Source organism: Lycium barbarum, chromosome 9, assembly GCF_019175385.1.
Source record: "Lycium barbarum isolate Lr01 chromosome 9, ASM1917538v2, whole genome shotgun sequence".
NCBI lineage: Eukaryota > Viridiplantae > Streptophyta > Magnoliopsida > Solanales > Solanaceae > Lycium > Lycium barbarum.
In genome coordinates this window covers 21,863,175-21,933,824 of record NC_083345.1, presented here as the reverse complement: position 1 = coordinate 21,933,824, position 70,650 = coordinate 21,863,175, and the positions used below count along the sequence as shown (strand labels likewise).

Here is a 70,650-nt window from a genome sequence, read left to right as displayed (position 1 = left end):
TGTGCAGCTTTACTAAGCTGTCAACTCCACGCTCTTTAGCACGAGATTTTGAGTCTTGCGTGTCTACCATTTCACCACTAAGGCTTTTTTTTTTTGGGGGGGGGGCATACACAAAGAATGGCTTCTATTTCAATATGTTGCTGGTATTGTGCTATCCTCTGAAGAAGTAGGAAATATTTTCCTAATATATTTATCGAACACTTTATGGGTATCAGTCTATCAGAAGCATCCCCTAATCGTCCTCTAAAACTTAATTGGTTATTAGCATTAACATCACTTGTCATCCCAATCATCATAATCGTGTGTGTAGTAGTCAGCCAAGAGGGTCTATTAATGTGATCAGATACATTGGAGCTGGAGAAATAAGTGTTAGCATTAGAGATAATTCGTAGAATCCAGATAAACGTTATACTCATAAAGAACTGAATCGTTGTACTACCCAAGCTTCCAAAATACTCTTTCTTCACATGAATCAAATCCAAATAACTTTCATTATTACCACAAATATGGCTTCCTTACTAGCTGCTTTAGGGAGTCCCTCAAGGAAATCCATTGAGATATCTTGCTACACCTTTTTCAAGGATAGGGAGTGGTTGTAATAATCTAGGGGTGCAATATTCCTTTTTCAGGTATAGGGAGTGGTTGTAATAATCTAGGGAGTGCAATATTCTCACCTTTGCACCTTTGACACACATCACAATCTCGGATGAAAGAATACATAGCTGGTTTCATCCTTTTCCAATAAAAATCTTGTTTCAGCCTTTGAAGAGTAACATGAATCCCTGAATGTCCTTCCATGGAACTTTCATGATAAAACTCAATCAACTTCTTCCTCGCATCTGCATTGTGTCCCACCATGATCTTGCCTTTTCTACTCAGAATTCCACCTTGAAACTTATAGTAAGGTTTGGACTGTGTTCCAGACTGAATGCAATTCATTAGCTATTGTAAAGCAGGATCTTGAGTCCAAGTCAACTTAGCTTACTCCAAAAGATCACTCTGAACTCCTAATATGCTATTGAGTTGAATAATCTCCTCCCTTCTAGACAAGGCATCAACAACTGTATTTTCCTTCCCCTTTTTGTAACATATGCTGTAATCATATCCAAGTAGTGTAACCAACCATTTTTGTTGGCTTGGTGTAGTGATTCTTTGCTCCAAGAGGAACTTCAAACTATGATGATCAGTATTGATCACAAAGGGTCTTCCTAAGAAATATGATCTCTATCTTTGAACAACAGTCACCAAGGCCCCAACTCCCTTTCATATACAAATAATGCTCTTTTTCCTTCAGAAAAGCCCTTGCTAAAGAAAGCAATAGGTGTGTTCTCTTGGATCAACACTGCACCAATGCCACCAGCTGATGCATCTGTCTCAACTACAAAGTTTTTGCTGAAATCAGGAAATGCTAATATGGTGGCAGAAGTTAAAGGTGGTTTCAGTGTTTCAAATGCAACCGTTGCTTCTTTAGTCCACTTAAAGTTGCACTTCTTCAACAAATCAGTGAGAGGTCTTGCAATAACACCATATCCCTTCACAAATCTCCTGTAGTATCCAGTGAGGCCTAAGAATCCTCTCAAAGTTTTCAAAGTTGTCGGTTGAGGCCAGTCCATGACAGCAACAATTTGTGACCATAAAAACTCCTTCAACTGAGATGACTTGACCCAAATAATCCACCTTTGTGACCCTAAAATCACACTTGCATTTCTTGAAAAATAATACATTGGTTCTTAGCACCTTGAACACCACTTCTAAGCCCCCGTTTGACCATAAAAATTATTCACTTTATTCTGGAATCAGCGTTTGGCCATGAGAATTCCGAATACAACTTGAAGTTGTATTCCGGAATACCAAAAACTCAAAAAACTTGTTTTTTAAAAAAAAAATCACTTTTTTCCAACTACATTTCACCAAAAACTAAAATTTTAAAAACTATGGCCAAACATAACTCCAATTCCAAAATTCCAAAAAAAAGTGAATTTTTTTTTGGTATCTATGGACAAACGGGGCCTAAATGTTTCTAATGGGAAGACCAATTTGGACTGTAAATAAGGATGTCATCAAAGAACAACAACACATATTTTCGAAGATAAGGCTGAAAAATCTGGTTCATCAGGCTTTGAAAGGTAGAAGGAGCATTGGTTAACCCAAATGGCATTACCAAAAACTCATAATGCCTATGATAAGTTTTAAAAGCAGTCTTGGGAATATCATCTTATTTCATTCTAATTTGATGGTAACCTGACCTTAAGTCAAGTTTAGGAAATATAGTGCCCCATGCAGTTCATCAAGTAGTTCCTCAATTATAGGAATGGTAAATTTGTCCTTCATTGTGCACTTATTAAGCTCTCCATAGTTTACACACATTCTCCATGAACCATCCTTTTTCTTTACCATAACAATGGGTGATGAATAAGGGCTATTACTGTTTGTAATCACACCAGTAGCTGTAACACCTCGTAGCTTTGGGCTAAGGTTTGACTCGTAAGAAGATAATATAATGAAACCAATATGAGGATTTTATAAAGTGTTTTGAAAACTAATCAAGTCATAAGAATAGTCTTTGGACAAAGCAAAGTCAGAAGCCTTTCTACGAAGGATGTTTTCAAGTGAGTTTGTAGAAGGTCTTACTTCCAGCGACCATAACCCCTTTATTATTTGGGAATTTGGGAAAAATTCCTTGATTAAAGTTGTAGCCCTTTGAAATATATTTGCAACGGTATATTATGGGTCTTGAACAGAGCTATGTATAAGAAGTTATGCCTATTTTACTGAACACTGTGCAGAACTGACACATGTCGCTTGTGAGGGCGCGTGCGATGGCCCTGCGTCGCGGGCTGATCGCACAAAAACACCCTCTCTGAATATCTACCTGCAGGGGGTCGCGCGATGCACGTGCGTCGCGAACCCAACGCATAAAAGGTCGGGTTTCGGGTCAAAAGTCGGGTTTACGTGTTTTAAGTTATATTTAAGATTTGGGGTTTATTTCCCCAACACCCCATTCACGAAAAATCACCCTAAATTCATAGAGAATAATTCCCAAACCTCAAGAACCTTCCAAGGTAAGTTTTATCATGATTCTAGGTTGAATTCAAGTCCCTAATCCCTTTCTAACTTGAGTAAACCCTTCTAATCCATAGAGTTATGATTGAAATATTATTGTTGGATGTGGAAACCCTAGAACCCGAATTCAAGAGGATTGGACTTCAAAAAGGTAATGTTTCTACTCTCTAATCATTTATAGTTGTGAATTGATGAGTTCTTGGGAGAATAGTAAATGGGTTTGATAAAGAGAATTATATGAACTATGCTAGAGTTTTTGGATTGTTGACTTGGGATTGTTGTATTCATGTGGGTGATGAAGAATGATGTTAATTACATCTAATTGAGATTTTAGAATCAGCTAGAAGTAATAGAGTGGGGATTGGGTGAAGAAAACACCATTAATGAAGGTTATGGAGCTTCATGCCCACCAAGTGTTTGACAAAATGCTTAGATGATCAAAGCATGGATATTGTTGCTAATATAGAATCCCTATGACCTGTATTGCTATAGATTAAATTTGAAGGGATTGAAGGACATTGTGATATGCTCAAAAGCAGGAAGTCAAGGTATGTAGGCGCTATCCACGTGTGAGAACATCCTTGTTCTTCCCCATGTTTTAGTATTCCATGATTACACACCAAGTTTTAGGATTCTAGGTATATTCATGATAAAACATAGACACTTGAACCATGATGTATATTATATGGTCAGTTACAATTCCGTTTGATTAGTCTTAATTTACTGTTTTGGTGATTGAGACCCAGTCCGTAATCCATGAAAACCCATAACTTGCATCTCATGGGTTCTATAACACAAGGTATGAGATATTTTGCTTATTTCTGTGAAAAGCTCGTATATATGCATTTATTGTCATGTCTTCATGTACCCATGTTCATGTCAAGACTCAGAAATTATGTCTTCAGTTATTTTCATGTTCGGGAGTTGTATTAATACCGAGAAGACTCAGATAGCCTGAAATTACGTATGCCAACATAGGATAAGGATCGCTCCGCCCAGTTAGGATGACTCCTTCATGTTTTCCCCATTGAGGGATTTTGGATCCATTCATGTCATGTTCATGTCTCGTGCCCCGGTAAGGTACGAGATGGCTTAGCTGATCGGGCCGAGATCAGACTCCACGTTTCTCCCCGTGGTGGTTCATGTCGGTATTACAGATTATGTCACGCCCCAAAACCCACCCTAGACGTGACCGACATCCGACGTCATGAACAACATCGGGAGAACCTAAACAACACAATAACAATACTTGAACCCGCCAGGTTCAACATTCGCCTCCAACAGTTTATAAAATAAAGGTAAACAAATCATGCATATAAGAATTAAATCAGCGGAAGTCTTTAGTTATCTATACTTGTCAAACATAACAACGTGCCCAAGAGTTAATCAATAACTCAATAACTACCCACAAATGTATACTAAGGAGCTTCTAAGATAAAGGAATAATAGTCTGACTCATCGGGACGCAGCCCGGACAACTAATGTAATAAATAAGCAAATCAATAGGGTGTCCCACGAATGAATGTGTGGGCTCACCAAATTAGCCGCAACAGCAAGTCCTTCCTAAGCACCAGGAGTATCAAGAACCTGCTCTTCTCCGTTACCTAACATACCATAAAAAACAACAATGGTATGCCTGAGTACTTCATACTCAGTGAGTGCCTCGGGGACAATGAATAATACGAAAATAAAATAAAATAATACATGAAGAAATCAGTCTTGAAAATCATATGAAACCAACGTAAGAACAGTTATTCAGTCTATGTATCTCAATAGTAAGTATCAAAACCCACTTATAAAGCCTCTTGTCAAGTTACAACTTCAAATATGCCTTTTTTAATCAATTAAGATAGTCATCAACAATTCCATAAGAGAATAAGAATGTCACACATGCCAATACAGGCCCAAAAATCAAGCATATCGCGCATAGCGCACCACACCGGAACATATAATTCTCGGTGGCTATCCTTCCTCCCGAATAGCTAGGCATAAATCACACTGGACTATGTAGTACACGGTGGCTATCTGTTATAGCCCGTATATTGTACGTTTGGAAATTCTAAAGTCGTTGTGGAAAGTTGAGGGCGAGACCATTTTCAAAAATTATATGAATGCACAAGTTGTCATAAATATTATTTATGACTATTATTAGTATGAAAATATTGTGAGAGGCTAAGGGCAAGAAGAGAAATTCGCAAAACGGGTCATGGAAATAATGTGGAGGAATAGGGTTAAAATGGGAATTTTGCAAAATTCAAAAAGAGCATGAAATGGCCATGTTGGCCGTGTGGCATGCATGGTGCATGTCCACATTTTCATTAAGTATGGGGGCCATTTGTAACAAAAGAAAAATAGGGTCAATCTTGTATAAGAAGACTTTAGTCTTCTTTGACCATTTAATTAGAAAATTCAAGAAAAGAAAAGAGAAATCTAGAAGGAATGAAAGGTGGAGGAGGGGGCATGTGCCCCTCACATGCATAAGGCATATATATATAAGTGTATGGTCATCTTTTAAATCAAAAAGAGTGAAAGAAAAAGAAAGAATACAAAAGAAAGAGAGAGAGGGGGGTTCGGCTAGGGGGCTGGCCGAAACCAGCCCCTCAATTTTGATCATGGGAAATCATTTCTTTCATATTTTTATACTAAGTGGAAGATGCTCTTTAACATGGTAGAATTGTTGGAGCAAGCAAAACACTCATATGGATGATTCATGAGCCTTAGCCAAGTGAAGGAGTTTGGAAGAAAAGGTAAGAATTCAATCTTCTTTTATGTATTATGGATGCTTGTGGATGTTATGGTGTGTAGAAATGCATGGAAATCATGAAAATAATGTGTGTTGTAAGTAAGGCCGTGTGGTGGCGTTGGGCCGTGTGTATGTTGTGATGAAAGTAATGAATTAATGTTAATTAGCATGTTTTGAATGTTGTAGTGTGAAGAAAAGAATGAAAATTTTCCTTAGGTGTGTGTTGGGTGTGGGCCGAATGGCCCCTCTTGGTGTGTTGAAAAATAAACAAATTGTCGTTAGCGTTTTAGTTGCCGTCGTTACGAATTCTATGATGAGAAGTGCAAGTTTAGTGACTCAAAATAATGTTATGTTGGTTGTGGGATGATTTGGGAATTTATGTGAATTTTATGTAATTTTTGTATTTAGGAGAATTGTATTGTTAATGTGTGGGGTAATGGTATAAGTTATGAATTTGGAAGAGAAGAATGTGTTTGGTGTAGTTCTCGGATTTGGAGGCAATTTCGGGAGAGTTGGAGCCTTGTTTGAGTTGTTTGAAATATTGTGTGAATTGAATTTGATATTGAAGTGTTGCTAGGATAATTGTTGGTATTGTTGATAGATTGGCCGGGTTGTATTCCCGGATTACTGTTGGTGTTGATTTGGGCCGAGCCATATTCTCGGGTTGGTACATTTACAGGGGAGATGCTGCCGAAATTTCGGCAGAATATAAATGAATATATTGAAAGGGTGAGGCAAGTACTTGACGAAAGAACTAATGAATGGATGAACTCTCTTGCATGTAGGCAAACAAGTTGGATGCACAAGCGTAACTAGTTGGTCGCGGCACAGGTATGTAAGGCTTACCCTTTCTTTCTTTGGCATGTCCTAGAGCCAAGTAAGGTATAATGTGATATGCTGCCTTGGGGTAACTCTGTTCTGTGATGCTGAGTCTGATTAAGATTTTAATTCACTTCTTGACCTGAGTTTGTGATCCTAGTTCATCCCTTGATATAAGTATTTGATATAAGTATTTTGATATAAGTATTTTGGTACAAGTATTCTGATATACGTATTTTGATATAAGTATTCTGATATAAGCATTTTTGATATAAGTGTCTTGATATAAGCATTTTGATATCAGTCTTCGGATATAAGTGTTTCGATATGAGTATTTTGATATAAGTATTCTGATGTAAGTATGCTGATATAAGTATTCCGATATAAGTATCCTGATATGAGAATTCCGAAATCCGTATCCTGATAAGAGCATTCTGATATGTTTATTCTGGTTCGAGAACTTCTGTAAGATTTAATGTCCCTAACTTCCGTATACGATCTCGGATTGCTCTGAAATGTTCGAAGAAGTTTCTGTATCAAGACGTCTATAATTTTTTTTCTTATACGTAAGTATGGTTTCAAAATCTCTATTTGATCTGATTCGTAAGGACATCTGAAGGTGTCTGATATGACTATGACTCTGATTCTCCGAAAAAGGCTCCTGAAACGCTTATAAAGCGCTCTGTACTTCAAACGCTCGTAACTTCCTCATACTACGCCGGATTGACCTGAAATCTGTTCCGAGCCTCCAGGTATCGGTAAGTACACTAGTCTGTTAAGTCTTGATTTCTATGCATGTGGTTTCTCACGACTCTGCTCGTGCATGACTCAATGTATCTTTCACTGCGACCCGGGCCAGGTTCTGTTATGTCCTCGTGTGTCCGCTACGATATGATTCACTGCGCCCCGGGCCAGGTTCTGTTATCGTGCGCATTCCCCTGCATTGTTCACCGCGTCCCTCATAGGCGGGCCGAGCTCTGTTATGTGGTATGATGATATGATGATATGGGGTGGTGGCCAGGATGGCATATGATCTGTCTGTTCACCGCGTCCCGTACTAGAGGGCCGGGCTCTGTTACCGCACCCCTCACTGGAGGGTCGGGTTCTGATATATGCATATATGATACATGAATTTGATATATGATGATTCTGTTTACCGCGTCCTTTATCACAGGGCCGGGTTCTATTATACACATATGTGACATACGATTCTGAGTAATCTGTACATTCTGTATTCCGTCCGATATATGACATCATCTGAGTAATCTGTACGTTCTGTATTCCGTCCGATATATGACATCATCTGAGTAATCTGTACGTTCTGTATACCGTCCGATATATGGCACCATCTGAGTGTTCAGTACGTTCTGTACTCCGTCTGACGTATGACCTTATCTGTGCGTTCTGTACGTGCCACACTCCTTCTGACATCTGGTATCGGTATGTGTGATCTGTGTCTGGAAAGTAAGTATGTCGGCATTCTGTATGCTCGGTATGATTTTGTTATGCTTGTATGATTTGTACGGTCTGTATGGTCGGTATTGGTCTGTATGAACTGTGTCTGAGAAGCAAGTAACTTGGTAATCTGGACAACATGTGTACTCTTGATACTATTTGTTTCGATTGTGGTTCTGCTTTCTGTATTCTATGCCTTACATACTCAGTACATATTCCGTACTGACCCCTGTTCCTTGGGGGGTGCGTTTCATGCCGCGCAGGTACTCCCAGATGAGATAAGGACACTATAAAAGATGTTTCAGCTGTGGTGGCGAACTCCAATTGCTCCTGGAGGACTGCCGAGTCAGGGTTTGGTATGCGTGTTATGGTTTCTGTATGATGTTAGAGACTTTGCAGACAACGTCGTGGGTATGGTGTGTCAGTCTGTAAGCGGCTCCATCAGCCGATATGTTGGTCTGAGTTGCGTATTGAATTGTGTATGACTACAGATTTGTTCGGCTTGGAAGCTACGAGAAAGAATATTTCTGAAAAAAAAAATTGCTATGTATTTTATCTTATTAGATTTAAAACGTTTGACATGATTTTATGTGCAGCAAGAGTCTGAGGGTTCGCTCGGCCCTAAGTAAGGGTCGGGTGCCCATCACACCCTAGTAAGGTCGGGGTGTGACACTATCCTTCCTCCCGAATAGCTAGGCATAAATCACACCCCGGGTAGCGAACCCAGCGGTGGCCACTCTTCCTCCCGAATGGCTAGGCAATGACACACTAGGATCCATAGTGGCTACCCTTCCTCCCGAGTAGCTAGGCCAAACACAACAATAAAATTCATAGCATAGAAGCCGATTCACAAATTGTCTCACAGCAGTCACACCATATATAACATTAAAGTTTATTATGCCATATCGAAAGAATAAGTCATTCCAATCAACGTTTTGAAAACGTACAACTTCTTTACAAAGATTTCCATGTCCCAATTCACCAATGAGAATGTCATTACCAACTTTTAACTAGCATTACTAAGCATCTCCCATAGAGGAAAACATTCATAATATCTAATACATATATAGGGTTTGTTACAATATAGGTTTAATGTGGGTTTGTCCCTTCACACACATTAACCACCAATTAGACATGAACTAGGGTTCAAGAAACATGAAAAGATTGCTTTTCCTTTTATTCATTAAAGAAACTTGAATAAAATTTATAGTTCCAACAATATTTTCAAAAAGTGATTTTCATTCAAAATAAGTTTTTAAAAGAGAGACATACCTTAATTTGTTAAACAAGGTTTAACAAATCATTTTTCTAATGAAGAACACCCAAACCCTAACTTGAATTACTTTGGGAAGAATTATGTTGCAAACCCTAGGTTTTGGTCACAAAAATCATGTTAAGAATCATGAGTTTGATGTTAGAATTATTTAGTAATGTTAAGGATGCCCTTGCCTTTGATTTGAAGACTTGGGGGAATGATTTTCGTCCTTAGGGTTGTTTAGGAAGTGGAGGAATAAACAAAACAAGGGTCTTATTTATATTTTTCTGGTGAAAACGGGCCAAAGGACGCCTCTGAAGGACGGATCGTCCTTCGTGTTACGGACCGTCCTTTGGACCGTCCCTTAGTGGAAATTTCCAGAGAGTTTCTGGGAATTTTTGAGACGTTACGGTTCATGTTACGGCCCGTAACACATGTTACGGTCCGTAACGTCTCATCGTAACACAGGCAAAATTTCCAGCGAAGACAGGTTTCAGTAAAACGGGCATAAATTTTTGTACGCAGCTTTGTTTGGGCTGGGCGACCTACCGTTGGAAAGATATTTCAAATATCTACAACTTTCATCAAGGAAGTTTTTCCAAATTCGCAACATATTTTCATGAAAACTTAGGCGAATTTAAGAGTCCTTAAGAACTTCACTAGTTGGTTTGACTTCAAAATGACCATCCTCCACCTAAATTCATCAAGAATGGATTCATATAGATAAAATATCATCTTAACACTAGATATTTATATATTCACACCTAGTTCAAGTTTACGGGGTGTTACAGATTATTTCATGCTTACAGTACTCATGTTTATTTTCAGTTTCAGTATTCAGTTTCAGTTTCAATTTCATGTTTATGTATCATGTGCCTGCTATTTCTCTCATGTGTTTACATACTAGTACAACCAAAGTACTGACATCCTCGTTTATTTGCCTTGGGGGCTTGCATTTCACGATGCAGGTATTGATTTACAGGACGACGCACCTGCTCAATAGGACAACTCTCGGATTATCTTTTGGGTGAGCCCCATTCTCTTCGGGGTTTAGTCAGTTTTTTACTTTATGTCATTGATGCATTAACGGTATACTGGGGGCCTTGTCCCAGCAAGTACGTTTTATGTTCAGACTCATGCTAGAGGTTTCATAGACTAGACAAGTCAGTTGGGTCATGTTAGACTTTCAGCGTCGGTTAGCCATTTTGGCTCAGTTATGGTATTATCCGGGCTCTTGTTTTTAAATAAGTATTTTATAATTACTATGACTTCATATGTTTTCTTAAAGCCCATCATGTTTCATATTATATTTCCGCTCATGTATGCCTCATGATAATTCAGCAAGCCACGTGGTTCGCTCGGTCACATGCAGTCAGGCATTGAGTGCCGTGTGACGCCCAGGCCATGGTTCGGGGCGTGACAGTAGCTAACAACTCCTTCGCCATCTTCTCTATCTCATTTTTTTGTACGTTGGGATATCTGTAGGGTCTAATGTTTATAGGAAAAATTCCCCTCTTTCAAGGTGATTTGATGATCATGACTTCTGGAGGGTGGTAAGAAGGTGGAGGAGGATAGTGACGATGAAGACTTCAATTCGGATGGTAGTTGTAGCCATAGCGTCTGAAATTTTGGAATGAGAATCTACTTGTTTAGTTTTCTTTCTATGCATATAACTTCTGTCATTTTATGTAACACCCCGTATCGTTAGAGTTCTAGTGGAAAAACTGAAGGGTTGAACGTTTTGCGAAAATGGTTGATAGGCCTACTTCGGGCAGCCATAACTCCTTGATTAGTTAGGAATTTGGGAAAGTACCCTTAATAAAAGTTGTAGTATGTAGAAATACCTTTTTAACGATATAAGGACCAGGACAATCAGATATCGGAGCAAGGAGATATGATCGTCTCAAAATATGGCTAATAGTAAGGCACTTAAAATTCTATAGAATCGGCTAAGTTTTCGATACATCTGCCTTCCAGTCAAATTTCGTGAAAATCCGTTAGGAATTTGAGGAAACTTAAAACATGAAAGTTGTAGCCCTTTGAAATAGATTTCCAACGGTATATTATGGAGCCCAAACAGAGATCTGTAAAAGAAGTTATGTCCATTTTACCGAACACTGCACAGAATCGACACACGCCGCTTTTCAGGGCGCGTGTGATGGCCCCGCGTCGCGGGCCGATCGCACAAAAACACCCTCTCTGAGTATCGAACTGCAGAATGTCGTACGATGCACGTGCGTCACGGACCCATCGCATAACAGGTCGAGTTTCGGGTTAAAAGTCGGGATTTCGCGTTTTAAATTATATTTAACCTTGGGGTTTATTTTCGTAACACCCCTAGTCACGAAAAATTACCCTAAAGTCAGGTAGAACAAGTCCCAAGCCTCAAGAACCCTTCAAGGTAAGTTTTATCATGATTCTAGGCTGAATTCAAGTCCCTAATCTCTTTCTAACTTGAGTAAACCCTTCTAATCAATAGAGTTGTGAGTGGAAAATTATTGTTGGGCGTAGAAACCCTAGAATCAAGAGGATTGAACGTCAAAAGGTAATGTTTCTACACTCTAATCATTCATAATAGTGAATTGATGAGTTCTTGGAGAATATTAAATGAGTTTTGTAAAGAGAATTACACGAACTATAGTAGGGTTTTGAATTATTGACTTGAGATTGTTATAATGATATGGGTGATGGAGAATGATGTTAATTACATCTAATTGAGATTGTAGAATCACCTAGAAGTAATAGAATGGGAATTGGGTGAAGAAACACCATTAATGGAGATTGTGGAGCTTTATGCCCACTAAGTGTTTGATAAAATGCTTAGATAACCAAAGCATGAATATTATTGCTAATATAAAATCCATTTGACTTGTATTGATATAGATCAAAGTTGAAAGGGTTGACGAACATTGCATTACGCTCCAAGGCTGGAATTAAGGTATGTGAGGCTAACTATCTACGTTAGGGAGAATCAATACGCCTCATCCTTCATACTTGTCAGCAATTTGACTCAGAATATAGTTTAGCCTTAGTTCCATGATATGATATAGAACTGTTATCTTCTAGGGTTGCAGTTACAGAATTCGTTCATGGTTGTCACTTTGAACGTCATGAACTCAGCACGTAATATTTATAGACTTATGCATTGTTATCACACGAGTCTCAGTCAGTGATAACCCGTTATTTGCATGAGTCCCATAATCAGAAACAGTTATCATGCTATCAGCTATAGCCAGTCTCAGTCTTGTAAATTGTTAATTTTGAACACCTGTATATGTATTTTTGGGCCCTAGGCCACAGTTTATGCATACGTATTGCTTGGGCCTGAGGCCACAGTTTTTGTGCACATTATTTGGGCCCTAGGCCACAGTTATATTTACAGTTTTACAGGTGATTCTTCATCCAGAACAGGGAGTACTTCAGCTTCTTGCTTTCCTGTTTAGTTCAGTTTCAATTTCAGTATTTTATTGCTTCAGTTGCTTTATATACCAGTACAATTCAAATGTACTGATGTCCCTTTTTATTGCTTGGGGGCCTGCATCTCGCGATGCAGGTAACAACATACAGGTTGACGATCCAGCTACTTAGGAGTGTTCGTATCAGCTACTGTGGTGAGCCCCAATTTCCTTCGGGGCGATATCAGTCATGCTCTTCTCACAGATTTCTAGACAATTACCTTTTTGTATTCATTAGAGGCTTCATAGACACAGTTCAGACAGTCAGATATTTGTTATGTTAGCCTTGTAGACAGTTATACTCAGTCGTTCAGTTGTTTTGGTTTAGCCATGTTGGCTACTTTCAGCTATGTTCAGATTGTCTAAGTATTTCCGCATTATGATATTTCAGTCAGACGTTTAGTTAATCAGCATGTGTTAGTTTTATTTTATAAATTAGTTATGTTTTGGTATCATATGTTGATTCAGCCAGCCAGTTGGTTCGCTCGGTCACATGCAGTCAGGCACCGGGTGCCGTGTTACGTCCAGGCCCAGGTTCGGGGCGTGACATTTTACTCTTTTGTTAATCTCATTCTGAATTACATAATATTGAGTGAATCACCTCTGATATTAAGTGACTGATTTTGCTTTATTGGATGACAATAGTCCACAAAAAGAAGATGCATACCTTAGCAGCAAAAATTTCCAAGCTCACTTGTAAAGAGAAAACATTCGAACAACCACTAAAAAACTCAATTGCTCTTGCTCAAGCTATAGCTTGACCGGAAACGCTAAACAAGAAACTTGGAACGAAGTTATTGAAAGACTCAGTGATTTCAATGGCGTTTAGGACTGAAAGATAATGGACTGGGTTGCTGCAACAATCTATGGATGAGGAACAATGATTTATATTGGCTCAAGGAGGTAAGAATACAACTTGTTGGTAGGTGGTTTAGTGGTGCTGATACATTGGCTACTGCACAAGAGGTGATTGTTTAATGGTGTTTTGCGGTGGTAGAGGTGGTAAGTGTGTGGTCGTAGAAGATAATAAAGTGAAAGAAGAGTTCAGCGACTGTTCGCGGGACGACATGTAATCGATGGCGATGATTGTATGTAAAGGTCATGTCCGTGTCCATTTCGTTCGAAAAATTTGTGTATTTTATTTATCTCGACCTGCAAATTGTATAGTTGATCCTCTCCTCCTAAACAATTGTCCCTCTACTGTATGTAACTAGTGTCAAACACGTACAACGTTTTCCTTGTCAATTAATATAATTTTTCTGACATAACATGATTAATATTAAAGCATATTTGTAATGAGTAATACGAATTTTGAAGGGGGAAATGTGAGCTTGAACTTATGAATGGTGATCCTATTCGACCGATTTGATTCTGGAATGCAAAATGATTAGGTATTGTCTGCATCGACGAAATTTAAGAACTAAATTTAATTCGATAGGTTTGATGTGTAGTGAAATTAATTTGGTTGTTGCTGTGTAAAGACAAATAGTATCTTGTTTAATACTAATTCCTTATATATTATGTTCTTGATGTATATTTCATAAAAAGTCAAAGTTAACATAGAGCCCGTTTGGATTGGCTTATAAGTTGCTTATAAGCTGTTTTCAGTTTTTTTGAGTGTTTGACTGGCCAGCTTAAAGTCATTTTGTGCTTAAAATAAGCTCAAAAAAATAATTGAGCCCATTTGACTTAGCTTATCTAAAGCAGCTTATAAGCTGAAAACAGCTTATAAGCAAAAAAAAAATAAGTTAGACTACCCCAACTTATTTTTTTTTAGCTTTAAGCCCATCCAAACAGGCTCATAATTTCTCATCAACTAATTTTGTTGGGTTTTCTAAGGCCTCATTTGTTTGCACCTAATGGAGATCTGAATCTGAATCATTCAGATCTCAGCCCATTAAGTGCATTTATTTTTTAATTTTTTTTATCACTTATTAGGTCCAAAGACATCAGATTTGGAAAAAAGTCTTAAACTTGTTGAGACCTTAAGCCACGCTCTTTTCTTCATCAAACTAACGCTTTAAAAGTTAAACACCACTCTCCGTTATTTGTAAGATAAACATAGTATTAATTCTTATGGCTTTGTCGGACTCGAAAGTTTTGATCTCTTCCATCTGATCTTCTAGTGAAACTTTTGATCTCTTCCATATGTTCTTCTAGTGAAGAGATGGGTTGAAGGTACAAAATACCATGAAAAGTTGAAAAACCATTTGTGTCTGACACCAAAGAATTACAATGAAAATCATGACAAATTGTGATCCTTAACGTTCAATGATTTTGGATCTCTTATTCTTTACTCCTATTTGTTCTTTTATTTCATGGCAAATTTAGATGAAAAGTTTTCTGCTTCTTTTTTCCGTCGAAATTGTAATGGGTATGTCTATCTGTGAACCCATCACATAAGAGTGGGGTTGGGTAAGAAAGGGCAAGGGTTCAGTATTCAGATCTTAATACAATATCTTAATATTTAAATGTGCATTCAGATTCAGACATTTTAATCTTAATAAAATTAAATGCAACCTAAGCCTGTGAAGGACTTTTTATGTTTTACACATCGAGAAAAAGAGAAATTTAATAAAGACAATTAACATTGAACAAGCGTCAACCAAACATTTTCACGATCTCAATGATAAAATTTTAATAAAAAGAGAAAATGATTTCAGGTTCTGCTTTTGCAATACAATTCAATAATTCTTCTATTGTAAGAATATTAAAATTTTCCCTTTAAAAAGATATCATTTCTTACTGATAATTGATTACCGTAGAAAAAAAACGAGTGCATTATTTCAGCAACAGAAATTAAGAATCATACGAATAAATAAAAAATTGTATCATGCATAGAAATTGTTTCCTAAACGTGAATATTAAATTAACACAAAAAGATTTCAGGAAATATTAAAAAATTACTAACTGGCATTTCCAGTATTTCAGGAAATATTTACATTGTTTCGTAAACATAAGTACTCCTCTGGATTAAAAAAAAGTGTCCACTTAGTCATTCACACATCTTTAAGAAAATATTAAATTCTAAAAAAAAAAGTAATTTGACTAAACTGTCCCTAATTAAATAAATATTGGGATTTGATCACATAACACTTAATCTGAAAAAATAATGTTAATTCTTTCATGATTTGATAAGTGGACATTTTTTTTTTTCAAGAAAAAAAGGCTAAGTGGACATTTTTCTTGATCCGGGGAGTATTAAATTAACACAAAAAGATTTCAGAAAATATTTAAAAATTACTAACTGCCATCCCTCCGTCTTGATATAGTTTGATTAGACACGGAATTTAAGAAAGAAAGATTTTTGAATGTTGTGTTTTAAAACAAGTCATAAATTTTTGAAACTTGTGTTGTAAATCATTTTTCATTAACAGTAAAAAAAATCAAATTAAATTATTTTTAAATATAAAAATATAGCATTTTGTTTTGAGAAAATTACACCGTATGTTAATTGGGGCAATAATGCTACCAAAATTAACCCTTTTTTTTTTTTTTAATTCTTACAAAAAATGACCCAAACTTTTTTCTCTCTCGCTCTCTCTCTGCCTTATTATATGTTTGTATATGTTAGTATAAGTGTCTGTATATATTTGTATATGTCTGTATATGTTTGTATATTTTGGGCTATTTTTAGTAATGTAAATTTTGGGTTATTTTTTTGTAACGTAAGTGACCAACTTGTATATTTCTGAAAATTGGAATAGAGGGGGGGGGGGGGGGTACTTTTTTCCTAATTTCGGAGATGTTATGTCCAAACGCCCACTAAATCTTGTCATGTGTCTTGTTCAGCGAATCGACAATAAAATACTAAGTATTACTTTGTGTTGCAATTCTGTCCAGGTGGTTCTACTTTCTTGTCCGTATGTCATGCTGACATTCCCCTGCTGAGAATCCATTTTCCCCAGAAAGTAGTTACCTGAAGGCTTGAGACAAAGAATCAGCATCCTTCCTTAACTTGCAATGGCCTTCTTCTCCACTTTGTTCTTCCCCAATTCTGTAGAATCAGACCATTTAATCTCCACTTCTCTAATCCTACACAAACACCTCATTTTCTCTTCTCCACAAAAGAAGGTATGTTTCCTTTTTTCTGATAATTTTAGTGCGAAACTCGCAAAAAAGTGATAGTTCATGTTCAGGCGTGTTTTTGACCATTGTTTTTGTTTTCTTTCACAAAATTGGAGTTCTCTTATTGTTATTTTATAGTAGTATTCGATTTTTAGTTTCTTCAGGCATTTTGATCCGGTTAACCAGTTATAGGTTTTTATCTTCCTATGCATCCTTCTCATAGTGATAGCCTACTGGTTACTGTACATTGAATTGAATTCTTTCTCTGTGGCAGCTTGACATTATTTTATACAAAATTATACCTTATATTGGAATGAAATGGGCTCGAATACAGGGGAATGGATATAAATGGTTCATATAGCTAACATCAACTTGTTTAGGTGTAAATTGATTGAATCATATTTATCTGGATTATTTACTTTTAGGCTCGTTATATAGATTAAATCAGTAACTATTTCCATTTATGTTGCCACACTCATTTGATGCCGATACATGTTGGATAATGCTTTTTTCTTTTTCCCCCATCTCATGTAAATAAGTTTTACATTGTCGTTAGTTGTTGTTGTTGCTATACTTAGGCGTTACGGGGACAATGTTTATGATGGTTCTCACACTATAAAGCACAACCGAAATGACTTTTATACTCCAAATATAAGATTGATGACTAAAGTTTGTACAAAAATCTAAGGGCCGTGACCCCTCTGCCATAGGAAATAAGTCAAAGCAAAGTATATTACCATTATGACTTAAATGCCTGAACCAAAAAAAAAGGATTATTGAGACTTAAATGTGAAATCGTGCTACCATTCACATGAAGACTCATGCCTGTCACTGGCAAGTGCTTCTACATAAGCATTTATATTCAGGAGGAATTTTATGCTATTAGGGATCTTTGAATATATTCTGAAGTATAAGTCTTGATCTTCTTGATTTCTGCCAACATAAAATAGAGAACAGTCAGGAGAGATGAATGCACAGAAAGGCTTTATATTGCCTGTCTATATACAATATTCTGATTTTGTTTCTTTTTCTGATTGGTTAGTGTCCACTATTATGATTAAAACAATGCCAAAAGTATATACATATAAGGACTAAGGAGTATATTGTTTTAAGTTAAGCTCCTTTTCTCCATATATTAAATAACTTGTTGAAAAACATTTGTTTCGTAGAAGCGGTTTAATATTGCTGATTTTGAGAGAATTTATATCGACAATCAGAGATGGATGCTTCTGAAATTAACAGAAGCTTGGTAAGTGAACTCGAATCAATGGGATTTTCAGAGGCTCAAGCCACCAAGGCTCTTTGTTCTTCTGGTATGTTCATCCTTCTGGTATTAGATAATATTATAGGAAAAGATTTGATCATATATTTGCTTAAAAAGTATAGGAGACAATTATAACATACCTTTCCCTTCAGAAAGAGTATAAAACTTTAGGCAATATGGTGGTTAATTTAATATGATTTAAGAAAATCCAGCTTTGTATAGGAAAGTTGCTCAAATTTTCCATTTTAGATGTAGCTCCAGAAATCACTTTATGCATGTACGTTAACTAATTAGTTTTATCTTGTATTTTGATTTTTGTATGAACATTCTCTCCATTAATAAGGCATCAAGAAGATGCAATAAGTACAAGAGAGATTTAGTAGTTAGCTCCAATACATGAGTTAATTATGCTAAGACCAGAGAGCTAACAAGTACAAAAAATTATCAGTACTATTTACAGGGGTTAGGATGATTCAGCTAAAAAAGCTAACAAATATAAGTTTCAGGCAGTGTGTAGGAGTTAGATTCCATTAAAACCTAATTCCTTTCTGTTCAAATGCACCAAACTATAGTTGTTGGAATCGCTTTCACAAGAAATGATTAGAGGATAATACAAGAAATTAGATTGGCGAGAATTAAACGAGCATTTAATCATTAAAATAATACAAGGGGAGGGGGGGAGAGAATGTACTGAAATCCATACTAGGGATGAATCCAAGAGGGTCAATTAAGGAGATACAAGGGGATAATCTCTAAACACCCACCAAAAGAGTATGATCCTCCATTTATCCAAAACTAGCTAAGAAATGAACACTCAAGTTGCTATCTATAGTAGCTGACACTAATTACAAATATGGCCATAATAGCTAATAGTAATTACCAATGGTCACTTATCCTTTGATCGTCTTTGCAAAATGTGGTCTTGAACCTCCATTTGAGCATGCTTTGAGCCTTCTTCCTTCCACGTATCTTCAATGCATCCCAAACTCTTTATGCATGAAAGATCGGCTCCAAGCTCACGATCACTACCTTGGAAGTTATCACTCTAGATGTCTCATGTCTGGTCCCAGTTTTCATCCTTTGGTGCTTTCACATCCACCCCACCCCCAGCCCCACCTCGAAAAAGAAAAAGAGAGTTTATCTATTTCTGGTATTAACCTACTGTTTTGTCTTTTAGATGCTACCTTTTGCAGTTAACTGAGCTCTCCACTTTTATGATTGCAAATCATTACTTCTTTCAGGTAATTCAAGTCTCGAGGCTGCAGTAAATTGGATTATTGATCATGAGAATGATGCAGAGACTGATGAGATGCCTGTGGTATGTAGCTTAACACTGATGAATGAGGGTTTCCCTTCTTTACCTGGTACATCAATGTTCCAGGTTAATTTGATAATTTCATTGTGATTTTGATTGTCACGTTTAAGATGAGAATAAGTATAGAGAGAGAGAGATATTAGTTTAATTGTAAGTTCCAAGTGCATTTTAGAGTAATAGTTTCTCCCTCAATTGGTTGTAAGATTAGGACATCCATTCATGAAACAGTTACAACAATATGCAATTATGTGCATCTACAAGGAAGAGCGAGTCATTACTATAAGTACGGATAAGGTATTTGAGAGAGGTATAGTAAAGTACCTTGGAATATTTTTACACTTCTCTTGCTACCTAAGTTAGATGGTGAATTAAGTTAATTGGCTAGTGCTTACAGGAAAATGATTAACTGGAGCTTTCTAAGTTTTATAATTACAGTCAAAAAGCTAAGAAGAACATTCCTCATTAGATGCATTAGTGGTGTCTTTAAAACTACTATGGTGAAAATTTTGGCAAAATAGGTATGGGAGTGAGAAATATATTTTGTTTGAGAATTTTAAATTTCAAGTCAAATAAGTTCCTATAGTTTAATAACTTAAGTCAATTTGTTTTTAATATCCACTTTAATTGGGAATGTTGATTTTAATGTTTAATTTTTGTCAAATTTTTGAATATTATGTGATTTGTTCCCGAATATGCTTCAAATTTGCAAAATTTTAGCCTGTTGTTTTCAGAAAAAGTATTGACCAAACTTATAAGTAGTGAATAATTACTATATACGTGTATCGAGTTAAAGTTTTGCTGTTTTAAAAGTCCCTTTTGACTTGCTTAACAATGTGTCGTTTGGATGTTATGTATACCTTTGACCTAGGAGGTGCTTAGAAAAGTAGTCATGTTTATAAATTGGAAGTGTAATAATTGGCCATTTCTAGCAAGATATGCGTGTTTGCCTTTTGCGCTCTGTGTTATTTCTCCTTCTTCTCCCTTATTTCGACCAAATACATGGGAATGTGGTTATAGTACTAGGAATGAAGTAGGAAAGACTATTCTACATACTGTCTTATCTTGTGATTTAATTTTAGCTAACACATTTTTAGGAAAAGGAGATGGCGCCTAATAGCATTTGAGAGTGTAAATAACCTTAGTGGCATGGACTTTATCCTTTTTAGAAGACGCGATAGAGCCACGTGGAAGGTTTCAAAAGACCTACAATCTTTTTGCCCATGCATATTTAGTGAGAAATAGAACACAATGGAAGAAAAAATTGCATATAGGTGATACCAACTAGTTGGATTAAGTCTTATTTATGTTGCTAAGCTTAGTGATGTGGAGTGTATCATTTTGCATCTTCTATTTTTTTGTTTATAGACTTTCCATTTGCTAATAGATTTAAGTCTCTTCGAGACAGCAGTTTCCCTTTTAAGGCCACGTGATCTTTGATGTTTAATTTTTTTTTTAACTGTCTAATTGTGCAACTCAATCCTAAAAGTTCTAATAAGATAGTTGCATACAGGTTACAATCGACATTATTGAAACACCCAGTCCTACTTTCGATTCGGAACAAGTAAAGTTGAAAGCACAAGAGCTAAGGTTTGATTTTACATTAAAGTTTCGTGAGGAGGTTTTATATTTAATTCAAATACTGGAAACTGTCATTGGAAGAATTATCTCCTTGCCTCTTGTTTACCTTATGAAACTGCTTTGCTGTGACTGGCTTATGGTTTGTTTTCAGAATTCTATTATTACATTTTTCCTTTCTGATGCTTTTGGTGGATGAAATTCCTGCTTTTTTAGGGAGCGAGTACGCAAGAGGAGAGAAGAGGAAGACAAAAAGCTGGAAAAGGAAAGGGAGAAGGTATGGAGTATATTCCTATTCTCTTAAGAACTTTCTCCAGTGTAAGTTCTGATTCAATGCGGAAAGTTTATTGTCAATATGTTGAATGTGGGAGATCTAATGGCTGTGATTGAATGATGTGATGAACTTTTGATGCATGATTTGAATACTTTTTGAACGTGAACAAGTGAGTGCAAACCAATCCAGTGATTCTAGGCTCACTGTTGGAGAGATGGCATCGTCTTACAGAAATTGCTTCCCACTTATTTGGATCAACTTTAAACATTAGATTCCAATTATTGACTAATGCCAACCAATAAAAAGCATGTTTCATTAATTAATGGTGATGCAATTATGCAAAGTCGTTAAATCCATGAAGTCTTAGCCTTGAAGCAATTATGCAAAGATTCAAGCAGTACCTAAATAGAGTAATTTGAAATGCATTGATCCAAAAACCCTACATATGTAGGACTGAAACTAAACTAATAATCTGGAGCTCATTCCTGAGAAATGGCCAGTTAGTTGTTGTTCTACCTTTTCTTTTGGGATTTCCAGCTTCTGCTGGTTCTGTCAAATATTTATATTTGAAACTAGTGTGTATGGTCTCACAGAACTATTAATGTTCAGCTGTTATATGTGGAGGTGTTCTGCTTATCAAAATGCTAAATGTTTCGGCTTATTTGTAGGCGAGGATACGCGCAGGCAAAGAACTGCTTGCAACAAAGCGAATGGCACAGGAAAATGAGAGGAAACGGTGTTTTTCTAAGTTGAATCTATGTTACTTTATAAAAATGCCTTGTGCTTATTTGGCCAAAAATCCTTATTTTAGGTTTCTGCACTTTGCTCGCGTTTCAGTTTTGAAGCACAGCGGAAGATCGAAAAAGAAGAGGAGAGAAGGGCAAGGGAAAGAATTCGTCAAAAGCTCCAGCAGGACAAGGTATTTGTTACTCGAGTTTTCGTGGTTCTTGTCCAAACAGTGCTAGTCAAGTTTTTCTCGGTACTTGTCACTACATGGACCTTAGTCCTGATTAAGCAGCATATATCCCCAACTTCAGATCTTGTGGGGATTGGAATAAATCGCGAGTTCATGTCCTGACAGGAAGAAAGGAGGGTTAGCCTTGGTTCATCTATGAATAGCTCTACATCTTCGAAATCCATTAAAACCTCAAAGCAAGAAACAAAGGTATTCCGCTTTGCAATTTTATTGATTGTTCCTAAGATTGATTGTGTTCATTACCTTGACTGCTTTTAATTCTTCTCCTGAAAATCACAATTCAGAATCATTTAGAAGTTGACTTTTCCGCATCATCTGGTAATGTCCCTACAGAGAAAGAGGTTTTGAGGGAATGCTTAAGATCTCTCAGGCGTCAGCACAAGGTAGCTGAATTCCATTCACTTCTGTTTCACTGTTTAGCTCTCATTAAATTTCCAGTCTCTTACAAGTCTATGCGAACAAGCTTTTAGCTTCTGACCTTTTGTTTTCTGCGGGTTGTTCAGGAAAGTAATTGTAACAGTATATGCATAATAAAATATCTAGGCTGAATACATAAGGAGGCCCTTAAACTTGTCACAGTTTTTCTCTTAGACACCTGAACTAATTCTTGTTCCTATTGAACACCTAAACTATTTAAGAATTGTACCAATTTAACACCTTTTTTTGCAGCAACTTAACATGCCAGATGCGTGAGATTCAATTGCCACTTACATCACATGACAATGTGACCAATGATAAAATGATACATTAGCAGCAAAAGAAAAAAGGAAAAAAAAAAAAAAAAAAAATCTCCCTCCCTTTGTATTCCGCCGCCCCCCCTCCCCATTGTGCTTCTCTACCAGAAAACTCTGCTACAACAAACCCATTTCCCCGAGCAAATTAATATTCCTTCTCCAACCACAAAATGACTTAGAAAATTGCCACATCTTTATCACAGACAAATGCAGATTGTGAAATTTGATTTTAAATTGTATAGAAAAAGAGGAAAATGGACAAGAATGTTGAATCTTCCTCAATAATAATTTTTAATCTTCATTTTATCAAGGTTTGTCTTAATTTGCAGTATCCCAACATCTTGTCTTCCATGTGGCTCTCACCTAACCCCCAAACAGCACTCTGAAAATTCCAACTCCATAAATCTAGAAGTTCTTATGTTTAATTCATTGTAATTTTTTCAAACACGGCTCCGAAATTGAATGAAAAATAGAGGAACAAATCTAACATGCTATCGATAGTCACCACTTTGAAAGTGTGGAAGAAAATGTCTCTGCATTGTGATACTAATCGTCGGTGAAACTGAGAGAAGTTTCAAACTCTAGTTGTGTCTCTGTAAGAGGGTTCTTTTTCCACCGTGTTCATTTTTATTTTTGGTTTTGATGTATTGTTTTATCATTTGTCACGTTATGACGGTGGAGATAGACAGATGGTGGCGAGCTTGGCGGCAAAGTATAGTTAAGAAGATAGAAGTAGAAAACTATAAAAGAAAAAAAAAAATTAAGACTTTCCATTCTCTTATGGGAGAGCGTCTTACGCACACTATATTATGTCAACAAAAGTGTTAATTAACTTCTTTAGTAGTTTAGGTGCTCCATAGGAAACAAGTATTAGTTTAGGTGTCTGAGAGCAAAATTGTGACAAGTTCAAGGGCCTCCATATGTATTCAGCCAAATATCAAGTTGCACTGAATTATCAGATATCAGCTTTGAAAGCCATGTTCCATCCAATATGTCATATCACTAACAGTTCATGTGTTTCAGGAGGAGGATGCGAAAGTGCAACGGGCCTTCAAATCTCTGTTAGTTTATGTGAGGAACATCATTAGCAATCCTGATGAACCAAAGTTCAGGAAGATCCGGCTTAGTAATCCCGCTTTCCAGGTGAATACTATTTAAGCACACGCCAAAGAATGAAACTTACTCCATTTTCTGATATTGTAAGGTTTGAGACATAATTATCATTATGAGGAGAGAAGCTGGAAGTAGGATCTCTCACCCTGCACCCTCGTGTATATGTGATGGTGGGGACATGTGGTAAGTGGTGGCTGTGTAATGGGGTAGATGTAGATTAAGGTCTTAAGCTTCATCAATCTAATCTTGTCCATTCATCCATGTCCTCGGATCCATGTGTGCCACAGTTTCTCAGAATCATTCCCCCTCTATCCAAAGTATGGTGTATGATGTGTAGCCTATCAATAAGTGCAAAATGATGTGTTATTGTCTTGGCTTCTTGTGTCTTATCCGCTCCACTCACTGTACTTTTAACAATAAAGAATGTAATCTGCTGTTTTCAGAAATACCCTTCTACTGTTCTTTCATACCAGATTGCCTTACATGTTCTAGTGTCATGTTTTCTGTGTGACAAGGCCGAAATTGTGAATCAGAAATCTGGTTGAAGTCAGGATAGCTTGTTTTTGTAACTTAGCCAATTTCAAATGATGTGATTTCCTGTTGCTTGGATCAAGTGGATTTTGGATTTGTGTTAATGTTATTTCACTCCTTGTGGATGGCAGGCTAGAGTTGGGATTTTCAAAGAAGGCCTGCAGTTTCTAGAACTCTGTGGGTTTGAAAGAGTTAGAGGAGGTGATTTTTTGGTCTTGCGCAGAGACAAGATCGATATGGCGGTACTGAGATCAGCTGGCATGGTTTTGAACTCTGCCATTACAAATCCCTTCTTTGGGCTACTGTCAAAGTAAGGTGGTTTCCCCAGGGATTAGAGGCTTGATGTCTGACAATCAACAGAGCACTAGCTAATTTTACTACTTCTATTGGACTTGAATTTGTATAGTAACCTGAATCGGATATTCTATTTGTTTGAACTTTAATTTCTCCTATAAATGTACTTATATATATGATATGCATTTTAATCTTCCCGCCCGTCCCTCACCCCTCATATATAGATGTGTATAACAGCCTACGTACCCTTCTGGACTCCTCTTTAAAGTGATTCTTTCTGTAAATACATAGTGAGTTGCTTTTATTGGTGAAAGTCCTGGACATTTTTAAACTAAAAATATCTAAGTGGAATCTAGATTTTGAATTAGACTATTTATTCAATCTATTACAATAAATAACTAAAGAGAGATCATAGACAGCGTTGGAGCCATCTTATGCTAAGGGGTAACTGAAACCCCTCTCGCCAGAAAATTACACTATTTAGCTATGTTAAAATTTTAATTTTATGTATATATCAACTCCCCTTATTTTCTACATGTGTCTACTTTTTTATCACTTCTACATCAATTTAAACACCACACTATGCATCACTGCCGCCGCCACTAAGAGCCATAACAACGTCGCCACCACTATTTGCTTTTCTCCAACATTAAGAGCCCGTTTGGATTGGCTTATAAGTTGGCTTATAAGCTGTTTTCAGCTTTTTTGAGTGTTTGGCTGGCCAGCTTAAAGTCATTTTATGCTTAAAATAAGCTCAAAAAAATAATTGGACTCATTTGACTTAGTTTATCTAAAGCAGCTTATAAGCTGAAAACAGCTTATAAGCCAAAAAAAATAAGTTGGACTACCCCAACTTATTTTTTTCAGCTTATAAACTGCAGACAGCTTTAAGCTGTAAGCCAATCCAAACGGGCTCTAAAAATGACACAACTCTTTGACTATTCACTACACTGTCTTTTGTATACCGTAATAACTTCAATCATTATTCGCCACCTTTTCACCTAAAAAACAAAGACTAACAAAACGCCGCTCAAACACCAACCATCAGCTTCCTCTGTCATCGAGGTTCTTTGATCATCATAAAATCCTTCACCTTACCATTGACAATCCCCCTTCTACCAGTCTCTCACCTACCTCGTGTTAGAAAAATAGGTAAATTTAATTGAAGAAGATAATGGCTTTGAGGCATGAAGAATCAACTTTTCATAAAAAGATAATGTCCGTATATAGATCGGAAAAATACAAGCAATTTCCTTCATGATATAACAAAGTCCTTAACTTGTTTAGATTTTTCTATATTCTATATCAAGGGTGTTCTTATATTTATAGAAATTAAGAGATTTCTTTTCATGAATAGTCATGCTCTTCACGAACAGATGTATTTCTTTAATTTAAGACCTCTTATATTACGAACTATCTAACACCTCGCTCAGCAAAATCGCTATCACTCCCATTATTTGATCGGTTTCGAAGAGGTCAAAGGATATGCTCGAGGTTTTCAATCGAGACTCAAGTCAAACATGGTCTAATGAAAGATGTGCAGTCAATATAGCGATAAAGTTTCATCACTTACCTTATGTTTTGTTATAAAAAGAATATAAAGTTTTATAGGTTTAATGAGTTCATTTTCTTGACAAAGCATGTGTATGACACTCAGCCAAAGCGATGTATGTCAGGCATAGTTCAAAAAAATATTGATGTGTAAAAACTGTATATATAAAGTTGGGATGTTCAAAGAGATTTGTGTTCGAGCTAAAGGATAAAATTTACTCAGTATTTACATCAAACCATGTAAGCTTATTATAATTAAGTGATTCAATGAGGTGAGAATGCATGTTAATTGACCACAATTTAAGTGCTAAATTCATGTACAAATTCATGTTATGCATTTATTGATTTAGTATAAATATCAGATGCGAGAAGTTTTTAGAGATGTATATCCGTCCTGCGAAATAATAGCCAACAATATATATAATTTTAAATAGGGAAAAGATGCAAATATATCCTCCAACTTTGCTATTTAGAGCAGATATACCCTCAGTAAAAAAGTGATGCATATATACCCGTCATTACACAAACGCAAAGTTTAGGATTATATTTGCACCTTTTCCCTTTTAAATATATAATATATAGAGATAGAGCTAGCGAATGTTATTGTTTTTGACAGACCGGTCAAATATGTAACTTGTCTAAATTTTTACTCGGGGCAAAGTATCGAAGAAGTTGGGGTCATTTGCATGATTACCCTTCAAAGGCACTGGTCTTTAATTTCTACCCCTCAAATTGGTGGTCTTTAATTTTTACCCTTCGCTAAAAATTCCTTGATTTCGTGTTCGAACCCCCGCTCAGTCAAAACTTAAAAAAATAAAAATCGTAAGATAAATTATGGATTCGCAAGGTAAAACTCTACCAAACTCTACCTTAAGGTATTTTTTTTAATTAATTGAAATTTTACAAATCTCTGCCTTAAGACCTAACTTTTGCTCAAATAGGCCTAATTTTGGGCAAAACTTAGGCCTTAAGGCAGAGGTTTGCCTTAGGCCTAATTTTGGATAAAAGTTTGCCTTAAGGCCTAACTTTACTATAAATCTCTGCCTTGCGATTTTTTTTTTTTACTGAATTGGGATTCAAATCCAAAACTTCAGAGTATTAGGCGAAAGACAAAAATTAAAGACCACCAATTTGAGGGACATAAATTAAAGACCAGTGCCTGTGAAGGGTAATTCGCACAAAAAAAATGAAGAAATTGCACAATTTGTCCTTCAAATATGCTGGACTTCAACTTTTGCCCTTTAGATGGGCTAGTGTTTAAATGGACATACATCTTTTAAGGGTCACGGGGGCTTAACTTATTGGATATCAACATTCCAAGAGCCCGTTTGGATGGACTTATGCCTATAAGCTGAAAACAACTTATAAACTAAAAAAAATAAGTTGGGGTAGTTTAATTTTTATTTTTTTTTGTTTATAAGCTGTTTTCAGCTTATAAGTTGCTTTAAATAAGCTAAATTAAATGGGCCAAATTATTTTTTTGAGCTTATTTTAATCACAAAATGACTTTAAGCTGACCAGCTAAACACTAAAAAAAAACTAAAAACAACTTATAAATAACTTATAAGCCAATCCAAACGGGCTCTCAAAACATAAACTTATGTCTCGCGATTTTTTTTTTATTTAAGCTTTGCACTGTCCATTCATCTTAACCCGGGCCCAACCCGAATCTTTATCCGGTATCCAGTGAATTAGAGAGAGTAGTAGGCTGCATCGCGGTTCTTTTGATTAATATTAGGGAAAGAGCTTAGCAGAATAATAATAATAGTAATATCTGCCCAAAAACCACTCGTGAATTACTTGCCCCAAATCCGTGCCCTCTGTCTCTGAGTTTCCCCCAATTCGTGTGTATAATAAGTGAAGTGCATAATTAGGGTTAGGGTTAGGGTTGGAGTGCGTGGGGGCGATAATACGATGTATGCTGATCGGGTGGAGGCAGTGACAAAGAGGTCTGTAAAAGATAGGCTTAACGGCAACACTTCTGATGATTACGCTCGCCGGAGACTAATTGCCGGCAAGAGGTGCTTATTATTTCTAATTGCTTCACATTTTTAATAAAAGTTTTCAGCTTTTTCATGTCTTATGTGCTTGTGTACATTTGTCACTATGTGTTTTATTTACTACTCCCTCAGTCCCAATTTTAAAGTGTCTTAGTAGGCGTTTCGCCATAGCAACCAAAAAGAATTTCACTTTTTTTGGAATTTTGAAGTTGGGAGTTGTGTTTGGCCATAGTTTTTGCAAATAATATTTTGTTTTTGAAATGTACTTTTTCAACAAGGTTTTACTTGTTTAAGTTGTATTTGGAATTTTCATGATTTTTTGAAAAAAGTGAAAAAAAAAATCCGGAAAAAAGTGAATAATTCTTATGGCCAAACGGGTCCTAAATTTTGACTGGGTAGGGATAAGGTCTGCTTACACACTACCCTTCCCCAGACCCCCCCCCCCCCCCCCTCTTTACTTGTGCGATTACCCTCTGTATGTTGAGTTTGACTAGGCAGGGAGATTTTTAAATCTTGCGATATTAAACTTGCCATGTAGTATGTTAGAATTGTAAAACTTACTAAATATAGAAAGAGGCACTCTTTTTGGGAAAGAGCAAAAAGGGAAGTAAGACACTTAAATTGGGACCAAGGGAGTAATTGAAATCAGCTTTTTTCTTCAATCGAGTAGAGAATTGGTATTAAGAAGACCAATATGCTGTATCTGCTCGGTGCAAAGAGTGTTGTTATGGTTTTCGTTTTACCACGCACAAGATGCGTGTAAATTGTAATAGCAGTTTAAAGTTTTTTTTTTTTTTTTTTTTTTTCTAATTTTGAATAGATAGTACTCCGTTTGTCCCATTTTTTGTGACTCTGCTTGACTAAAAAGAAAGAGACTTGAAATTTGATGTCTAAAACAAGCAATAAATATTTGCGTTGCTGGAAGTTATCTCATTAAGGGTAATATGAGAAGTTTAAAATTGCGGATCTTTGTAGCTCAGTTGGTTGACTACTAGAAATTTCACCACACCCCCCCTCCCCCCCCCCCCCCCCCTTTTTTTTTTTGGTTGGATAGCTAACTGAAAGAATTTTATTGATGTAAAGAAGGGCCAACTTTAAGAAAAAGCTGGACAGAAGTACATCTAAAAGACAACTTTACAGTGAGTGTAAAGAACTAAGAAACTCAGCCAACGCCTCCGGCTCTAAAACATTTGCCGAGGTTATGTTGCACCAAAAATTAACCAACAATATACGTTTGTGCTTTAGATTAACTACATTGACCTTTTTGTTATCAAAAACTCTAGCATTCCTCTCTCTCCATGCGACCTGCCAAACCACTGCTGGGATAGACTTGCAGATGTAACCCAGACGCTTTATGCATATCCTGTTTGTGCCATGAGAGGAGAAAATCAACTGTGTTCCTCTGCATGAACTTTCACCTCGTTGGTGAGGGTTCGATTCCCCACCTTGTAATACCCTCCCCTTCCCCTACCCCCTATGTAATTAAAAAAAAAAATTAAAATTGAATTTCTAAATATGGAAAGGTGTCAGCAAGGGTTTCATACGCTATGCTAGTTCTATTTTTTCTCCCCCAAATATGCATTTAATAAGTCCTCGTTCTTTTTGGGATAGATTAAAAAGTAAGGTGTGCACAATTGATGGGACAGAGGGCTTAGCAGTTTAAAGTTGTATTGGCAAACTTCTTGTTAGGATTCTAATTCTTTTGGGCACAATTTGATTCAATTAAATGTAATTTAGGCAGTTGAATACTTTTAAAACTGTGTGCACCTATTAAATAGAGGCATCGAGAGCATTTGTGTAATGGTTAATTATCTTCCAGGAAGGTGTCGTTGCTGCTTACTTGGCCTGCCTCCTTTATGCTTCCGTACTGCCTATTGGAGTTCGAAACCAAATAAATTCCCTTTAGGGCTCTGGGCCCTCATAGTTTGGATTATCTGCTGAAAAACATAGAGGTTCAGCAATCTAATGATTAGGATTGAGAGATGCATTCTTTTCTTTTTTGAGAAGGTAAGTAGATTATGTAGTAAAAGACAGCAACTTAGCACCAAATTGGTGGTATGGCAGTACAAGAGTCTGCAGTCCTCCTTTTTTTTTTTAAAAAAAAAAAAAGGATGTCTACAAGACTGCAACAAGGACCTATTCTTGTAATATTCTATGAAATCTAACATAGTAACTTCATCCTTTACAACCTGTAGATTACACCAAAAAGCCAAAAGCCAAAAGCCATAAACATTTGTATTTAAGATGCTGTACACTGACTTTCTTCCCTTCAAGGCATCTCCTCTTTTGAAGGAGGATTGGACGAATTAGCAAAAAGCAATTATTTATAAGTACTAGTAGTGATATTTTAAGTATACGAGTTCACTCATGCTTATATTTGCAGCTTTAAGCCTCAATTGGTGTAGTCCTATTAACTTTCTGGTTCAATTACTGTAATCTATTTTGTAGGCACAGAGAAGATGATGATAAATGGGAGCATGATCTTTACGAGTCTGGTGAAGCTCCAGGATCAAGTATGGTGCCATTAGATTCAGTTAGATATTACTTATTCATTAGGCAATATACTTGTGATTGCTGGACTAAAAATTTTGATATTTTTTATGGTCATTCATAGGCCAGAGAATTGGTGCTAAGGATCTTCGTCTAAAACTCCAAAAGAAAAGTATCCAACAAGCTACTCAAAGTGTTAGAGGTTCTGTCTCTGGAGGTATGAGGGATTTGCGTGAAAAGCTCTCTGGTACTGTATACTCACAAACAGTGGAAAATGATCCCCCCAAAGCAAAGATGAAGGTGGCTCCTGAGATAAGTAAACCTGTCAGGAGAAGCATCACAGCTGAAGCTCCTGCCATGGAGACCAAAAAGGTTGCCAGCACAGTTTCAAAGAAGAAGTCCCAGCAAAAGGCAAGATCTCCTTACTCAAATTAGAGTCACCAATAAGCTCCTTTTCAATAGTATTACTTCTTTACCAAATCCTGATATTGCTATTAAAATGTGAAAACACACGCCCCGAACCCCAGTAAGAAAAAGAGATAAACTTTCAGCAACCTCCCACATAGAAGGGTAATAGAGTGCACTAGACAAAAGTAACATGTTGCATGCTTTGCATTATACGGTCTTCCTTACTTTCAGTTCTTTAGTTATTAGCTCCTTAAATTTTGCTGATGGTTGCTGGATCTTATTATATATTCAGTGGGTCAGTTTCCTGCTTGGAACAACCCTAAACCCTAATGCCAATAGGGTTTATAGTACTCCCTCCGCTTCATTTTGTGTGACCCTGTTCGACTAGCCACAAAGTTTAAGAAAGAAAGACTTTTGAAACTTATGGTCTTAAACATGTCGTAAGTAGCATTTGTTTGACTATAGGACTTTTGAAATTTGTCATTTTAAATACGGCATAACATTTGTGTGGCTATAAAAGTTTGTCATTCTGGATAAATGGAAGTTTAAGTTAAATTATTTCAAATTTTGGAAGTGGTCATTCTTTTTGTAACATACTAAATAAAAGGAAAAAGGGTCGCATAAGCTAGAACCAGATGGAGTGTTAGGTTACTGGTAAATGTAATACATGACCAATATAAACCCTTTTTTGGCTGGTAACTTCATTTGTAGTCAAATTTATTTGGTATGGCTCATAGCTATGTCCACTTACCTGCTGGATGTTTATATTTTTCTGGCTTATGGAATCGGACCAGTAAAGAACTCTCAAAAGCAAATATCTTTGCCTCTGCACTGGGTTCATTCTAAAATGTTAGAACTACTAAGAACCGAATCAAGGTCATGCACACAATTGTCTAGAAGATTGACACGTACTAGCTGTTTATTTCCAGAGTGAAGTTTTGTGAATGTTGAGAGTTCTGTTTCCAAGTGCTTCTTGGTTGGTCCTTATTTCCTTAAGCAACTGTGTAGAATTTATTTATTCCAGTTTGGTAGGAGCTTTTCTGGGCATACATCTTTGATTTTGTTGTGTATGCGTATGCTGTGGCGAGGACTCGGCTCTGCTCACTGGACTCCAAAATATGGCTGGAGTAACTGTGTCATTGCAACATATGCATAGGGAAAATCAACCCAACGTTTATAAATATCAATCACTGAGGCATCTCTTCCCTTTGTGCTAGCTGATCTCTTTATAGTGAGCTATCGTCTCTTCAACCAGCTAATCAAATGGAAGCCGGAAAGATTCTTGGTACTTTAAATGAATCTGGGAATATGCTCGGTCAACATAAGGTAAGATCCTTTAAGTAGAGTGCCTTAATGCCCATGGATGATATATTCTGACGCACATACTCCTCAACTTTGTAGTGCTAATAGAGTGTACCACAATGAGGGTTGTATGCTCTTCAACATCTGAGTTGGGAATTGTTGAAAGAGAGGTAGCCAGACTTCTTACTTCTCAGCTTCAAAAGTAGAGGCCATTAATATTTTTGAATGACATATGGACCACAAGCAGCTTTATCAAAGGATTAAGGAAGCTTTATGCTTTATATATGCTTTATATATGAGTGGAATTTTGGCTACTATATTAGGATAAATGGCAGGCTGGAGCCACCAAAAAGACTTGTGCTTCTCTAGCATCAGGCCCCCCTATGTGTGGGAAAGGAAAGAGGAAGATATGGGAAACCAAACCCCTAAGCTTTTAATGCAATGATTTATACAGCCTGCCAAAATGAGTTGTGCTTCTCTAGCATCATCTCCAACCCCCCAAAACCCAGCATCTGTGGGAAAGGAAAGAGGAAGATATGGGAAGCCGAACCGCTATGCTTTTAATGCACTGATTTATGACATGTTTTTGTTTGGAGCAAAAGATTACTGAATTTTTCTTTAAGAAAATAAAACATATCATAATTTGGGAAGGGTAAATATGGATTGACCTCGTACTTTTTGTATCTCATGATTTTGAACATGGAGGGATTTTGTATCCCTCGATCCATGTCCAAAGTTTTGTCCTTGACTACAAACAACAGTTATGGGGGGCAAGATTGAAAAGCCTGCAATGAGAAGAAATATTTGAATTAAAATCATGTCAATGAGTCAATCTAGTCCAGAAATTTATGGGAATACCAATGGTAAGTGTCCTGTCAGTCTAGCTCGGCTTTAACAACATTGTGGCCTGCACCATAGCTCTGAACTTATGTCCACAGTTTATTCTCGACTCCTTTGTGAATTTCACGGTCTAGGCAAATCCGATACCTTCACTTTCGACTGTGCTGATTTACAGTAAACAGGAATGGAATTAAAACTGTAGTGCTTATGAGTGCGTCATTGGTCTTTGCGAAATCTTACTCTTTCCATAAGACTTCGTAGAGATCCTATTTTTTCTTTCTAGTCTTACCATTCAACGTCTTTCAGCACACTTTCACATGTTTCACAGCATTTTTTTGTTACGTTATTGCTCTTTAGTGACATCATATGTGGTGAGCATATTGCATTTGATCTACACATCCCTTATTTCTTTAGCTTTCCATAATTGTTCATGTGCAATTAGACCATCTGCTTTGCTTGTTTTACTACTGTATAATCGGTGGTTGTGGCTATCTATGTTCATTCTACTAGTCTCAGTACTCTGGTTTTTTTCCTTGATTTTATCAGCTATCACATATATATTAAAACAGTTGAAAACTAGTTAAGTATGTGTGCGCGCTATTCCAGAGTACACTATGTGGGACTGCTCTTACATATAAGGTTTATTCATTTTTTTGCAGGCGGAATCAGTGGATAGTTTTCTACAATCATTGGGTCTTGAGAAGTATGCAATTACATTTCAAGCTGAAGAAGTATGTAAATTACTGCTGCTCTTTCCTTTTTAATTTAGTTTAAAGTGCTGCAGGAAATCACCTTCTCCTCATGCTTTTCTTGCAGGTTGATATGGCTGCTCTTGTGCACATGACAGATGAAGATCTTAAAGCTATGGGAATACCAATGGTAAACATCCTGATTTTGTGTGAGAATTCATTTGATGATTGTGACTTTCTGTTTTTCATTTTCTTGTTAATTGTTATGAATGGGAAGAGAAATCATAGTGAAAAATGTTCAAATCAGTAGGCGTTGTTTTTCATAAGAGAGATTTTCCAATAAATGTTTCTGGGTAAGCTTCTTTGGTTTGACAGTATCTATAGTCATGTGGATTCGAGAGATTAGGCATTCCAAGGCTTTGGCCAAAGAATTCATGATTAGCACATCTTTGGGTTTGCAATTTCAGATTCAACCCTGACCACGTGGTGATAGCTTGGACTTTCAGCCAAAAACATTTTGTTTCTGAGCTACTCCCTTTGTCCCATTTTAATGTGATACATTTTCCTTTTTAGTTGTCCTAGAAAGAATGATACATTTCTTGTTTGGAAAATATTTAATCATAACATCCCCATTTTACCTTAATTGATGACATGTCTTGTTGAGATTCAATTGATGTAAAAGTTCATTCTTTTACAAAAAGAGCGAAAATGAAAAGACATGTTGAACTCTCACCCTTGATCTTTCTAAAGAATACTTCTGGTGCTTCACATATATTTAGCTTACATATCAGAAGTCCTATTATTACCCAATTACACACTTTCACGTCAAATGGGACCAAGGGAGTAAACTATTTTTTGTTTTTGTGTGTGCGTGTTTTGCGGTTGGGGGGTTATTGTTGGAGTTGTGCTAGTGGAATGACATGGATAGATGTCCCTTTTATTGCATGCTGATTGAAAGCTGTCCCTTTTGGTTGTTTCAGGGTCCAAGGAAGAAGATAATATTAGCACTGGAGACTAGAATCTGATTACATCTTATTCCTTTGCTGGGGTTATTCATTGGTCTGCCATCCAACAAGTCAGCAGTCTTGTGTTTTAACTGTACAAGTCTGTTTCCGGATTTATTTCCTTTATAACTTTTTCTTTGCTTATTTTTTGGGTTTTATCAGTAAGTGTGGTAAGCAAGAGCTCTCAACATGTACAACATGGGAACATTTAAAGATGTGCTAGGCCTTAACGGCATATAATTTAATGGTTTTATTGGTTGCTTGTCATGTTATTTGGAAGCCAAATTTTGCTGCTTCATCCCGTATTTAGGTTCTCTATAATCTTATTTCAGTACTGTTATCATTTGTCCACTTCCCCTGAAGATAAATCGTTGTTTCATTAATGTGAAGTTTCCGTTTTCCCAACCAAATAAAGTGACATCCTCATTATCAGTATACTTGTTCCATTCTATAGTAAAGAATTCCTCATTAATTGCTAAAATCAAGTGATAACAATTTTTTCTGCATCATCATTGTGGCAGGAAAGTGTATTTCAGTCGAAGTCTTAATGTCGAAGGCAAATTTAACTATGACAATGAATTGCACAAAAAGTAAATTTTACTTTGTCGCACAATGCGCTGCACGCCAGCGTCAGACTACATATAAACGTGACGTGTATCTAGTCATTTTTGTACAAATTCTTCACGGACTGTAGTTCAGATCTCACTGGGGATCCAAAACTTTTGGGGTGCAGTACCACCGGAGGTGTCATCTCCAATCAAGCCTCACAAGCTTTTCCTACAAAACTTCTGCATTGTCCATGGACACCAGTTTTTGTTCTTCCACTCTTTCAGATTTGGCTACAAGCACCCACATCAAGTTTTATCTGTGATTCCGACATGCTACTCGAGTTTGTCCTTCCATGCAAGATACTTTCTGTTTTCCACTTTGTATCTTTTCCATTCTCTGATGACTGCAAGAAGCACATGCAGCGAAACTGGCAGAAAGAAAGGCTGCATAACAACACAAAGATAAACATTTATTTCCTCCATCCAGATTAATCTCCTTGCTGGACTACAAGTGATGGAATGAGAATAAAATCCACACTATCGCTAGCATTAAGTAGAGAAAGAATGTTAATCCCTAGTTACTCTTTAAAATGAAAGAAACAGAAGTGAAATTGAGAAGTGCAAAATGAGTCTGATGCAGCCTCTTAAATTATACGAATGCGAAAAGCAAGTCACTGAAACTAACTAAATTATGATGGCTTAACAGGTTAGAATGGGAATTGACTTGCTGAAGCTGGATAAAAGTTCAGTGCTGTCAGATTTTATAACTATGGTGTCACAGAAGAAAAAGAGAACAACAAGCTAGAATTAGAATAGTCAATTCAAAAGTATCGAAGCTTACTCTATATGTAAACTACCCACCCACAGGTTATAAATGTGTTCCTAGATATTTCTTCGTATCAAAGACACATGTAGATATCCTTCAAGCAACACTCCTCCCCATTAGCAGTAAACACACATTAAATGTTACTCCCTCGGGATCAAAAAGAGTGTCCACTTAGCCATTTGCACAACCCTAGAAAATACTAACTCCAAGAAAAAAATTGATAATTTGACTAAACTGTCCCTAATTAAATGGGAATTGGGATTTGATCACATAGCACTTAATAGGGGCAAATCTAGAAAAGTAAGATCAATTCTTTCTTGATTTGATAAGTGGACACTCTTTTTGATTCAAGAAAATTTTTTTAAGTGGACACCCTTTTGATCTGGAGGGAGTATTTCCAAAGGCTTGTGCTTTTAATAATTGCACTAGGAAATAACCAATTGAATGGTGATATGCTGGTCGTCTTCGTTGTGTTAACATAATTTCATACACAGAAGAAACGCAGAACTGGAATCTGCTTATGCACATGTGCCCTACCATATCCTACCTTTGACACGAAAGTGGAAGTGATATAGTTAAGTGTAATTACTAAAAGGAGATGGACACTGAGTCGAAGAAAGTGGGATCTTATAGTTAATTGTTAACAGTACTAAAAGCTTGTGAATGCCATCTCGATATATTATACTTCAGTGACATGAAGCTTACCGAATATACAGCAAAACAGTGCTCAAATGAGTAGTAGCTCACGGACATCATAGATGGATGATAAAAGGCATCCTCTGCTAAGGCTCTTGCTTTTCTTGAGTAAACTGACAATAAACAAGAATACTTATTAGAATTTTTATAAAGAGAACTGCACAAGGCAATTACTAGTTGTAACCATGTCGAATTACTAATACCAAGGGAAACGTACCAGCAGAAGCATCGGAATATCCTAAGGACACATTGCCCAGAGCTAATTTTGCAGCTTCAAGAGAATACTTTACCTGATCAATTAGTCAGAATTATGAGTGCTGATAATTTACCAATATGTTTTGATAGGTGATGTAAAAAGAGTTCACCAATATGTTAAACCATAAAATTCCACAAGCAACATATTTTAAACGGAAAAAGACAGATCCTTTTTACTTTCATGAACTCTGGAAAAAGCTAGATAAGTAATTAGATTCAAACAAATATTTTCTGAAGGGGAACAAGAAGGTACATTTAAATAAGTTAGATATTTACAACTGAAAACTATGAAGCTACAAAAAGTTCATCGAGTAAAACTCTGACCTGTTTTCCTATTTCATCCATGATGATCATCCTGGGAAGTGACTGGACCTGGATGGAGAAAAGTGTCAAAACCTACAAGAATGAAGGTAAGCAGAAAGGAGTCGCAGCTGATGACCCACCAATCGAGAGAGAGACCCAAGGGTGGTGCCACACTGAAGAAGATTGAAACATGTGTGATGCCTAGATAACACGTCCAACTCCCTAAAACAAGAATTTTTAGAATGACATATGATCAAATATATGCCCTTAGGATATCTGCATCTAAATTGGATCAAATTAAATTAAAAGTGTCGTCACTGAAATCAAATGATAGTTTTGCAATCAGACAGTTGTGTAAAACAACATATAATGACATTCACCAAGAAAAAGTGTTTCAATCCCCGAATGATTTAAAAAAATATATATATGCAACAAGGAGATTCTGACACAAATCGAGGAAAGGCTGAAGTTTTAGTGACTTAATACACTTATATCCAATAGAAAATGAAAAAGGAAATGGTTCTTATCAGCTATGAATCCACTTACATCAGTGGTTTAGTTTTATTTAAGCAAGCATGCAATGTTCTTAAGCTGATTCTTACATTCCACCTTTATCCATCCTAAGCAGTATCTTACCATTCTGCGAAGCCTTTTTCGCTGGTTAAAAGTACAGATGTGGCAGATCCACCAACATAAAGGCTCTCAGACTTCAGACCAAATAGCTGGCGCAACTGTCCCATGAAAACTTCGGAAATCATCTTCAATTCCTGTTTCAGAATGCGGATTTGTCAATCTTATGTTGTGAAAAACATAGAAAAGAAACAAAGGCATGACCGTCACATGATGCTGTCTTTATTTCCCTTACAAAAAGTAAGGGGTTCATTCTTGGCCATTCAATTAGAGAATATGCCGTAGAATGTACAAAGTTTCAGTATATCCGCTTCTTAATCAGTGAAAGTTGCAGTATATCCTTGTGTCCTCTTACTCTAGTGTTAGGGAAGAAATATATTGCGCACCACTTGCTTAGTAGACAGATAAACATAGGAAACACACAAAACAACAACAACAACAACCAAAAAAAGAATGAAGAAACAAGGAATCAATGTAGAAATTACTTCGACAGTGAGATAAGTTTGTTGTTGATTTTGATAAAGCCCGCTAAAGTTGATGAGAATTATTTCCCACTTTCTCATTCTGGATTCATGATCCAGGTAAACATATTTTTCATGTAATATCTCTCACACATGCATGCCCGCAAATATACTCAGCTACATAAACATGCCTAATATACTCAGGTTGCCAAAGCAACAACCATTTAAAGCGGAACTAAATGCATATGGACAAGATTGTATGTGCAGGTGAAAGTACACGAATAACAGAAAAAAATACAACAAATTAAAACCCATGTGAAGAATGCATAGATATATATATAGGCACTGTAACACCTCCCTTCTCTTTCCAGGAAAAAAAAAAAAGACCTCAAAGAAAAGGAATGGCCATGTCGCAGAACTGTATATTCTTAAATCTTTTTCTCAATGTGGCTCATTCGTCTTGACTTTTAAACTGTTAGACATCATAAGGAGAGGCTGCTTACCTCAGAGGAAATTTTGTGCCTGGAAAGTTGTTGCATTTGAGAATTCTCTACAGAGGCTGGTGGATTCCAAACAACAATACCTCCCCACATCTGGAATCAACTGTATTAGACTGCATGATAATATATGAAATGGCCAACACAGATATAATCATCGAGACAATAAATTTAATACTCACCGGTGATATAAAACCATTTGTCATGGACATCTCTCCATTTGGCAACTGCAACTTTAGAGGGCACTCTTTTGCAGATGGTGCATATCTGGCATTGGGAAACCCGGTTACTATATCTTACTAAATATGAAAGAACAATCATTTAACATGACTGGATTTTGCAATGCATAGTGCTCAAGGAACTCGTTTTCTTCTTTTTCAGAATACATGTCAGAATTTGACCTTAAGTAGTAGACTTGAACAGGATTGGGCAGAATCCTCAAAGAGTTATCAAATACGGAACACAGTGGTATTTCTCTTTTGCCTAAACAAGTATATTCAAAGTCAACAATTTCCATTTAAAATGAATGGGGAAAAATACTTTAATGAGTAGATGCTATGCTAATGATATTCCACATACTTTACTGTCAGTTCACAAATATCAAAGCATAAAAAAGTTAACAATGTAACATCAGTGATCGAAGCTTCTGCAAGTTATTCTTTAAATGAGATCTCCATTAAGAGAAACTGTTAAAAGAATAAAAAACATACAACACAAAATGCAGGACTTTTGACCGCCCGCCAGCTGCTGTTGAAGTATCCAAGTGCCATTCATTTGAATTTACCTACAAAAACTCAGATATTATACAAATCCGGATGATGTTTGATTTTCTGTCCTTTCCGCTTCTTTGGGGGGTAGGGGTGGGGTGGGGGGCTTTATTCAATACTTTGACCATCAATAAGAATGTCAGATTCACATTAGTCATTGAGTTAACTTACAAAGAAAGGAAGATCTTTTGTACTGAAAATGTAGCTACCCTGCGTGTCATCCCAATATGAATATGAAGACTTTGGAGTATGATATAGAACCTGCAATACAAAAGAGCTCAATAAGTATAACTTCAAAGGAACCAAAGAAAAGATATACCCTAACTCCTTAAGTGGTATAAGAATATAAAGGTTAGACAGCTAACCTGACTTTCCACACTAATATCAGCAACTGGTCTTAAAGCATCCACAACAGGAGCCAGCAGAATCTCATCTAACTCCCGAAAATCCCTATAAATAGATGATAATATTTTAAATAAGTAAAGAGGTAATATGTTTGATTCGGTATTACCTAAACAAGGATAAACATATGACATTCGCGACATATGAACTTCAGCAACACAAGTAAACTACAGAGATATTAACCAATACACACTACATCGTTAGTTCAAATAAAAAAACTCCCTCCATTTCAATTTGTTTGACTCACTTTCATTTTTAGTCGGTTGCAAAAAGAATGCCTTTTTCCTTTTTTTGGGCAACTCTTTAATTCCAACTTTACACATGGCATGTTTAAGACCACAAGATTAAAGGACATTTTGGTACATTCAACATATCTTTAGTTTAAGACCACAAGATTCAAAAGTCTTCTTTCCTTTCTTAAAACTCCGTGCCAAGTCAAAACCAGACAAACAAATTGAAACTAAGGGAGTAACAGAAACACTATACCATGGCACGAAGAAGACCATTATAGACTCCATTATTGGCAATGAGAAACAATGTAAAAGTAAATTAGGATCCAGTGATTACCAATCATAAACCCAATCATGCGGATCAGAATTCAAAAGACTGAACGAAAGTACAACCTTTCCATCTGCACCTACAGGCATGAATTCCCCACGAATTGATCCTTCTTCCTTCCCACCATTCACAAACACATTGACAAAAATCTCTGCCATTTTCTCAACAGCTTTCTCCACAGAATCTTTTCCTACTATCCAAGCATGCCTATATTTACCAACAACGACTCTAACATCCTCCTCATCCTTCCTATTCACCACCACAACTGTATAAACATTCCTATTCTTACTATCCAATATCGACTCCAAATACTCATCAAAATCCTCATCATGAGCATTCGACTTATCGAATCCATTCAACACACCGCATTGCCATTTATCGTTGCCATTAATACAGTTAGAATTGGAATCAATAGTTACTGCTACGGTAAAGTTGTTCCCACACGTGCCACAAGCCTGAGTATTTTCTGAAGTCAATTTTTGCATATGGGAATTGATTAAAAGCCCTAGCTCATTTACATCAGTAATGTCATTGAAGTTCACAAAAACTGCTTGAAATTGGCAAGGAAACAACAAATGATTCTTCTCCATTTCCGTTGATAGTAACTCTATGTCTTCAAATGGCAATGGTGCTCGGTAAATCTCTATTGACTTTAGTAAGAAAGGCAAAGCTGTATTATACATAAGAAACAGAAGAATAAATTGATAAGAGTTTTGAAAATGAGAGTTTAAATAGACAGAAAAACGATACTCCCTCTATCCAAATTTATGTGACATTTTTCGCTTTTCGAGATTCAAACTTAAGGAACCGTTTGACCATGAGAATTATTCACTTTTTCCGGAATGTTTTTTCACTTTATTTGAAAATCAACGTTTCGCCATGAAAATTCCAAATACAATTTGAAGTTGTATTTGGAATTTGAAAAACACCTAAAACTCTATTTTCACTTTTTTTCACTTTCAGTATATTCAAACAATCAAATAGTCTTTGCAAAAACTATAACCAAACACAACTCCATCTTCAAAAATTCCAAATAAAGTGAAAAATATTTGGTTTTCATGGGAAAAGGCCTACTTAATTTTGACTGTGTGTTTGAATGTAAGATCTTCAAGTTTTTCGAAATAAAATTTACATATTTGTAAACTACATTAAACACTACTAGTATAAATCACCATAATTAAGGCATTCACTTTTTTTCACTTTCAGTATATTCAAACAATCAAATAGTCTTTGCAAAAACTATAACCAAACACAACTCCATCTTCAAAAATTCCAAATAAAGTGAAAAATATTTGGTTTTCATGGGAAAAGGCCTACTTAATTTTGACTGTGTGTTTGAATGTAAGATCTTCAAGTTTTTCGAAATAAAATTTACATATTTGTAAACTACATTAAACACTACTAGTATAAATCACCATAATTAAGGCATATGAAAAAATTAACTCGTTTGACTATCAAAAAGAGAAAAGTGTTACACAAGATAATAAATGGAATGAAGAGAGTGTAGGGTTTTACCGATGAGGAAAGAGATGAAGACAGTGAGTGTGAGAAATAAACGCTTCAATCCAGGCTTTGTTTTACGCATTGTTTGAGGATCCAAATCCGAGTTAGGGTTTGGTGGATCGGAGGAAATTGGTGATTCAGAGATCTCCGCCATTGCTGAATCCTGAACAGCTTCTTTCGAGCATCACACAATGTAAAACAAATACGGCCTCATCCTAGTTATTATTATTAGTACAATTCTAAAAGTAGTTTCATCGCATCATGAAGCCGTCTTAGCTCAGCTGGTAGAGCGCATGGCTTTTAACCATGTGGTCGTGGGTTCGATTCCCACAGACGGCGTTTTCTTATTTTTCTTCTTCAATTTATTTTATTTTTTTCTTTGGCATAAGGTTCAACGAACTTGTTTCTTATTTTGTTCTTCAATTTTTATTTTTATTTTTGGCATATGGTTCAACAAATTTTATCTTCTTTAGGACTGTTTATTTCTTATTTTGTTTTTTTGGTACAAGGCTCAACAAATTTTATCTTCTTTAGGATAGTTTGCTTCTTATTTTGTTCTTCAATTTTTCTATTTTTGGGGCATAAGGTTTAACAAATTTTATGTTCTTTAGGACAGTTTGAATTTAGTTTCAGAAGAACCTGGAAATGAATTATATATTTGAAGGTTGTTACGTAATGTATTTCTTCTCTATTATCATATTTGATTGTTATTTAAATTTGATTATATTGTATTGTTAAATTCATTTTACATAATGATAAAAAAAAAAAATTGTGACAATTGATTTGATGTAATCACATTGTTATCTTATTTCTTTTTCCATTATGTCCTTATTTATTTATTTATTTATTTATTTATCCCACGCCCTAAAATAGGATGGACGCCACGTGGCATGCCAACTCACAACCCCAACCTCTTTACACCACCCCCCTCCCCACACCCCACATCTTCTTCCACCATTACTGTCACCATCAACACGATAACACCACCATAACTGAGTGGAGGTGGAGATGGTGTATAAAACTAAAAAATGTTGGTGGTCACTTGCAAATACTGTTGGGTACTTGGCTCTTGCATCTCAAGTTCCTTTCATGATTCTTCTCTCTCTCTTAATTTTATTTGGCCATTTTGATTTACCACCCAACTTAATGGATTTTTTAAAAATTATTTCCCCTCTGTTGTAATTCTTTGTATCCCAAGACTATGTAATGTTCAATTTATGAACAAAAGATTTTACTTTTAACAACCAGAAACTCTAAATCTTTGAAGCATCCTTCATTCCAGTGCAGTCAGCTTTAGTGTCAAATTCCAAAATGAGATTCTAATCAAAAAGAAAAAAAATATCCGAAATCCATAACGAATCATAACTAGAGATGAATCCTTGTTATTAGAACAGAGTTAGTGATTATGTTCTCAATACGTCTGGGAAGGTTGAATTTTGTTTCATTTCTTGAAAGGCAAAACAACAAAATCAAATTTTGACGGTCTTGAGGCCCCTATGATTTGTGCAATGTAAAATTGTACAGCTTCAACTAAAGCTGATTGATAATCCTTTTCGAAGAAAGTCGTGGCTGTGGGAAACAATGAAAGGAAAGACGGTGAAAATGGTGATGGTCTTGATGGTTGCAATGGTGGTGGAGGAGAGAAGATGTTAATGGTGGAAGGAGAAGTGGTTGGGGTGGTGTAAAGAGGTTGGGGCTGTGAGGTGGCATGTCACGTGGCGTCCACCTCACCAAAATTTCAATGCCACGTGGGAGTACACGTCCACTAGAGGTGTTCATGGTCCGGTTTGACTCGGTTTTTGGCGAAAACCAAACCAAACCAATCAAGGCGGTTTTTTTTAATATTCAGACCAAACCAAACCATTATAGTATAAATTCTATCGGTTTCGGTTTTATCGGTTTTGTCGGTTTTATCGGTTTGGTTCGGTTTTTCCGGGTTGTAATAATATATTTTATAATGCAAAAAAATTGACAAACTTGCACTTTTGAATAGTTGTAGTTTCCATCTGAAAAAAAAGTATCCAAAAATCTAAATAAATAGAGAAATTCAAAATCATTAGATAAAAACTAAATCAACAGAAAAAAATCTAAATCAGTGGAGAAAATCTAAAATAACAGAGAAATAAAATAAAAAACACATACAAGATGAAAGACTAGAGAAGCAATTCATTCAAGTAAAACTTCAAAGACACAAAAATAATTACACAAACAAAGAGTAGGGAATATACAAAAAGTAACCAAAAAATAAAAGGGAAGAAAAAGTTACAGACTTACAAGGATTAAAGCTTCTTGTACTATCGCGGTGCACACGGAATAATTGTGGTTTATGATGTAACCGACCAAGAGAGCTTCAACAATGTCAAGCAATGGTTGAGTGAAATAGACCGATATGCAAGTGATAATACTTCTTGTTGGAAATAAATGTGATCTCACAGCACAGAAGGTAGTTTCCACAGAGACAGCTCAGGCTTTTGCTGATGAAATTGGCATACCTTTCATGGAAACAAGTGCAAAAAGTGCCACTAATGTAGAACAGGCTTTCATGGCTATGGCCTATGGCTGCTTCAATCAAGAACAGAATGGCAAGCCAACCAGCAAGAGCGGTTGCTGTTCATCTTGAAAGGACGAAGCTCTATTGCCTTGATGATGATTCTGATGTGGAGCTGTGGTGAAGCTGGCACGCAACAACACAAAGTACCACTTAACAAGCCTAGCCACAACAGACAAGAATGGACATCATGAAAAAGAGAAAAAAGGAACAAAAGATAGTGCATGGTGCACTCACAAAACATAACTTCTTTTTAGAATATTTAGCATGTGTTTGTATTAAAAAAAAAAATACCAAAAAGTAGAATAAGAAAATTCAGCAAAGAAACCTTTTAACAGACAAATGTAATCATGCAGAGTTTATTTATGTTAACTATTCAGTAAGAGATTTTTATTTTACTTTAAACGTAAATAGGCTTGGGGAACATGAGCTAGACTTTTCTCTTGGAATGGTCCTAAATTATGAAGAAGTTAAAAAATAGATAAAGTTTAATTAACATATATAAATATTAACATATATAAATATATATAATATTTTAAATATGTACATATTTATCGGTTCGGTTCGGTTTAGTTCGGTTTTTTTTATGGGTAACACCAAATCAAACTAAATGTTATCGGTTTTTAAAAATCTAAAACCAAACCAAACCAAACCGAGCCGGTTTTCGGTTTATTAAATCGGTTTGACTTGGTTTATCGGTTCGGATCGGTTTTTCGGTCTCGTTTGAACACCCCTAACGTCCACCTTGGATAACTTAACAGAAGAGGGGTATATTTAAATCACTTGTATAACGTCGGGGGTATATTTGTACCGATACTATAACGGAGGATAAATGTGACCTTTTTCACATAGTAGAGGGGTAAATATGACCCTTTTCCCTAGAATAAATGATTTGAATGAAATACGTAGTATTTGATTTGAAGTGTGCCATAATCATAAATCAAGCCATATATATATAGCACACACACGCTAATAATAATAATAATAATAATAATAATAATAATAATTACAACAACAACTACCTTAGTAATACATCCTACACTCTTACACTTGATTTGTGGGATTACACTAGTTAGGTTATTATAACGCGAGTTTGAACATCTCCTCAACTAGTAGTTATCACTTATATGGATCTTTTTTTTCCCATCATGCTCTATCTTAAGTTAAGTCTGTATTGATACCAAAGATTTGCAAGTCTTTTGAGTACACTTCCTTCCAAGTAATTTTAGGTTTACCCCATCTCCTTTTAATACCTTCACTTACCGTAGTCTCATACCTACATATCGGTGCATCTACGAGTACCCATCAACCATCTGTTTTTATTTATTTAGCAGTAGAAATAATTTTTTGTAAAATAAATAAGTCATTTGGACATACTATATGAGTACCCATCAATTCATATTAGACAGTTCATTTATGGAGCTTCTATGACACTAATAATGAAAAATCATAAAGTTACGAGGCTAACTCCCACTATAAAAGAAATGGAATATATCCACGCCACTCAGAGTTGGGCAAGAGTTATATATAATAAAATATAACAAAATACATGAGAAACAAGTAAGTAAATGATGAGAAATTCAAATACTCTATGAGAAGCAAAGAATTCACTCGAACAACTAGGCAAAACACATTTTATTTCTATTTTCTTGTGGTTTTGTTTATAATGTATTTTTGTTTAAAGTCTTTTCCTTTTTCTAATTTTCTCTTTGATTAAAAAAAAAAAAAAACACATTTGTTTCCCTCCAACTCCCTTACCTGCTTGTACCGGCAGTTATAGCAACGGCTACTACTATAAGAGGTGAAAACTTCAAATTTCCCAGTATACATAAATGCGCTTAAAGAACTTGTTACCATATGAACTCAAACCTCTATTATTGAGCTGTAAACATAGTGCATTGATTTCTCAAATCCATGCTGTTATGGTATCATCTGGGCTATTTTCCCATGGAAACTCCATTACCCAATTAATATCATCATATGGTAAAACGGGTGATCTTGAATCTGCCCACAAAGTGTTCGATAAAATTCCCCTGAGAAGAGTAGATTCTTGGAATGCAATGATCATTGCCTATTCGAAAAATGGGGTTCCTGTTGAGGTTGTAAATGTTTATAATCAAATGGTTCTTGAAGGTGTTAAACCTGATAGCTCAACTTTTACTGTGGCACTTAAGGCTTGTATAATCTTGCAGGATCTTGAAATGGGTGAAAAGGTTTGGGAAAAAGCGATTTGTTGTGGTTATGAGAATGATGTCTTTGTTGGGTCATCTGTTTTGAATCTTTATGCGAAATGCGGGAAGATGGATAAAGCAATAGATGTATTTGAGAAGATGGGGAAGAGGGATATAGTTTGTTGGACTACGATGATAACGGGTTTTGTACATAGTGGGAAAGGGAGAGAGGCTGTGGATTTGTATAGGTGGATGCAAAGGGAAGGAATGGTAGGTGATGGTGTTGTTATGTTGAGTTTGATGCAGGCTTCTGCTAATATTGCTGACACGAAATTGGGTTCGTCGGTCCATGGTTATATGATCCGAAGAACGCTTCCTATGGATGTTAATATGTTGACTAGTCTTGTTGATATGTATGCCAAGAATGGAGAGTTGGAGATAGCTACTCGTGTATTTCGAAAAATGCCCTCTAAGAATACTGTTTCTTGGAGTGCTTTGATTTCTGGCTTTGCTCAAAATGGCTTTGCTGTCAATGCTCTTCAACTGTTGATAGAGATGCAAGTGTCGGGATTCACACCTGATGTAGCTTCACTTGTAAGTGCACTTCTAGCATGTTCTCATGTTGGCTCTTTAAAGTTGGGTAGATCAATTCATGGTTATGTTGCAAGGAAAGTCATTATGGACCAAGTTTTGAGTACTGCACTGATTGATGTGTACGCTAAATGTGGGCTCATTTCTTGTGCCCGTTCCATTTATGACAATATGAGTTCGAAGGACTTGATATGTTGGAATACGATTATAGCGTGCTATGGGATCCATGGGCATGGAAGAGAGGCACTTACCCTTTTCCAGGAAATGAAGGACAAGATAGAACCAGATCATGCAACTTTTGCTGCTCTCCTTTCAGCTCTGAGTCACTCGGGATTAGTGGAGGAAGGACGACATTGGTTTGATGTAATGATTAATGAATACAAAATCAAACCTTCTGAGAAGCATTATGCTTGTTTGGTTGATCTTTTAGCTCGATCTGGTGAAGTAGAAGAAGCTAAAGATCTTATCATTTCTATGGAAACTAAACCTGGGGTTGCTGTTTGGGTTGCCCTTCTATCTGGTTGCCACAAGCATAAGAAATTTTCCATTGGAGAATTGGCAGCAAACAGGGTACTTGAACTAATTCCGGAGAACACAGGTACTTTCATATTAGTAGCAAATTTCTTTGCAGCAGCAAAAATGTGGGATAAAGCAGCTGCTGCGAGGAAGCTTATGAAAAAGACAGGGATGACAAAAGTTCCTGGCTACAGTGCTGTAGAGGTAAATGGGAGACTCCATGCTTTTCTTATGGGTGATACAAGTCACCCTCAATATGAACAGATAATGGGACTTCTATGCAATTTGGAGAATGAGATGAAAGCTATGGGGTATGTCCCGAAGACTGAATTTGTATTGCAGAATCTTGAAGAAGAGGTCAAAGTGAAAATGTTGTGTAATCATAGTGAGAGACTTGCCATTGCTTTTGGGCTCTTAAACACCGCACCAGGAACCCGATTATTTATCACAAAGAACCTGAGGGTCTGTGGTGACTGCCATGAAGTAACAAAGTTTATATCTGTTATTGTAAAAAGAGATATTATTGTAAGGGATGTTAAACGATTTCATCACTTTAAGGATGGAATATGCTCCTGTGGCGACTACTGGTGAAACTTGTCTTGCCATGCAGAGATATATCATCCTGTGAGATACTGGATAAAAACTAAGAATACGAGGAAAATGTATTTGTTGCTGCCTTGGCCTTCAATCAGAGGTCCTTCACCTAAAAGATTATTATGGTTATCTGTAGAATTTACAGAGTGCTATCATCTGGTGGATGAGCAGAAGGATACTTTTGCTGCCTGTTTCCCCCGACTCTGGGAATTTTTTGGCCCACATTGAATATTAGGAGTTGTATGCACTTGTGTCCTAGAATTTCTCCTGGTGGTGCACTGGCACTGCAGGATGTTCGTGCATATTTATTAAATTAAGAATCTGAATGGGCTTTCGCAACATTATTGCTTCAATGACATTCTAACTGAGGACCCACTTCAAGCAGGAAATAAGTTGCTACCACCTCTTCTCTGAGAGAGGCAAGCCAACGGAAATTTGTACCAAGCTTCCAACAAGGTGCTGAGTTAGTATTTTGAAGAATCAACTTAAGCAGTTGAGTTAGCTGTCCTGCAAGTTCCATCAGAATGACAAAATTAAAATGCATGTGTCAGTATCAAAGATGACTAACAAAGATTGACTCTGTTACGCGGATTTTATCATGGAACGGCAGATGATATGTTGCATACCTTCTCAAGTCTGACTGCTAAATGTAAATATTGCTTTATACTTCTTTGGAGTTGGCAGATTGATTCTTTTCTTGTCTAAGAGCTGAACCGGAGTTTGAATTTTGATCTCCAAGGCTCCAGCCGAAAGAGTGGGTTGATTTCCATTTTAATGTTTTGGTAGCACTAACTGGAATGCGGTGAAGCACTTCTGACACAATTCAATGGACATGCTCCAAAAGGTTTCCTGCATTTCTTCTCTCCTACATAATTTTTGGCACAAATTAATCAGGCATTCTAGAGTGTGTCCCAAGTGGCTATACTTCTACTGTATCTGTACAAGATCATTTAAGTTGTCAGAAGTTATTTTCTGTTAATGGTAAATTGCTAAAATTTTCATAAAGCATCATAGACATTTTCTATTGTAATCTAGTGAGGAGCTGTCAAGGAAGAGCAAATATTTACAAGTGGACTGCTCTTTCATTTCTTCAAAGCTTTTACTAGTTTGAATGAATTCATGTGCTATTAGCTACTGCCTATCGTTTGTCAATAGCCTATATGTTCACAACCAAAGAGCAAAAGACTTGTACAATAGATTCATTCTTTATCATGAGCATCCAGTGGCTTTCAATCATCCCATTTACTGGCTGAAGGAATGCTTTTCTTCCTAGTAAGCTATTAACATTGCATTTGTTTCAAGTTTAAAAGAAGGCAAAACTCAAGGAAAGCTTTTGCCCACATATTTCTGTTTGAACTTTCAATTGAGTTAAGAATAAAGAAAAGACACATTGATAGGCCGGACGCCAAAAGGCCGTGAATTTAACAATGTCTATACCTGAAAAACAATATTACAAGATCTCAATAATTAACAACATTCCCAAAATCCCTTCTGCTAAAAGAAGGGCCAAGACATACGAGCACAAAATCTTCAGTCAACACAGCCAGTTATAAAAACGTTACAGGGTAGTGATTTGAACCAATGGGTTGTGTCTATTTTCTCAACTCCGATAACCATGAGCTTGATTCTGAAGATTTTGATTGTCTTCTAATAGACGATCATATTCTAAAAGTAGATCTGCTGCTTGTTTTTGGAGAGCAGCAACATAAGCTTCCGCAGTTTCAACTCGTTTGTCTGTCTCCTCCGACTCCAACTTAACCTTCTTCAATGTCTCTTTTAAACTAGAGATTTCTTTCTGCGATAGTTTCATTTCCTCAGCAGCTTTATCTGCCTTCTCCTTAAGCTGCGCCTTTTCTTTCTCAAGCCTTTCAAATTCTTTCTTTGAAGATCCCGCAGTATTCCTCAATACTATCAGTTTCCGAAGGTAATGGTGCATACGATCAATTAAGAATCCAAGAAACAGCAAAAACCCTGTGCGATATATGCCATTCAAATGCAGATAAATTAGAAAAAATAGAAATTAGTACTCTAATGAATAAGAAGACACTGAAAATGCAAAATTCCAGGTACCAACTCTTATGCTTTCTCAACCTAAAAACATAATATCGCAGAAGCAGATCTACATACTGCTATACTGTTTAAGATTTGTAAGTAATGGGATATCCTTTCACTCAAGCAATTAGCTATTATCTTGAGACATATTTAAGTTTTACCTAAGTTTGCTCATCGTTACTCCATAATCATGTCATATCAAACGAGATTACCAAATAGCTTCAACAGAGAATCAGCAAACAACCTGAGCAAGAGAGTGACTCAGAGCATTTCTTTACTAAGGTATAAGATGAACATTTTGAAACAATGGGCGTACCATCAATAGAATATCAACAGCAATGGTTGATATTTCAGGTAAAACGACTTCTAGACAAATTTATCTTTCAAATTCCAAGATATTTTGGAGAACTACTTTCTTATACTTCAGTTTTGTTAGAGACAAGCTCTTCCAGAGTCCGGAACCAAAATGACTCAAAAAAAAAAAAAAAAGAGACTTGAACCAAAATATCCCAGAAAAAAAGGGGTACAAAAGTACCTTTAACGCAATAAATACTGCGTTAAAGGACTTAACTGTAACGGCACGGTTAAGTCCTTTAAAGTAGTATTTTACTGCGCTAAAGGATATCCCTTCTCTCCTTTACGGCAAAAAAATACTGCGCTATAGGACACCGACATAAAACCATCGGGTTCCACCATTAGTCCCCCCAACACTTAAAAAAAAAAAAATTGTCCGCCATTGAAGGAGAAAAAAGGTCGGGCCCACTTCCAAAAGACGTCGTTTTGTATTCAAATTTCGTTTGGAAAGTTTACATTATCGGTATATTCAAGTCAACGAGCAAGATTCTAAGGTCGAATTTAGGAAAAAAGCGACATACAACCCTACAAGAAGCTTCGATCAAGGTATTCTACTATGAACTTTTTGATTATTTTGTTAAATACATTATAATCCTAAGCTTGTTTAACGTTTCATAGTGGTGAATTTCGAAAAAACATTGTTTTTTTTTTTTTGCTGTTGGGCAGTAACAGTTTTGCTTGTTTTAATTTTTTTTTTTTGTTAATTGATTATGAATTGATAATTGTTTAATTAGAAAAAATATAGTAATCTACTAATATTTGTTAATTTATTAGTTGTTGATTATGAATTGTTATTTTGTTTATGAATTATTAATTCTTTAATTAGAGAAAACATAGTAATCTCCTATGATTTGTTAATTATGGCATTGTTAATTTAGTTATTTGTGAAATTGTTTATCCCATGTTAATCGGTAAATAAATTAGTTCGTTATTTCTTTAATTATAGTTAGGAGAATAATTATAATTAGATATAATTATTCAAAAAATATAATACAACATAATCATCATAATTCGCATATTTCCTATAAATGATTAATTAGTTAATATAATTGCACTTTAATTTCAAGAATAATGAATAATTTAGTTTCTACAGACAAGACACTTTCATGGATCCGAATGTTCACTCGGGGCTTGATGATCACTCGAGGCCCAATGATAGATTAGTACTTTTTTTGCAAGACAATCATAGGTCCAAGTTATTATGGACGGGTGTTATAGGGATAGGGACTAGGCTCCATCCCCGTAGGCTGCAGAGAGCGTGGACTCTTTTACTCGAGTACCCCTCACACCCCGCGTCTTAGAGATATTGTTTTGGGGTGGTATCTATCGTTGTGTGTCCGTTAGTCGGGTATAGCATGACTGGGCGCTCATTACGGCCATGGTTGAGCAGTAGAGGCCGGAGACACATACCTTCCATCTACGCGCCGGTGAAGCCACGATCACTTCAGGATGTCGAGGTCTTGTTTGGATTGCGGGTAGATGAAGAGTCATTATACAGTCAGTACGAGCCTCCTCCGGGTAGGACATGGGTGTCGGAGTTGATTAGGCTCACCCACTTCGTGCCTAGTCCCACGGCCCGTTTCTCGGGACAGAGTCGGGTGCAGATTAGTGCACTCTGCACTTATTTGCTCGCAAAACCTCCTATTGATGACGGCACTCCTCAGGACGTTGTTGATTGTCATACCCGTTTGTATCTGCTCATTATATTCGGGGGCATCTTGTTCCCGAACACATCTAGTGCCCATGTCAGCTTACGATATTTGATCTTCTTGGAGCATCTGGACCGCTTGGGAGATTACAGTTGGGGCAGTGCTGTTTTGGCGTACCTCTACCGATGTCTATGCCGAGCGTTTATTGGCCATATCAGAGATGTGTGTGGAATTTTTTGCTCTTCTCCAGGTAATATTTTAAGTGTGTGTTCCTTTAATGTAAACAAACCTCTTGAAATGACGACTAAAAAATCGTATTTTCTAATATCGCTTTCAGTTATGGGCGTGGAGGAAGCTGCCTTTTCGGCCCGTACCTAGGCATCACCTCGGTAATGACATGCCCTACGCGAGGAGCTGGACGACAGGGTTTGACCGGGATAATTTCATTCAAGCTGGTCCCGGAATGGAAGAATACTGTGGTGCATATCCACATCCCGGTGTACAGAGTCCTATCTTCAACAAAAACAACTGACCAAGAATGTGATTTTCATTTGCAACGCCATAATACCATTAAATTATCACAAGACAATTGTTTTAATATCAGAAACCAGTAACAAGGGAATGAAATTCACTTATTTGCATTATAAACAACAAAAAGGGGTTAGGATCATACCCATGAGAGTAGCCTCAAGCAAGTTGGTTCTCCACAAGACCTGATCCATTGGTGTCATTGTACCAAGCTTAGCTCCCTTATTCTGAATCTTGATTATACTAATAAAGTTGGAAAATAAGATTGCTGATATAGTACCAGCAATAGTTAAAACAGTACCCTTTCTCATTTTCACCTGATCCAAAAACTTCATCACCAGTTCCCTCAGTGGCCCAATCTTCACCATTAAAAGAAATGCTACCATACCCTCCAAACAAAGAACCATAAACAACAATTGAATCATCTTTACACTAAAAAGAATCAACCTTTTAAAGCTTTAAACTTGCCTTAACTAAGCTCAAAGACCCAAATTTATCAGTCAAGAATTGGAAAGAAGCCCCTTTATGGTAACAAAATCACTAAAAAAAAACTACAAGTCAGAGATGGTTAATAATAAAAAAACCTAATCTTTTACAACCCATCTTTAAAGAATTGTAGAAGGATAAAGCTAGTTACTTTAATAGAAAAATTTTAAGGGTTTTGAGCTACAGATCTATGGGATTAGTTGCTAATCCTTTAAGGAAAAGCCATTTTTGTTCTACTTTTAACTTTTGCTTCCTCTAAGCAAATGGTATGTTGGGTTTATTTTGGGATTAGTGGGATGAGGTTTTTCACTTTACTTGGGAAAAGCAATTGCAATGAGAAAGCAAGAAGAAAAGGGTGCAAAATAAAAAATAAAATAAAAATGAATTAGTACTGTTGTTTTGCTACTAATATTGTCTCTGTTTCGGACATTACAGGACTTTGCTCTTCGTGTTAGATGTTGTGTACCTTTTCTTTTTCTTTTTTTTTTTTTTGCTGAATAAGCCCTTGTATTTTTTAACTTTGATTGTAGACTCCCAACTTGTTTTGACTGCTATGGATTTTGAGAGTAAAATGTTTGCAACTTCGCAAAAATATTTACTCCCTTCGGTTCAAAATAAGTATTCACTTAGCTTTATAAGTGTACATTTACAAAATCAAGAGGAAATTAACTTTATCTTTCTAGATTTGTCCCTATTTATTTAAGACAATAAATAGGCAAGAGTCTTAGCAGTATTAATTAAGGGTAGTTTAATCAAAATACCTATTTTTTTCTAGGAGTTATTGTTCTCTTATAAGAGTTAGTATTCTTAAGGAATGTGAAAAAAAATTAAATGAACACTTACTTTGAACCTGAGGGAGTATAATCAAACTTTTCTATAATGGCAGCCTTTGTCCAAAATTTCATGGTTGCTATAGTGAGTTGATGTTATGTATGTATACTGGCATTTGATGTTTAGAATTTATTTAACTGTTATAAACAAAAGTACTAATTTTTTTACTTTTTATGCTAGTATAAACGAAACCAAAAATACTTGTTAATTTTAAAATCTCAATTGATTTTCATATTTCATTAATTAAAATTAAAAAGACTAATAAATTACTAAGAAAATCATAACTAGTTATACCATACCGATAAAGAATTAAAATCTATGGAACATATGTATTTAAATTTTTAAGTTTGATGTAAGAATTCTAAAATTGTAGATTGTTTCTTAAATTCCAATCTCTTAGTAATAATATAACATTTGAACTGTCGAATTGTTCAAACTTTCAGCAAAAGGGAATTCAATAGCTTTCCCTTAAAGGCTGTCTAAAAGCTTAATAGTATAATTGAAGATTTTTAGATATTCGTACTTGAAATTTACTATGCACACGACATTAATGGTGATTATCATAAATATTTAAATATTTTATTTTATAGATAATATATTTCTTATAAAATATTATTACACAATATTTGAGTGTGACTGTTATAAAGAGGTAATTTTACAAAGAGTGTACCGCTATAATGAATGTCATTGCTGTTATAGAGAATTAAAATATAACATAAAAAATTGGTTCCGGAGAAAATCAGACCGTTATAGTGAAATACTGTTATAACGAATGACAATTATAGAGAAGTTTGACTGTATCATAAAAAATCAAAACTAAACGGTAGGGAGCTATAATTGGAACGATGTAGAATCTAATATAGTACTTTAAAAATAATATGAGTTAATTATTTTGCTTATTTCAGTTGCTATTAATATGGGTTACTTGTCAGATTTACAAAATCTCTTATTTTGACAAAATTCGTAATTTGTCACAAGATAAATTATTGAGTGGTAGAACGAAACATGTCAAAGTTGAACAAAATAGAAATTCATAAAATCAAACTTATTATTTGAGAATTGAGTCAAGTTGTTATTGTATTAGCTTTCTATAGGAAAAAAGATTTCCTCTAAGAAAATAGAAAGTTCTTTTCGGATTCAAATTAAAGAAGAAACACTAAGTTTTGGTTTTTCCTTGAACAGCCTGGTGTTAAAATGATGAATTTTCAAATGTTATAGTTCAATGTATTAAGTTACTCATCTCTTAGAAGAAACCTAGCTTAAATAAAAGCATTGGCTCATGGAAATGTTGAATTATCGAGATCACCAAGAGTTGTGGTGGGATCTCTCAATTCTTAATACTAAGAAATTTTGGATTTTAAATCTTAATAATGGAAAAAATACTAATATGAAACGCTTTATTCTTTAATAAATCTCACATTATGTGAATTCAAATTATAGTGTCCGACATGGATATTGAGTATAAAAAAAAAATAAAAAAAGAGAGAGAGAGAGAGTTGTTAAGCCAACTAAAACTTACTGGTCATGGGAGCCAGGTTGAGTAAAGAAAGTAGCACTATAAGGGGTCGTTTGGTAGACGATGTAAGGCAGGATATACCGATATTAAATTTTTGGGTTAAATTTGTACCATGTTTTGTTTGAGTTACTAATTAGTCCCGGTATAAAACTATACCACAATCTTGAATAATATTATCACATTTCCTAGGTGGTATAACTAATATCAAACACATGCTTTGGATTATACATGGTATATCCCACCTTTAATCCAATGAACCAAACAAAGAACAAGTACTAAGTAATCCAGAGGTTATTTAGCCCAAGGATTATAATCTCAAGACTGTAATCCCAGCATAACTTTGTCCACGTACCAAACGACCGCTAAGGATAGGAGTATAATCCTTAAGTTAGTTCGTGAGTTTTTAACTCAAATTTGTCCCTAAAGTTTGAAGTAAATATATTTTTATACCTGTTATATTACTATAAGCACATATAATCCTTTAGTAAAAATCGAACGCTTCTAGCCTTAACTGATAAAGTTATCAAGCGAATAGCAGCATCATGTGTCTTCAACGTGGCTAGGCTAAAAATTCATCGTAGTTTATCCAATTCTATTTTTCCCCCAATCTATATTAAGTGATAATCTTGTTTGTACTTTTCTTTTGGATGTGATTGGCGCTAAAATTGGAGAAAAACTAAAGATAGAAAATGATCTTAACTAGGGTCATTTTTAGCCCAGTTATGTTTTTCACACGATATTTCCATTAGTTTTAATGACATGTGATATTTTATCAGTTCAACCAAAAGTACTCTTATCTTTAGATACTTATAATATCCAGTTCTGGCATACGCGTTTTGCGCGTGACCAAAGCGCGTACTTCAGTTGACAACAAACACTAAAGAAAAAAATATACTTAGCTACGATTTTCGTTGTTTATCCGTTTAGTTCGCTAAATCTATGATATCCCCTGTCGAATATAATGAAATTTATATAAAAGTGATAAATTTCTACTTGCATGTAGACCTAGTATTTAAATTTAAAATAATTGAATAAAGGTTAAATATCCTTTATTTTATAACTTTTTGGTATCCGTCCCAACTAATTCGTGTTCTTGCCACGTAAGGCCTGTTATAGGGGAAGCGCTCCCATCGAAATATTGTTCATTCTATAAAGGAATTTTATGCATCCCACCACATAAATAGTTAACTTAAATTAGTTAGATATTTGTTGTTTTCACTTCATATTCTAAACGATTTTAAAATTACGAGACCTCATTAGACAGAGCATTGTTTCTATCTCTTAATTCGGTGATATTTAAGTTTGGAAGCAATTTGAAAAAAAATGAGGTCTTTTGATTCAAATATTAGTTAGATCGATGGTTGGCTTATGGATTAAGTTATTATGCAAACTCTCACATCTTGATTTTTTATATTTACAGCCATTCAACATCATATATTTTTTAGTTTATTTATAGCACATATTCTTTTGTCAAATCTTATTTTGCGATTCATTCTCAATATAAAATAACTTTTATTAACTAATATGGTTCATGCACTTTCGGAAATAGCCATCCTACCTTGGTAGGAGTAAGGTCTGCGTACATTATACCCTCCCCAGACCCCAAGATGTGGGATTTCACTGGGCTGTTGTTGTTATGGTTCATGCACTTAGTTAGAAGGGAAAATTTAGTAACTTTTTTAGTCAAGTAATGGGCAACTTGTGCTCCTCATAGCTACTAATAGTATCTCCGTTCTATTTTAACTGTCGCTTTAATTCAAAAAGATTGTTCATAAATACTTGCCGCTTAGAAAATCAAGACTAATTAAAATTGACAATTATTTCCAACTATGTCGTTAACATTAACGAAGTAGTTCTTTTTAATAATCCTCAATTTTCAAATAACATTTCATATATAGGGGTAATAGTAAAACTATACCTTATATTTTTTTTATTATTGTTAATGAGTGAAAAAGCTAAAACGACAGTTAAAATGGGACGGTTGGGGTAACAAAATAGTTAGAAAACAAATGAACTTGGTGATGTAAAAATAGACTTGTGTTAGAAAGTCTAATCTATTTGGTGATATGAAAATAAAACTAATGAAATAACATGTTCCAAATTGAGTATATTAAATATTATTCACCCAAATTAGTCTAGAATTTAATAGGAAAATAAATCACGGATATAAAACACTGTCGCAACATCAAAAAAAGAATAAGAACCTATTAAGAAATCAAAACATAACTTAAAAGAACAAAGTAAAGAAAAAATTGGAATTTGATAGACATAGGGATATGTTTTTCCTGAAAAAGTGGACAAAAATTAATTAACACGGGATCACACTAAGAGCCTGTTTGGATGGGCTTAAGAAAAGTAGCTTATAAGCTGAAAACAGCTTATAAGTTGCTTTAGATAAGCTAAACGAGCCCAATTTTTTTTTGGGCTTAGTTTAAGTACAAAATGGCTTATAAGCTTGCCAGTCAAACACTCAAAAAAGCTGAAAACAGCTTATAAGCCAATCCAAACGGGCTCTAAATAAATATATAGAGCCCATTTGGGTTGGCTTATAAGTTGGTCAAATCAGCTTATAAGTTATTTTTAACTTATTTGAGTGTTTGGTGAAAATAGAAAACAGTTTAAATTAAATTAAAAAGTGTTTAAAATAAGCCAAAACTAAGAAGTTGCTCAACCCCAACTTATTTTTTTTTTTTGGCTTAAAAGCCATTTTGGTTTGACCAACAACTTTACCCTTTTATCCCATATATTTTTTGTTAATTCTAATACTACCCTTCTAAAAACCCTTTAAGCACTTTTATCTAAGCACGTAACTGCTTATTTATAAAAAAAAAAATCAGCACTTTAAGCACTTATGCTTAAAAGCCACTTATTTTCAACTAATCCAAATAGGCTTTATAGTCCAAACAATAAAGCAAAACTTAGAGGAGAATCAATTGAAAAAATAAAAGTAACATAGGATTGATCTAAAAATATACATTAATCCAAGAAAAATAAAGCAAAATCGAACAAAATAAAGGAAACCTATCTGAGCAATTCAAATTAGCATATGATCAAGCTAAAAATAGTACTCCCTCTGTCCCAATTTATATGATATTTTTTGTTCATCGAGAGTCAATTTGACTAATCTTCGAAGCTAAATGAGATTAGATCAACTCAAAATTTTGAAACTAAAATTTACATATTCAAAAATTATATGAAAAATATTATAAGATGCAATTCTTCTCATGTCAATATGATGGAAAAATTATATTTAAAAATATTGCTCAAAGTTCACAACATTTTAATTTCAATAAGTGAGAAGTGTCACATAAATTGAGACGGAGGGAGTACATACTTTTCAAAGCTAAATTTTCGTTAGCCCGAGCAACAGCGAAATCCTAAGAAAATAGTGAAACCCCAGTTAATAAGAAAATAGAAGTACCATAGGATCAAACACCTTTTTAACTTAAAAGACCACGAAAGAGATATAGATACAAAATATGTAGGAGAAAGTGCTCGATAATAATTACGCAAGAAGAGAGAGCAATCATACGTCTTTCAATGTTGTCACAAAAAAAGTTACATCAAAAGTCTAATTTTAAAGCGTTAATTTACTTTAAATAAAGAGTTTCACATTTAACAAAACTTGAGTGCTCTGTGGAATCAAAAGTGTACAAACGCAAACTCCAATAAAAATTTTGTTTAACGAAATAGTTGCTTCATCTTACAATTATCAACAGGTATGTCAGCTCCACAAAAACGTTGTCTCACTGACTGGCTTAATTAGTCATATATAGTCATACAAGAAGGTCTTTCTCTAAATTTACTTGGAGATACGGTAATAGCAATTGTATTTAGTTTAGGACTCTCCTAATTTACTTGGAGATACGTTAATTGTAATTATTTTTAGTTTAGGACTATTATTCATGAATGTAAATAATAAAATTTTAAGTTTTATTTCCTACAGTACACATTGATTCTAGTCAACGAAGTACTAATTTTTATAAAGAAAGATGTGTATAATGTAAACTATTAATTTTAAAGTCCAACGTATTAGGTGAAAGATTATAATTAGGTCTATCATCTTTGTTATAAAGCAAGTACTTTCAGTGATTGCATTATCTATTCTTTTCATGACTTCTTCACAGGCTCTCCAATCTCTTTTTGGCTATGAACTATGCATACCCTTGGTTTCATTCGAAATTGAAAGGAACAATAGATGCTGACCAAACCTAAAAGACTTCAGTATTAAGAAATAGAGGAACAAAAAGAAAAAGGCAAAATCAAACTATGAGAAGGAAAATTTATCCTTCGTTAGCAAATAGAAAGACATAATTGAATAGCATCAAAAGATGCAAAGAAGAAAAGCTTTAAACATGCTTATAACGATAATAAACTGCAAAGTATGCGACAAGTATATAATTAATTATTAAGTTTATTATGTAAACTACCTGTTAGTTTGAAACTTACCCGGCAAGAGGTTTGTGCCGCTTTACACATCTACAAACAACAAAACAGTTATCAAAAATCTAAGCAAATGACAAATAAGCCATTAAATAGTTCAAATGCTACGCCATTAAATAATTCAAACGCTACGCAATTAGATAGTTCAAAATCGAAACCTAGAAAGTTCTCTTTTTGGCTATGAACCATGCATACCCGGGTTTCATTCGAAAGTGAAAGAAACAATAGATGCTGACCAAACCTAAAAGACTTCAGTATTAAGAAAAAGAGGAACAAAAAAGAAAAAACCAAAATCAAACTATGGTAGGAAAAATTATCTTTCGTTAGCAAATAGAAAGACATAATTGAAGAGCACCAAAAGATACAAAGAAGAAAAGCTTTAAACATGCTTATAACGACAATAAATTGTAAAGTATGCGACAAGTATACAATCAATTATGAAGTTTATTATGTAAATTACCTGTCACTTTGAAATTTACCCTGCAAGAGTTTTACGCCGCATCTAAAAACAACAAAACATTTACCGAGAACCTAAGCAAATGACAAATAAGCCATTAAATAGTTCAAACGCTATGCCATTAAATAATTCAATCGCTACGCGATTACATAGTTCAAAATCGAAACCTAGAAAGTTATCATCAAAATATTACTAAGCACTGATTGTATCTGTAAATATTTATCCAAAAAAACCCGCAATCAATACAATATAGAGAGTTGCAATTAGAAGATTAAATTGAAAACCTTGATGAGAAAAGCTGAAGTTTCTCCACAGTAGCAGGGTGTAAGACGATAACGAAGTTATCATGATTTACCGCCTCGTCTACGATGAATCTATTCACATCTTTCTTCCGCTCCAGATTCATTGTAGAAAAATCCTTCTTAGCATTTTTTTTGCAAAAAATAAATTAAAAAAAAAATTGTAAATTAAATTGCAAATTGATAGAAATTTCAAAACTAAAATAACAAATGAGTAGCATAGTTGAGCGACACATAGCAAAGAGCTAAAACAGATTGAGCTAGGCACTATGTTTGACCAAAAACAATAATATTAATACTACGTTGATAGTAAGATCAACTAAGCATTGATATTTACTTAATATACCCCTCTTCATATGCTCTAGAACTCTAAATCTATAATGAATACTAATTGGTCGGAAGGATCCCAAACAAAGAAATCCTAATTGGTAGCAAGAATCCCAAACAAAGAAAAATTGAAAAAATCCTAAACCTAAAGCATGCACAAGGCAGTTTTTTGTTTTTTCCGCACAAAAAGTACTCCTTTTAAAATTTAATGTGATTTTCTTCTGTTATTTCTTCTTTTTAACAAATATCTTATATTGAATAAATTAAATAAGGAAAAAAATCATTAATCTAATTTTAGTTGATTTTAAAGTCCTAAATATTAGGAGTATTATTGAATGACTATTATAATATTTTCCAAATTAAGTTAAAAGGACTCCAAAAATAACGGTGGGTTTTTTAAATTTTCAAAAAATAAAATAGGTCAAATATTTTATAAATATAATTAACAATAATATGAGGAAAATAGTAAATGACAATTTTGTCTATTGTAGAGTTTTTAATGAAGGGCAAAAAGTTCAATCAACATTTCTAAGGCCCTTCGTTCTTTTAATATAATATATAACTAGTTTTTATGTACGTGTGTCACACGAATATCTCTTATCGATTATAACCCAACATAAAATGTTGCGTCACGTAGCTCAATTTACAATATTATATATGGGGGAAAGCATTATACATAATGTATTAACCTTGTAGAAAAGTGTATAAAAAGTGTTTACACATAAATATGAGCTAACTCGGGTAACAAACTCAAGATATGAGCCACGTGGCGTAAATATTCACTATAAAAAAAGGGTAATTTGTGGAGGTTGAAAGTTGCAATTCGCGGGGGTTTTAGCCTCCGCTAATTGCTTGAGGAGGCTAAAACCCCTGCGAATTGCAACTTTCAACCTCCGCAAATTACCAATTTTTTTATAGTGATTTTCTTCTAGTAGACATAGTGCCTAATTTTCCCCTACCCCAGCTTTTGCATAAATCAGTAACAAATAATTAGTTCTTGCTATTAGACCTATTAATTTTCGTTAGTATTCTAAGATACTTGAAAAATGGAATTAGACTTTGTGTTTACCTAAATATTTCGCTGTTATGGCTTCCTTTTCCATGCCAACCTTGTTCTTTTCTCTCCTATTTTAATTAGTATATTGACTTTCTCATTCTCTTAAGCAGCTTATTGTCTTTTCTTTTAACTCTGATGTTCTATTCACAATTTATCTTTTTCTCCGGTAACTCCTAATTATAATAGAATTCTTGTTCGTAATGACAATTGTGTCCTGTTCTAGTATAAGTTAACTTTAATGGGTCAAGGATATAAAAGTCGTTCAACATTTGAAAGATATTTTGGTCAACCAACATTTATAGTCATGCTTTTAAAATAATATAGATAGATAGATAGATAGATAGATAGATATAGATAATATATGCTTAAAGATAACATAATAAAAAGGGAAAAGGGTAAAAAATATCCATCTACTTTGTTTTAATGGCTAAAAATATCCTCCGAACTAATTTTGGGTCATTTATGCCCCTGCTGAGATGAAAGTTAACGAATATATCCTTCATTTGACAGAAATTCCCAAATTGGTTCAAATAACCCGATTTCATATATAAAAAATAACACACTCCCCTATTTTACCCGCCCCCTAAAGGTATAGCAAGAAATCATTTGACAGAAATTCCCAAATTGGTTCAAATAACCCGATTTCTAGTGAAGTATATCATTGTTACTAACGACCAATATGGACTATGGGAGCGATACATTTGCTTTGAATGGTACTCCCTCTGACTCCGTCCCATATTACTTATCTACTTTCTTTTTTTAAAACTCAAAATATATAAACTTTGACCGAGATTTTGAGATATATTTTTTCAGCATATTGATATGAGAAGAATTGCAACTTGTAGTACTTTTCGTGTAGTTTTTTAGTATCTAAATTATAATTTAAAATATTAGATTGGCCTAATCCAATTTAACTTCGAAGATTAAACAATTTGACTCTCGAAAAGCAAAACAGGACAACTAATATGGGGCAAAGGGAGTAGTTATACATAGTTGCATAGGGTACAAGAGAAACACAAGACAAAATACCACGTAAAGACAAAAATATCTTAGCAAAATCCAGCTCTCATGTGAAGTAGGAACACATTTGGGCATCAAGTAATCAATTAGACCGTGGAATTTATACGAAGTTACCAATGGTCATGAAATCTAGCCGTGGTGTTGAACTTCAACATTTGACACTGCGTTACGTTGACGATCAAAAGACTGGCCACAATGATAATTCCAGTCAGAATTGCTTTGGATAATTCGTCAAAGAAGGCACATTCTGATATAGCACCAGGACCAAAGGAAGACTTTCTTCAAGGTTCGAACCCTGCAGTCCAACTTCCCGATGAAAAGAGAAGGGAAAACAAAGAAAATTTTGCAGTTTACTTAATTTATTAGGTTTTAAATATATTATTAATGACCTATATAGGACAATGAGAAGCACTATGCAGACGAGAGATAAAAAATGGATATTGGAAACTAAACAGTTTTGTGCGTTCTTCTTTAATTCTTTGTAGACCAAAAAAGTGTGTAATGAAAATTGAAAAAAAAGAATAAGTATTGTTTAATTTCTCTCAATAATTGCTATCTTTATTTCAAATTACATATCATGATTTTTAAAAATGATTGTCTCAAATTATTTGTCGTTTGAGAAGTTCAAAATAAAATTAATTTTTTTTTCTCATTTCACCTATAGTAGTTATTGTTCTTGAAGACTACAATTCCTCAATTGTGGGGTGATGTTGTTATACCTTATTGTTCAAATGTCAATAAAGGATAAAATAGTTTTTTTTTTAAAAAAAACTACCTAAATAATGTTTCCTAAGGGGTGCATACAAGAGAATCATGACACAGGTAATTTGAGTCGGACGGCGGCGCAGATGCAAACATACAAGAACGGTCAATTCAGGATTGTGCTTACAAAGCCGTAACTTATTTGCCTTAATTATTTAATTTGCTAAAATTTAACAAGCAAATTGAATTATTTGAGTCTCTTTTCTTTTTCTTTTTCTTTTATTGATTATAAGAAGCTTTCATTATGCGAAAAGATACTTGATAAATGAGCTTGAGGTACTATTTTGTTTTCATTTCGAAATATTCAAGTTTTATGCATAAGCAACTGCTCAAAAATGCATAAAAATACTTCTTAATCATTAAGCCCCAACATTAATTCTCCCAGAAACTGAGTGTTCAGATGATAAACGTGATATTATATACTCGAACATCTCAACAAAACTGATTCAACCTGTAAATATTACTACTAATTGAATAAGCAGTAAAATCCAATTAATATAAAACGTTCTTGCTTTAAGATTTTCTAGCCACTTCTTCGAACAAAGACGATTAAAAACGAAAAATAATCTGAATGTTGTGTGTATCTGAGTGTTGACATTAAGTACGCAGTTAACTCATCCAGAAATCTATATATAATATAAAGCTAGGCATAGATAAGGTGATGTGGCACCTCTCTATGGCCTCCATTGATATTTATCTTTTTTCTCAAATTTTTGACAATTTTTCCTATTTTTTAAATCTATGTGCTATTTTAAAAAGTCCAAAAATTAAAAATCTTAAATGCCATGTTTAAAGGTCATTAAAGCAGAAAAATCACATTGAAATCCATCTTAACTGCCCATATTAAAGCACCATAACGTTTTCTTCTTTGCTTCTTCATTGCTGCCCATATAAATCTTTACTTCTTCCTTCTCTTTTCCCCAATCGACCTACGACAATCCGTTTTTCTTGGTTTCAGATTTATTTATCCTTTTTCATGTTTTCTTCCTGTTTTATTTATCTTTTTGATATGTGGTTTCCATTTTGTCTATCTTTATGTTTAGTATTCCTCTTTTCTACTTTAGTTCTATTCTTCTTTCATGTTTGTGATTTGCATGTTTTCTTGTATAAATACGGTCGCTGGAACAAGTATAGACATATTGATAACCATCATTCTTACATCCTTACTATCCAATAAAGATTAATGTGCAAATTATCTTTTTAATTCATAGTCCTATATAGAGGTGTTCATGGTCCGGTTTGACTCGGTTTTTGGCTAAAACCAAACCAAACCAATCAAGGCGGTTTTTTTTTTAATATTCAGACCAAACCAAACCATTATAGTATAAATTCTATCGGTTTCGGTTTTATCGGTTTTGTCGGTTTTATCGGTTTGGTTTGGTTTGGTTTTTCCGGGTTGTAATAATATATTTTATAATGCAAAAAAATTGACAAACTTATTTACAAACTTGCACTTTTGAGTAGTTGTAGTTTCCATCTGAAAAAAAAGTATCCAAAAATCTAAATAAATAGAGAAATTCAAAATCATTAGATAAAAACTAAATCAACAGAAAAAATCTAAATCAATGGAGAAAATCTAAAATAACAGAGAAATAAAATAAAAAACACATACAAGATGAAAGACTAGAGAAGCAATTCATTCAAGTAAAACTTCAAAGACACAAAAATAATTACACAAACAAAGAGTAGGGAACATACAAAAAGTAACCAAAAAATAAAAGGGAAGAAAAAGTTACAGACTTACAGGGATTAAAGCTTCTTGTACTATCGCGGTGCACACGGAATAATTGTGGTTTATGATGTAACCGACCAAGAGAGCTTCAACAATGTCAAGCAATGGTTGAGTGAAATAGACCGATATGCAAGTGATAATGTGAACAAACTTCTTGTTGGAAATAAATGTGATCTCACAGCACAGAAGGTAGTTTCCACAGAGACAGCTCAGGCTTTTGCTGATGAAATTGGCATACCTTTCATGGAAACAAGTGCAAAAAGTGCCACTAATGTAGAACAGGCTTTCATGGCTATGGTTGCTTCAATCAAGAACAGAATGGCAAGCCAACCGGCAAGAGCGGTTGCTGTTCATCTTGAAAGGACGAAGCTCTGTTGCCTTGATGATGATTCTGATGTGGAGCTGTGGTGAAGCTGGCACGCAACAACACAAAGTACCACTTAACAAGCCTAGCCACAACAGACAAGAATGGACATCATGAAAAAGAGAAAAAAGGAACAAAAGATAGTGCATGGTGCACTCACAAAACATAACTTCTTTTTAGAATATTTAGCATGTGTTTGTATTAAAAAAAAAAAAAAAGAATAAGAAAATTCAGCAGAGAAACCTCTTAACAGACAAATGTAATCATGGAGAGTTTATTTATGTTAACTATTCAGTAAGAGATTTTTATTTTACTTTAACCGTAAATGGGCTTGGGGAACATGGGCTAGACTTTTCTCTTGGAATGGTCCTAAATTATGAAGAAGTTAAAAAATAGATAAAGGTTAATTAACATATATAAATATATATAATATTTTAAATATGTACATATTTATCGGTTCGGTTCGGTTTAGTTCGGTTTTTTTATGAGTAACACCAAACCAAACCAAATGTTATCGGTTTTTAAAAATCTAAAACCAAACCAAACCAAACCAAACCGAGCCGGTTTTCGGTTTATTAAATCGGTTTGACTTGGTTTATCGGTTCGGATCGGTTTTTCGGTCTCGTTTGAACACCCCTAGTCCTATATCCTGTTTTACGTACAATTTTTGTTTTAGTTGTGTTACATTTTTGGTTTTGTGAGAAATTTCTTGACACTATGTTTTATGTTGTTTTACTGTTTCTCTTTTTGTTAAGATGCTAATTATTTTCAAGCCATGCAACATGAGGGAAGACCTTGAAAATATTGTTCATTTATATTTTATTTCTTCTCTTTTGTGCCACCTAAATAGGAATACAAGATAATCAACACCAAAAGCAAGGTATGAACTACTACTTTTAATATAATTTTTCAGTCTATTCTCTAATCTTAGTCCTTTCTTAAAAAAGACTCTCTAAAGAGGTGACATATTGTTAGTTTCGTAATTTACTGTTTTTTATTAAACGATTATCTTAAAAGGAAAAAAAGTATTAATTATAAAAATAGCTTTTTGTTAAAATAGATATCCATATAAGCAATCTATTAAAAGCATATATTTTTGAAAATCTTAAAACTATAATTGACAAACTATAATTGTAATATTCTTTTTTATTTTGTATAATAATATTCATTATTATAATATCAACTCCAATAAATAAAAGTCCATATAACATATATATATATATATACAAAAATAGCTTAAGATAAATTAGTTACTACAAAAAAAGCAAGTATTCTGCAATTATTCAATTGAAGAGTTAATTGTACGTTACCAATGACAAATTGAGCTAAAAACCAAGGGTCATATCCTTTATTTTCTCAATTACTCTCGCTCTCTTCCGTTCTTTCCCCCTTAATTTCTTTTACTCAACGTATTTTAATCAATGTGATATAATTTTGAATGCAATTCCTTAATCATGATTTATATAAGTTGAGTTAGAAATTTATACTACATTGATTATTATATATTTGCGGTCCTTGTGGTGTTGCTTCTTTTAGTTACTTCCCTCATTTCTAATTCTTTAATTTCTTACCTAGCTACTTTTCTTTATTTTCCTTTCATTTTTCGTGTACTCTTTTCTTTCTTATTGTCTTTTTGGATATGTTATTTTTATTTCTTTTTAATGATTCTAATGTGAAAATTTATTCAGGTAAGTGAACGCTGAGTGAATGGAAAGATATTTCTGAACGAAACTGATCATGATACCTCAAAATGAGAAAACACAAAGAAAAGCTTAAATAGGAAAAAGAAATAAGAAGATAAATGGAAAAATTACTGAAGAAATATGCATACTACTCCTTGATTTTGTGGATTTCGCGTAGATGGATTCAACTTTGCTCTTTTAAATTTCATTCTTCTTTATTTTTCAGTTTTTCATTAGATTTTAAGTTAGAAAATATTATGAAAGCTCAAAAAATTAATTAATGAAGGAAAACTTTCATGCCTGTATACATTTATCAAATGTACAAAGTGAAAATTCCATGTCCTTAGATTTATACACGTATGCGTATAAAGAGATAAAAATTTCTTGATAGTTTTCTTTCTTTACATGCTTATTAAAGAAGAAGAAAATATAGTGTCATCGATATTATTCGGTTAGAATTTGAAGATTGAAAATAACTTTTTGGACTTCCAATTTATAAATATTTTCAGATTTACTATTTTAAATTCAATATAATGACATGTTTTAAAATATTTTGATATTTAACTATTTTAAAATTTTGATGACATGTTTTCTTACCGCGCGTAGCGCGGCCAAATTAACTAGTTAACAAATATATATAACCCACATATTACGTACTATTAATCCATGTTTACTCTGCCTTGGCGTAATTAGTAAAGTTGTTGTTATGTGACCAGGAGGCCACGAGTTCGAACCGCGAAAATAACCTCTTGCAGAAATGCAAGGTTGCGTACCATAGACCCTTGTAGTCCGGCCTTTTCCTGAACCTCGCGCATAGTGAGAGCTTGATGCACCGAACGACCCTGTTTATTTATAATGTCTCCACTCTCCTAGGTCAATGTGCAAATAGTTTATTTGGCAGCACAATAAATTGGAATTACTAGTCAAGTTGTGTTATAAGGAGTGTGGTGGCTAGGGGTGTACATGGACCAGGTTGGTTCGGTTTTTTTAAACATCAAATCAAACCAATTGCATCGGGTTTTTAATTTATACACCAAACCAAACCAATAAAATTCGGGTTTTTCAACCTCGGATTTTCTCGGGTTATTCGGTTTTCTAGGGTTTTTCGGGTTTTATTTTTTGGAATAGTCTTGATACAAAATATATAACTTTTACTTCAAATATTTCTTTAGTCCTAGTAAGATTCAACTATATAATTAAGGTGTTTCATAAGAAAATAACACAAAATGCGAGAAGAGTGATGACATTGTAATAAAATATTCAACAAAAGGTAATAAAATCGGTTAAAATAAATATTGCTAATTAATAAGCCATAAAGAAAATGACCATAATCTAAAAATATTAAGTCATGCTAAAATAAGTACGGCTAATAAGTATTAATTACATGACAAGAAAAAAAAACTTAAGTTATGTATTTTCACTCTCTAAACCAATTATACAAAACTAAATAATAGATATCCAACATTATTTTCATTCCTAGTGGTAAATTGAATTTCTTTTGTTAGTATTAGTGTTGAGTTGGTTTTGGTGGACTTTATATGAGTTACTAACATCCATAAGATATAAAACTTATTGACATTCAAAATTCTAAGTTCAAGCTTAAATAATATGATAATAGATAAAAAACTACGAAAAAATTAAGAAATATTTATAAATTACATTACAAATAAATAATTTTATGTATAAAATATTTTAAAAATTGAATACATGTAATGTCGGGTTGGTTTGGTTCGATTTGACTTTTTTAGCTAAAACCAAACCAAACCAATTATGATCGGGTTTTTTTTTCAACACCAAACCAAATCAAATCAAACCACTAATCGGGTTTTTTTCTCGGTTTGACTCGATTTATCGGTTTGGTGCGGTTTGTCGTTTTACTTTGTACACCCCAAGTGGTGGCTAACACAAAAAGACACAACCTCTTGAACGACGAAGTCAATGGACCGAAGATGGTCAAGTACTCAAGACCAAGCCTTAGGGGATTCAAGAGACTTGGTTAGTTGTTGT

The 70,650-nt window shown here is 34.9% G+C and overlaps 6 protein-coding genes and 1 non-coding gene across 9 annotated transcripts; 5 read left to right on the top strand and 2 right to left on the bottom strand.

Annotated features, from left to right (window-relative positions):
• Positions 1-16,572: 16,572 nt before the first annotated feature.
• Positions 16,573-25,182, top strand: LOC132610914 (uncharacterized). 2 transcript variants are annotated; one of them, XM_060325324.1, is made up of 11 exons: positions 16,573-16,864; positions 18,028-18,171; positions 19,364-19,440; positions 20,948-21,024; positions 21,229-21,289; positions 21,955-22,022; positions 22,124-22,205; positions 22,368-22,451; positions 22,547-22,645; positions 24,020-24,139; positions 24,772-25,179. In XM_060325324.1, the coding sequence occupies exons 2-11, from the start codon at positions 18,078-18,080 to the stop codon at positions 24,952-24,954; spliced, it is 945 nt and encodes a 314-aa protein (XP_060181307.1). In that variant the 5' UTR covers positions 16,573-16,864; positions 18,028-18,077; the 3' UTR covers positions 24,955-25,179. The 2 variants fall into 2 exon arrangements, with proteins under 2 accessions (XP_060181307.1, XP_060181308.1); XM_060325325.1 differs by having other exon boundaries at positions 16,718-16,864; positions 18,076-18,171; positions 24,772-25,182.
• A 2,938-nt stretch (positions 25,183-28,120) lies between these two features.
• Positions 28,121-35,514, top strand: LOC132610068 (uncharacterized). The gene is made up of 6 exons (XM_060324321.1): positions 28,121-28,506; positions 30,934-30,998; positions 31,100-31,386; positions 34,185-34,256; positions 34,342-34,404; positions 35,195-35,514. Exons 1-6 carry the CDS (start codon positions 28,400-28,402, stop codon positions 35,237-35,239), a joined length of 639 nt encoding a protein of 212 aa, XP_060180304.1. The 5' UTR covers positions 28,121-28,399; the 3' UTR covers positions 35,240-35,514.
• Positions 35,515-35,656: 142 nt separating this feature from the next.
• Positions 35,657-43,028, bottom strand: LOC132610067 (uncharacterized). Its single transcript, XM_060324320.1, has 13 exons — positions 42,677-43,028; positions 41,171-41,831; positions 40,567-40,651; positions 40,373-40,462; positions 40,145-40,218; positions 39,617-39,701; positions 39,441-39,530; positions 38,483-38,613; positions 37,987-38,068; positions 37,868-37,915; positions 37,506-37,578; positions 37,298-37,401; positions 35,657-36,210 (listed from the first exon to the last, which is right to left on the bottom strand). The coding sequence occupies exons 1-13, from the start codon at positions 42,816-42,818 to the stop codon at positions 36,100-36,102; spliced, it is 1,776 nt and encodes a 591-aa protein (XP_060180303.1). The 5' UTR covers positions 42,819-43,028; the 3' UTR covers positions 35,657-36,099.
• Positions 42,931-43,003, top strand: TRNAK-UUU (transfer RNA lysine (anticodon UUU)). Its single transcript has one exon. It is a non-coding gene; the product is annotated as a tRNA-Lys (tRNA).
• Positions 43,029-46,721: 3,693 nt separating the features above from the next.
• Positions 46,722-50,303, top strand: LOC132610065 (putative pentatricopeptide repeat-containing protein At3g25060, mitochondrial). Its single transcript, XM_060324317.1, has one exon. The coding sequence runs from the start codon at positions 47,045-47,047 to the stop codon at positions 49,079-49,081; it is 2,037 nt and encodes a 678-aa protein (XP_060180300.1). The 5' UTR covers positions 46,722-47,044; the 3' UTR covers positions 49,082-50,303.
• Positions 50,304-50,447: 144 nt separating this feature from the next.
• LOC132610066 (uncharacterized) lies at positions 50,448-54,555 on the bottom strand. Of its 2 annotated transcripts, XM_060324319.1 has the most exons (3): positions 53,813-53,950; positions 52,901-53,667; positions 50,448-51,055 (listed from the first exon to the last, which is right to left on the bottom strand). In XM_060324319.1, exons 2-3 carry the CDS (start codon positions 52,905-52,907, stop codon positions 50,685-50,687), a joined length of 378 nt encoding a protein of 125 aa, XP_060180302.1. In that variant the 5' UTR covers positions 52,908-53,667; positions 53,813-53,950; the 3' UTR covers positions 50,448-50,684. The 2 variants fall into 2 exon arrangements, with proteins under 2 accessions (XP_060180302.1, XP_060180301.1); XM_060324318.1 differs by lacking the exon at positions 52,901-53,667 and having other exon boundaries at positions 53,813-54,555.
• A 9,743-nt stretch (positions 54,556-64,298) lies between these two features.
• LOC132611753 (ras-related protein RABD2c-like) lies at positions 64,299-67,008 on the top strand. Its single transcript, XM_060326132.1, has 2 exons — positions 64,299-64,389; positions 66,719-67,008. The coding sequence occupies exons 1-2, from the start codon at positions 64,299-64,301 to the stop codon at positions 67,006-67,008; spliced, it is 381 nt and encodes a 126-aa protein (XP_060182115.1).
• Positions 67,009-70,650: the final 3,642 nt, after the last annotated feature.

Excerpts from the sequence above, each read along its gene's own strand:
- LOC132610914 (XM_060325325.1), top strand. The coding sequence starts at position 18,078 with ATGGATGCTTCTGAAATTAACAGAAGCTTGGTAAGTGAACTCGAATCA. Across the intron at positions 18,172-19,363 it reads CAAGGCTCTTTGTTCTTCTG|GTAATTCAAGTCTCGAGGCT; the intron begins GTATGTTCATCC and ends TACTTCTTTCAG. Across the intron at positions 21,025-21,228 it reads TTGAAAGCACAAGAGCTAAG|GGAGCGAGTACGCAAGAGGA; the intron begins GTTTGATTTTAC and ends CTGCTTTTTTAG.
- LOC132610068 (XM_060324321.1), top strand. The coding sequence starts at position 28,400 with ATGTATGCTGATCGGGTGGAGGCAGTGACAAAGAGGTCTGTAAAAGAT. Across the intron at positions 28,507-30,933 it reads AGACTAATTGCCGGCAAGAG|GCACAGAGAAGATGATGATA; the intron begins GTGCTTATTATT and ends TCTATTTTGTAG. Across the intron at positions 31,387-34,184 it reads AGAAGAAGTCCCAGCAAAAG|GCGGAATCAGTGGATAGTTT; the intron begins GCAAGATCTCCT and ends ATTTTTTTGCAG.
- LOC132610067 (XM_060324320.1), bottom strand. The coding sequence starts at position 42,818 with ATGGCGGAGATCTCTGAATCACCAATTTCCTCCGATCCACCAAACCCT. Across the intron at positions 39,531-39,616 it reads CAAATGGTTTTATATCACCG|ATGTGGGGAGGTATTGTTGT; the intron begins GTGAGTATTAAA and ends AGTTGATTCCAG. Across the intron at positions 37,402-37,505 it reads ATATTCCGATGCTTCTGCTG|TTTACTCAAGAAAAGCAAGA; the intron begins GTACGTTTCCCT and ends GTTTATTGTCAG.
- LOC132610065 (XM_060324317.1), top strand. The coding sequence starts at position 47,045 with ATGCGCTTAAAGAACTTGTTACCATATGAACTCAAACCTCTATTATTG.
- LOC132610066 (XM_060324318.1), bottom strand. The coding sequence starts at position 54,092 with ATGATTCAATTGTTGTTTATGGTTCTTTGTTTGGAGGGTATGGTAGCA. Across the intron at positions 51,056-53,812 it reads GCTTGAGGCTACTCTCATGG|GGTTTTTGCTGTTTCTTGGA; the intron begins GTATGATCCTAA and ends TATATCGCACAG.
- LOC132611753 (XM_060326132.1), top strand. The coding sequence starts at position 64,299 with ATGATAATTCCAGTCAGAATTGCTTTGGATAATTCGTCAAAGAAGGCA. Across the intron at positions 64,390-66,718 it reads AAAGGAAGACTTTCTTCAAG|ACCGATATGCAAGTGATAAT; the intron begins GTTCGAACCCTG and ends TGAGTGAAATAG.